We start from the raw sequence: 70,579 nt of genomic DNA on the forward strand, positions 1-70,579 counted from the left end.
TCAGTCCTAATTCCTACTTGCTGCGTGACCTTGGTCAAGACACTGCCCTTCTCTGGGCCTCAGTGGCCTTTTGTATAAAAGGAAATGATTGGACTGACCTAGAACCCAAGGTTAAAGTTCCAGGGTTCTGTGATTATAGAACCACAATCCAAAGGTTATGGGGATCTTCTAGCAGTTTGGGGGTCTTATAAGACGTGGGGTAATAAAAGTAGTGCCTGTGTGATATAGTGATTTAGAATAAGAAATATCTATTTGGTCCTTGTCCCTAGTCCCTATCACAGGACTTCTAAAATCCTTCAAATTCCTCAGTGATAAGAGCACTAGGAGCATCTTTTGTTCTAATGAGGTGACTCTGGGTGGGCTCCTGGATGGCTCCTGGAAGAGACTGGTCATGAGAAATACCAAGCCATAAATAGAAGATTGGAATTTTCAGCCCCGCTCCCCACTTCTCTAGAGAGGGGAGAGGGGCTGGAAATGGAGTTAGTAATTGATCATGCCTACTTGAGGAAGCCTCCACAAAACCCCAATAGTAGAGGGTTCGGAGAGCTTCTGGGTTGGTGAACATATCCACATACTAGGAGGGTGACACACCCCAACTTCCCAGGGAGAGAAGCTCCGGGGCTCAGGACCCTCCCAGACCTCGCCTACATATCTCTTCATCTGACCATTCATCTGTATCCTTTATCACATCCTTTAATAAACTGGTAAATGTAAGTAAGTTTTCCCCCGAGTTCTGTGAGCTAGTCTAGCAAATAATCAAACCCAAGGGGGAGGTGGTCATGGGAACCTCTGCTGTGTAGCCAAGTCAGACAGAAGTTGTGAGTAACCAGGGAACACACCACTTGCGACTGGTGTCTGAAGTGGGGGCAGTCTCGTGGAACTGAGCCCTTACCTGTGGGATCTGACTCTATCTCCAGGAAGATGAGGTCAGAATTGAGTTAAATTGTAGGTCACTCAGCTGTTGTGGCAGGACGGCTTGGTGTGGGAACACCCCCCACAAACACACATTTGGGTGTGAAGTATCGTGCGTAAAAGTAAAGGAGAAACACAGGAAGGAAGACTGAGTTTTTCTTAACACATGGAGGCTGGAGAAGAGGGAGGAGAGGGAAGAGGAGGAGAGGGAGTCAAACACCAAGAGAGACGAGATAAAGTCATTATGTGCCAAGCACTTAAAGACCAAGGGACCTGGCTATTTCCTGGCCCAGCTGGCCCTCCAGTCCCTCTGACAACTAATCTCTCACAAGCATGCCAGGGGCTGCTTGCTTTGGGTTCTATCAGCTCCCAGCAGGGCACCGCTTATCAATGACCCAGGCCAGTTGGAGTGGCACCCTGGATGAGCGAGAGCAAGTCCTTGGCCTTTTTGACTCATCTGCATGGGAAACCCCATTGCCTTCCCTCCAGCCCCAGGGGACCTGATATCCCACCACTGTGGGTCCCAGGAGACCTCACTGGCTAAGCCTCTGGGGAGTGACGGGGGTGAGGAAGATGACAATTAAGTCTGAGCAACCTGGCCATGAGGCCTTGTAGGAGCTATAGACAAGGGTCCCCGGGATGAAGTCAGAGTGACATTTTTAGGTTTTGCTAATTTCATAACCCCGGGCCCAGGCCAGCCCTCTCAGAAAGCCTGTCACATAGAACACACATTCACACCTAGCAGAGAAAGGAGTCAAGGAAAGGGAAGTAGGGGTGTGGGAAGAGAGCAGGTCTAGCCAACTTCACACTCTGGGCTGTTTCTCACACAGCTGCTGCGGCAGTGCCTGGCAGGGCTGCCGAGTTGCCTGGCCCGAGGCTCCCTCCAAGAGAGGCTAATGCCAGAAGAATTCCTCTTGCTCATCTCCACCAAGACTGGGCCTTTGGACTTACATGGCTACGAGGCGGGCCATGGTGGTCTTGAAACTGTCAAAGAGTTAGCCGGTGGGGAATGTCATGAAGTTGTTCATGAAGGACGCCAGGGTGAAGATGAGCGAGAACTTCTCATCCTGGGCTTTGCAGTCTGGAGGCTGGAAACGGGGATCTCAGAAGCCAGAGTGGATGGGCCAACCTCCCATCCAGCCCAGCCTTCCTGCCAGGTGGGTTCCCAGCCTGGCTCCCCTCCAGAGCAGCCTCTCCCGTCTTGGACAGCTGGCTGGTGGAAAGTTCTCCCTTCGGTGAGCTGAAGTGTGGCAGCCTCTAATTACCCCTCAGGAGCTAGTACTTCCCTCTCCAGGCACCTCCTAGACTGAGGTTGAGGGGTAGGGGACAGGGGAGGCTGACACCCCCTTTCTCTCACTGTAGAAAGGTTGGCAGGGTGGGCAGGGGATGGAGTCCTCCCTACCCCTTCCCACCAAGTGAGAACCAGCCTCAGCCTCCTAGAGAAGTCATCACTCCCTTACGAGCCTGTCCCATGGCATGCTCATCAGCGCGGTATTGCCCGTCAGCCTGGCATTTGGTTCACACAGCTCCTCAAAGTGATGCTCTGTCTTAAAGACAAACACCAGCGACACCCAGCCGAAGAGGATGCCTACAAAGCCAAGACATTCCAGCAGCCACCACACTTCAGTGGACATGAAGTTTGAAGATCCAGAAGGCCTCTCCCATGGAGGGTCCAGATCTTCCTAGCACCACCTCCATAAGCCTCCCACCTCCCATGCCTTATCATCTTTGATCCCCACTTCCACATCACCTCGGTTCCACATGGACACACAGAAGCCACCAGAGGCCAGGGGCTGGCTGAGAGCCCAGTACCAAATCTTCCAGGCACTGCCATCAACCCAGTACAAGCACTGGCAGCTGCCCTAGAGGAGAGAGGAAGGGAGAAGGTGGGCTGGAGCATGAGGCAAAGGGAAAGCAGGAGGTAGAGCTGGAACTGTCCCTGTCTGATCCTCCTGCTGCCTGCTGGGCATTTGCCTTCTCTGTTGGACCATCATGGACACAGTCCTCGTCAACCAAAATGTTGATCCACAGTGATCAGCACCATCACATTCTATGCATCCTCGTGACACACTCATCCTTCTGGCCCTGACAAGAGGTGGGACAGGAGTTTCAACCCCATTCTAGAGATGAGGACCCAGGCTCATAGTCCTGCCCAAGTCATACAGACAGTCAGAGGCTGAGCAGAACTTGAACCCAAACATACTCACCTAAAGCCTTGGCTCTTCCCGATGCCTAGGCAGCCACCTTGCTATCATGCCCAGGTGTTCAACTCTCCCCAATTCTTCAGAGGATCAGAGAGCAGAAGCACAAAGAAATTTGCAGCATGTTGAGCACAGGCTTGGGTCAGAAGGGGCTCCCCATTTAGATCTGGGACCCCTCTTACTCAGCCTGTGCTCATGCCTCAAATCCAGACTTGACCCTGGCTGACACTTCTGGCTGAGCACTGGATGTGGTAGGGAAAGATGAGGTTATGGATGGAGACGAGTTTGCCCCAGTAGCACCTCTGCCAAGTATACTGCAAGGCAGGATAAAAGAGGAAAAATGGGGTACCCCTCCTCAGGAATACACATGACATTAGCCCTGGGTCTTGAAGTCTCCACAATTCATTCCCCCACTCGCCAACCCAATCACACAGCCATTTGAAGATGGGAGATCAAAATGTAACTTCTGTTTCCACTTGACCCTCACTTCTTACCCTCTCTTACCCACCTCTAACACTTCTGTGAGCCTCAGCCCCTCCTGACACCCCCAGGGTCCTCAGTGAGGAAAATAAACAGTGACTCAGAGCCTGGGGACATCCCCTCCCTGCCTTCCTCCCCACCCCTGGACTCAGCCTCAGCCACAGGCCACTCACCTGAGCTTGACTAAAAGTCATGGCTCTCGCCACCACAACAAAGCGGCAGGTCTTGCATCCAGGGATGCTCACCTGTTTGACTGTATCCTCTTCCTTAGGGCACTGAAAGTCTTTGTCCATCTCTTCTAGGACTGAGACTGATTTGACAGCCCCCTCTTCCTCAGGGGCATCTTCACCTCCAGAGCCTCGCTCCTCCTCTTCCTCCAGCAGCGTCAGTCCCTCCCTAGGAGCCTCCATTGTCCCGTGTTCTGGCATCTCCCCATTCTAAGGCAGGATCTCATCTCCCAAGGGGCTCTCAAAGTTGGATGTTTCAGTCCCTGGCAGAGAGAAAGTCCAACTGCAACCCCTCACATCTTTTCCTGTTCCTCTCTAGAACCAAGGACAGTTCCCTCCTTGCCCTAGCCATCAGAATGCTCAGCCTTGGAAAGAGAGGAACCTAGAACCACGCCTCCATGAGGATAACCTAGCCTCCCACATGAGGTCATGGGGTGAAGATCAAGGACTCAGCACCAGGCCCTTGTGGGTTTGGGTACTGATTCCATCATCTACTAGCTTTACTTCATTTGCAATAAGCGTATACAATACTACATTCCTCATGGGGATGCTATGAGGATTAAAGGAGATAATGCATACAAAATGCTTAGCACAGTACACTAGGTGAGCTCAAATAAAAGAAAGTCATTATGGTGATCATCATGGGCATTATCTATAAAGGACAAAATTGAGAATGTCATACTACAAATGAGGCTGCAGATATACAGATGCCCCAAGGAGTCCCTCTAACTCCAGGTTCTACAGTCTCTGTTCCCTTAAATGCACACATCTTGCAATAGAGGATGGCCAGCAAAAGAGGTGGCTTTGTGACTCTGACCCTACAGACTTTAGAAAGGAGCAGAAGAGAAAGAAAGACTGAAGGCTAAGGAGACTTACCCAGATGAAGAGCTGAAACTGCCCCAGATAGAACAGCCAGAAATAGGGAGAGATTCATCTTGGCTTTTTCCTGCAATGGGGAACATAGTTTGTCAAACACACACATACACATACACACACACACACACACACACACACACCCCACAGCCACACCATTAGGGGACATTGGGAGTGAGGTAAAGAAACAGCAGGCATGAACAGAAGCCAGGATGGGCCAGAAAAGCTAATGCTGAGCCCAGCCTTTGATTCTCCAGGATGCTAGCACTTCTTTCTGAATAGAATGAAGCAGACCATGAGGGGCAGACAAGGTTGGCTTTCCCGTGGACCTGAATGTGAAGAGGGGAATATTATTTTTATGTTTTGTACTTAATAAGCCCCTCACAGTCTCTGAAACAAAGAGAATCCAGAAACAATGATTATTGGCCTTCCTAGGCCACGCAGCACTTAGAAAGTAGGTTCCCTCCTCAGAGCTCAAAAAGCCACATGTGCATCTCTGGTTCCCCAGAAAAGGAGACCTTTCACGTAACTCAGAAGGAATGTGACAGGCAGAGGATGAGAATTCCTGTCCCTGCTGACACCCTTGCAACCTGACAGCCACACACAATCCCAGCCAGCCCTCCAGAACCTCCCAGACCAGGCCAAATGCCTCCCAGGAGATGAACATTTACTTGGAATAAGTTCCACTACACCAGAAAGCACCTACCTGCCCAGAAGTCTTCCTGGGTCCTGAGGAATTCCCAAATCCCAGATCTTCCTTCTCTCCATCCCACAGTGACATTTTATGTAGGGACGTCGGAGGAAGTTCCTCAGAGGAAGGAAGGTTTGCCACAGCCTGAGGGAGGTGGGAGGGCTGATAAGAACCCTTCATTTCTTCACTTCTTTGGGGACACCACTCATTACCCTCCAGCTTCTCTCCTGTCACCCCTTTCAGGAACCTGGGGGTGGGGGGGGGGGGCCACTCTCAGATGTCTCAGAGCCTGTGGTTCCAATCCTGTACTGCATTTCAGAATCTTCTTGGGAGTTTGTCCAAAATGCATGGTTCTCCTTCTTTATTGGTGGGAATGTGAACTGTCACAGACATATTAACCCGGAAGTAGGTTTCATTGGCTTCACAGTAAATCTGCCTCCAGGAAAGTTGGAGTGTGGGCATGACCATGAGGACTTAGCAGAAATGAAGTTAACTGTAGATGAGGGCTGGCCCCTCGAAGGAAGGTGCAGAGAAAAGGGGTGTGGGCAGCTTTGGGAGTAGTTTGGGACGATCAAGCAGTGGGCACTTGCAAAGGCCCAACACCAGTGATCTCCCACCGCAGGGAGAGAAGGGGTAAGATTCCCACACACAAGGCCCATGTCGCTTCCCTGACTCTGCCTTCACCCCTCAGCTCCATCCGCAGGATGGTGGGATAATACCACCCCAGGAGCAGCCTCCAGAATAAGGCCATGTCTGGAGATCTGATCAGCAGACAATGAAGACGGCACTGCATTCTCCAACCAGGAGGCCCACAGGCATTCCCGGTGAATCCAGCTCTCAGGAGCCTGGGCTGGGGCTGAGGACGTTCTGTGAGGAGGACATGGAGGCAGCGGTGTCCTGGAGGGACCCCCTTCCCCAGCCCTCTCTTTTCCCACACTGGGCTGGTCCTCCTGTGGGTGCATCAGCCCCTCCTGGCCTGAACCCATGGGTGTGAGCCTGACACTGTCCTCCCACAGCTGAACTAAGTTAGCGCTTCTGTGTGCTAGACTTCGGGTTGACATCAGTACTAATAAAGTAGCTAACTTGTCTCTCCTGCGTGCTGGTGTCCTCAGCACAGTCACCAACATAATCACATGGACCTGCACACCAACCCTGGTGAGCTTGCTGTGGTTTGTTATTAATCCTATTTCATAGAAGAAGAAATGTGCAATACATGGAAATTCAAACTGGAACCCATGCTCATTCCTACCACTACACTGCTTCCTTAATGACTCTGCACAAAAGCCAACATTTAGTGACAACCTGCCATTGCCAGGCCGTGGGCTAAATGCATTACAGATGTTGTCTAACTCAACTTTTATTTTATTGAAGAAGAAATTGAGGCTTAGTAAGGCTAAAAAAATTGAAATGTAGAACTGGGACTCAGACACAGAGCTTTGTGACTCTGGTGGCTGGGATCCTGACTTCTGTGCTATGTCTGTCCGGGAAAAATTAGGACATTCCTGGGCACCTTCTTGTCTATATGTGTTGGGTTCAACCAGGTTCTGCTGCAGTAACAAGTAGGCTGTGAAATCTCAAGGTTTACTACACACAGCAGGTCAGACAGCCCCTTCCATCGGGTAGCTATGCCTTCAGGGACACAGGGACCCCCAGATCCCTGTGGCAAGGACAGTGAGAACAGGAAGATCATAGGAGGTCATTTAAAGGCCAGGTCTGGAAGAGACTTACATCATTTCCTCCCACATTGCATTGGCCACACCCAGTAGCATGCTGCAGAGCCCAACTTTTTTTTTTTTAAGATTTTATTTTTTCCTTTTTTTCCCCAAAGCTCCCTGGTACATAGTTGTATATTCTTCGTTGTGGGTCCTTCTAGTTGTGGCATGTGGGACGCTGCCTCAGCGTGGTTTGATGAGCAGTGCCATGTCCGCGCCGAGGATTCGAACCAACGCAACACTGGGCCGCCTGCAGCGGAGCGCGCAAACTTAACCACTCACCCATTGGGCCAGCCCCTGCAGAGCCCAACTTATGCAAGGAATACCAGGAAACACACTCTACCTCAGTCCCCAGCAAGAAAAAATGGTGAATATTGCACTCTCTGCTTCCTTATCCCCTTTTCAATGGCTTCTCTTCTCCACAACTGCCCTCTCCCCATGCCCACTGACAGTGGCACACATCCTTGCCTTCTGTGTTCCTTCTCACAGAACCACGTTCTTGGCAAGTTACCAATCAACCTCCCAGACGAATTAAGAGATAATGCTCTTAGGGGTTTCTTCTCCTAAGAGTATTTGCTTTTTAATCAAAGGCTATTCAAGACTGCAAGACCTTAAACAACCAAAGGAATGAATATATAATGGTTGAAGTTGAGCCCAATAACAGACAGTGCTGGATATTTGAGGGACACCTTATCTACCCTTGCCTGCCTCAAGCAAGCTTCAATCTGGAGACGTCTAAGCCCCTCCTCTCCCTGCCCTCCCTCTACCTCCAGTCTTGGCTGGCAGGACAGTGGGTGACCGGGATTGGCTAGAACCAAGTCCCCAACAAGGAGTAAAGTGGAGTCTTGCCATTCAGCCGAAATACCAGTCCAAGAGCTCCCTATGCAGATCTTCCTTTACTGCCTATCACTCCCACCCCTGAAAGCCAGATTCTACTGTTCTTTTAGAAGCAGAGTGTCAAGAATTACCCTGTTGCAGGGTCGGCCCTGTGGCTCAGTGGTTAAAGTTCCACACGCTCTGCTTCAGTGGCCTGTGGTTTGCAGGTTAGGATTCCGGGTGTGGACCTACTCCACTTATGGGCCATGCTGTGGAGGCATCCCACATACAAAGGAGAGGAAGATTAGCATAGATATGAGCTCAGGGCAAATCTTCTTCACACATACACGAAAAAGAATTCGCTTGTTGCAGTATGCAATGCAGGGACCTAGGTGGGGCCCTGACCCCCAGGCAGCCCCCATTCCATGCCGTTGGGGAGACTGACATGCTGTGATTAGCAGCTTCCTGACCCAATCTGCAACCAAAGCTGAGGGACACACCCCTCTGTGGAGGACAGGCCTCTTCACCAGAAGCAGTCCCTGAGGTCAAGCATTGGTGAGATTCATGGCAAGCCCAAGACCCATGGTCCCGTTGTCAGAGGCCCGCTCATATTCAGGGAACTCAGCCCTGCTGCTTCTTCGCCACCCGCTTCCCCTGGGGTTCTCCGACCCTGTCCTGTTCCACCACCTCCAGAGCCTTTAGAAAGAAAGCACATCTGGGAGACCGTTCTTTTAGTTCCTGAAACTCCACATCCCATCAGATGCCGGGACAGGCACACACACATGTTCACACACTAATGTAGACCTGTACACAGGTGTGCTCAGACACACACTAACATGTATACACACCTCAAAACATACTGGCCAAAGGCACCCAAGTACACACGTGCGTGCACAGACACATTCAGGCATCTTACGGTGCGGAGCTTCATAGGTGTCCACGGACACACAGGCCTATCCATTAATACAGAGATGTACAAAATGTACACTCTCAAACAACACACAAATACACACTGACTCAAAGATTTACGCACATTTACATATACAGATTCACACATACACAGATACACACAGGTATACAAAGAGTGACTCGCTTACACACCAAAATACACATACACGCATGTGCATGTGCATCTCCAGAAATATTTGCACCTTCTCCCTGTGCCCCATGTAGAACGACACCCAAAGAAGTATTTCTGTCTCAGAGTGCCCCCCTCATTCTCTCCCCACAACCCAAGGCTGTCTGCCCTCTTAATACCCAGTCTCAGATCTGAACTCCTGCTGCATCAACTCCAGATCCTACCGGGAGCCAAGCATCCTGCCTCGAACAAGGTAAAGAGCAGCAACAGTGCTCTCTCTCTATGTCCCCTGGGTCAGAGAACAAGGGATGAGGGAGAGAAGCTGAAGCCTGGGGCTATAGACACAGCATGGGAGCCAGAGGCAACCAGATACCCTGACTGGCCCCAAGACTCTAATGCTGGGAAGCACCTCTCCCTCCTGAGAATGTAACCCCTTTAGGGAGGTAGACTGTGGATGGGGGAGAGGGAAGGACAGGCACCCTCCTGGGTATGGAGTGGGGAACAGATCTCAGAAAAAGTTGGGGCCTTTCAATTCACCCACAGTGGCTGGAAGAATGGAAAACAGGGGCCAGTATCTGAGGCCAACAAAACAGAAGAATAGAGGAACAGGCTGCCCCCAGACAAGACTACTTTCTCCTCCCTCCCACATGCTTATCCAGATGGCATCTCACTGCTCCACCCCAATCCTTCAATCAGCAAGATCAGCTCCGTTTTGGAAAACCACCCCACTCCCACCCCACCCCACCCCGCATACTGAACCCAAACAAAATAGGAGGGCCAGTTCCGCACCCCCCACGGAATGGGATCTTCCCCCAGAGCCTGGGGGAGAGGGGTGAGAATCCCTGAGCCAGGGCTGAGAAGGGTCCTCCAGAGTCCATGCTCCGCCCCCAGGTGGCGCTGCAGCCCAAAACCTCAGCACCCCCACCCACCCCTACCGGGAGCCCTATAGGCTCCACCACCTTTTACTTTCCTCAAAGCCCCACCCTGCAGGAGTGATGGCTTTCAGGTGTTTCGAACCCCAGGGAGTCCTCCAAAGTGAGCGATGAAGAAAAGAGTCAGGAAATGCTGTGGGAAGTCTGGTTTTATTTCGAGGAGGGACAAGGGGACAAGGCCAGTGTCCAGGGGGCTGACAGGATGCTGTGAAGTGAGGAGGCTTCAAGGCAGGGTCTCCGTGCCAACGGCTTAGGAGGAGCAGATGAAAGGCAGACGCCTGCTGCAAGGAACTCGTCGCCAGTGACCCCCTGGCAATAGAGAGCACAGTGAGGTCAGCTGCCCATCTGAGTGTGGCTTGTGCCCCGCTCCTTCCCTCCTCAGGCACCTCATACCCTCCCTCGCCTGCTGTGGCTGTGATCAGTCAGCCATATGTTGCCTACACATCCCTACCAGCTCACATTTCGTGAGCTCCCACAGCGAGGGAGACAGGGTGATTGAGTGCTTTCATCTTCACAATGACTCCAAGAGATGGGTGCTAGCTCATCCCCATTTCTCAGATGAGGAAACTGAGGCTTAGTGGGGGTAATAATTTGCCTGTGTCTCTACTGGCCCGTGGCAGAGCCGGGATGTGAACCGCAGCAGTCTTACTCCAGCGCCTGTGGTCTTAGCCATTGTACTGTGCTCCCTCACATCCCTCATCCATGCTGTTGGAAGCTGGAGAACTGTCTGTCAGCCATCCCTAATTCCCACATCTTTCCTTAGTCCCTCATCCACAGTTTAGTTCACCTCTGCTACTCTCATCTGTCGCCATCATATCAGAAGAGGGAAAGGACCCCCACCCAGGCAGTAAGATGGAAAGCCCGCATCTAACCCCCACACAGGACACCCCATCACCTGGTTTTGCTTTGAGGAATCTGTCCCTACATCTCAGCCCTTCTCACAGAGAGGACGTGGCTCTCCAGTTGGGAGAAGGGTGTGAGTTTGGGGAGGAGTGTTGAGACAGCCCAAAGGGACAGTATGTAAGAGGTCACCTTACCCCCATTCCCCTTGCCCTGGTGCTCAGTTCCCCTCACCTCTGGTGCATAGAGCCACGCAGCGGCCTCTCCCCTTTCTAGGTTGCCCTGAGGCCCAGTAGCTAAAATTCCAGCGGCTCCCATCAGTCCAGCGAAATCTCCTGCGGCAGCGCTAGAGAAGGGATAGGCTGCATCAGAGGGCAGAAATCCAGGAAGACAGAGACAATCACAGGCTCCGGAGAATGCACACCGAGCACCAAGCATCCCTTTCTGGACACTCACTATACGTATAGTCTCTTCTCGCTGTTCACCCGGCTAGAAGCCAGATACCCTAGAGATCCATCCCTGAGTGCAGGCAATGGCATCATCACACAGAGTAGGCTTCTCAAACTTCATTGTGTATACAAATCTCCTGGGGATCTTGTTGAAACGCAGATTCTGATTCAGGAGGTCTGGGGTGCGGCCCAAGATTGTGCATTTCAAGCAAGCTACCAAGGATGCTGATACTACTGCTTCATGGACCACACCTGAGTAGCAAATGTGATGGCACTTATTCATCCACAATCCCAGAGCCACTCTAACAGAAGAAGGACTCCATTTTTGACATGGGGCAACTGAGGCTCAAGGAAGTCATTCAGCTAGTAAGTGACCAAGATGGGCATGGAACCTATCTCGTGACGCCAGGGGTGTGCTGGTAAGTGTTTAACAACCATCTCTGGGGGAAGGTGAGAAGGCAGAGGGACTTGTAGCAGTTGCCAACTTCCTTGGTGTAAATTCATCCACCATGGGAGATTTCAAGCTACAAGCGTGAAGTCACTGAACATTGAGTTGGGAAGAGACATGCATAATCAGTGGTTCTCCTGAGCCAGTACAAGCCAGCTCCAGCTCATCCCCACCTGCCTAGGGTCACCTCAGCTGCTGGGATAAGACTTGAGGCCAGCAGGTGTACCCTCGAGGTGACCAGAAAGAACTTCCCGTACCTGGGAGTTGGCCCCACACTTACCCAGCCTCTCCTGATGCCTCCAATCCAGACCTGGCCTTGGTTGATACACCTGACTGAGCACTGGAGGCGATAGTTTAAGTGGTAGCTGTGTATGGAGACAAGATTGCCTCGGTAGCACCTCCTGCAGACATTCTGCAGAGACAAGAAGAGGTGGTGTAAAGAATTCACTCTCCTTTTACTCAAGTCCATGAGTCTCCAGCAGAGAGCCTACATCCCTTTTCAGTTCATAGATCAGGACCTACTGCCCTCCTCAGTATCATCGCTTGCTCCTTTTACTGTTGTCAGGAACTTCTTGCAGGAAATAATAATAATACTCAGCATCATTATAGCCCCCATTTATTGAGAGTTTACAATGACCCAGGGAGTATTCTAAATACTTTCCATGTATTATTTCATGGAAACTTCACCAGAAGTCTAGGAGCTTGGAACTATGTATCTCCATTTTACAAATGAAGATACTGAAGCTCTGAAAGGTGAAGTGACTTGCCCAGGTAACACAGCCACTGACAGGCAGAGCCAGGATTGAACATAGGTCTATCTAATACCAAAGCCTTTTGTCCAAATAAGTGGTTCTCAAAGTGCAGTCTCCAGGCAACAATATCATCATCACCTGGGAACGTGGTATAAATGCAAACTCTTAGGCCCGACCCAAGACTTGCTAGATCGGAAATTTGGGGTAAGGGGCCCAGAAATCTGTTTTTTAACAGATTTCATCTCACTAGGAGATTCTGGTACACATTAGACTTTGATAACCACTAGTCTAAATGAGTATGGAACGGAAGGCTGAATCCACTCTCTTCTTCTCCCCCAGGTCCTCCACAGTAGCTTTCCTGCCACTCACCTGAGCTTGTTTAAACCTCCTAGGAGTTCGCACCAAGCGGTAGCGGCAGGTCTTGCACCCAGGATGGTGCAATTCAATTGTTTCCTCTTCCCTGGGGCACTGCAAGTCTTCACCTAGGGCTGCTGGGTCCGACTCCATGGCCTGCTCATCCTCAAAGGTGTCTTGATTGGTGGAAGCCTCAGCCTCCTCTCCTTCTGACTGGATCACCTCCTCTGTTAGGGCCAACTCTCCCTCCTGCTCCCCTGAACCTTCCACATCCTGGGTCAGGTCTGCCTGTGTCTCTCGGATGTCCAAATGGGGGTCATCACTCTCTGGGAAGAAGAGGTAACTTGCCATCAGATGAGTTCTCCCCTCTTCCAGTGCCATGGACAGCTCTGATCCCACTCAAGCCTTCCTATGGATGCCACCTGACGACAAGACTGGAAGGATCTCCAAGGTGTTGAGTGAGGCAAGAACTCTTGGGTCATATGCACAAAGGGATGAGAACCTGACTTCTAGCTGACACCACAGGTATGTATTTTGAGTTGGGAGAATTCACCTGTGGGAAGCCCTTCACCTACACGAGTGGGTGGTTTTTCCTTGTGAAGGAGCCCTGATAGAAAGTTCAGGTCACAGTTGTGAGTCCAGGAGAAATCTTAACAGAGATGAGCTAGGTCAACTGAAGAGGGGAGGCTGTGGCCTCGGCCCCACCAGTGCAAAAAGGGTGCAGAAAAGAGGAGAAAAGAGAAATATAGACGAGACGAGAAGGGGAGGACTTACCCAGATGAAGAGCAGCAACTGTCCCCAGCAGGAGAAGGGGCAGGAGCAGAGGGCATTTCATATCTGCTCAGTCTTGTGACAGGGACACAGCTCCACCTTGCCTCCCTGGGATGTCCAGTGTGTCTGCACAGCCCCTGGCACACGGCAAAGAAGAAGAGTTTGTTTAACTGGTTTATTAAAGAGCAATCTAGAGAGCTTGCTTCTCGTCCAGTGAACAGACCCTGAGCTGGAGAATCAGGGAAAGGACGTGGGGGTGTTGGCTCAAGGTGAAAAGTCCCCTCTTTCCTGAGAACTCCATCACTGCTCACTGGAACAACACTTAGCCCAGACCCTGGAGGAACAGGTCTGCTCAGGTCCAGGGCCTATTTCACTCACAGTGGAGAAGAAAAGGAAGAAGTGTAGCCATTAGGCTCTGAAGGACAGACCTCTGAGGTGTTTGCCAGATAGGGTTCTGCTTCCTCCCAAGCCCTGGACCTCTCCTCCATGGGCAGCCAGGGGAGCACTCACCTCCTGAGAGTCTGAGGCTCTGGTCTCAGCGTCTCTGGCTGCTGGGCCCCAGAGGCAGCCCTTATACTGGGCTTTTGGGGAAGTGGGAAGAGACTCAGTGTGGGGTGTGGGGCATTGGAGCTGATCAGGAGTTTGCTCAATCCTCTCCCCCATGAGCCCTGCTCTCTACTGGGGTCTACTGCCATATGTGGGTACGCATCCACCCTGGTGTGATTGAGAAGACCCCAGATGTCTATTGTCGAGGCAAAGTTATTATTAGTGCCCCTAAAGGGCCCCGGCCTGAACAATGCTCCTTAACCCCAGGAGCAGCCTCCCTTTGGTCAATATCCCAACAAATGGAGTGGAGCATCCAGGGATCCGGGAGACCATGAGAGGAGGAGGGAGGAAGTGAAGGGAGCCTCAGTGCCCCTTGGCCCTTATCTAGAACAAGTCCTTTATATGCATCGCGTCCCTGAAACTTCACTTTCATCTCATTCCCTTGAAAATGTATGACTATCACTACTTCACAGACATGAAAAGTAAGATTCAAAGAGGGAAAGTGACTGGACAAGATTTCACTGGAAGTGGGTGAACCAGGATTTCGAAGTCTTTTTGGCTCTACAACCTCTGTCTCTCTGACTCCCCTCCCTCCCTCCTTTCCTAACTCTCCTTGTCCCTCTCCCTCCCTTTCTCACCTTTAATGTGTGAAAGACCTATGCTCTTTCTTCTGCACTGAGGATCTAGATCAAGATGCTCAACCTTTGCACTCTTACTATTTGGAGTCCATTCTTTGTTGTCGGGGGCTACCCTGTAAATTGTAAGAAGTTTAGCAGCATCCCCAGTCTCTACCTATTAGATGCCAATAACACCTCTCCCAGTCATCACTATCAAAATTGTCTCCATGCATTTCCAACTGTCCTCTGGGGAGCAAAATGGCCCCAGTTGAGTATCACTATCTAGAATATGACATTTTGTCCAAACTCAGCTCGTATCTTCTGGCAAGGCGGCAACAGCTTGAATGGAAAGCTTCATGCAGAGTCCTTCAAACATTGGTGGACCAGCTTCCCCACCCCACCCCACTCTCCATCTCCCTCCCGCCATCTGCCACCACAGGGTCCGGAATAGGGGGAAGTGAGTGATGCATTCGTCTCGAGTGCAAGATTGAAGGGAACACTACAGAATTCAGTAGTCAAGGCAAATAATATTTCAATGCAATCTTTCTTAAAAGTCAAAAAAAATGCAAAAATATCAAACCCAGCTTTCATCAACCAAGCTCCAGCCAAATTCAGTGCAGTCCAAGGAGAGACTAGCAAGTGCTAAACAGTGACTTACCTGGATATCACTGCCAAGAGCTAGTGGACTTGTTGGGATGGAGGACTCAACTCTGTGACCTCCTGGTTTTCCTCAGATTCCAGCCCAGACCCCAGTTCTCAGGGCACCAGGAACAGGTAACTCAGAGGGTGAAAAGGCCTGGATTCCTTCCTCTCTTCTGCTCTCCCAGGGGACCTACAAATGGAGAAGTATCAGAGAGGTCACTTCTTGGCCTGATTGCAGGGTAACCGTCCTGGCTGTTATCTCCCCAGCCCAACGGACCAGACCCTCAGCTTATCTAGCTGACTGAGGGGATTGGCCAATTCCAGGGCCCCCAAACCCTGGTCTCTAGGTTTCCAACTTCAGATCTCTTAGTGGAGGAGGGGATAGAGGACTAGACTTCCTCCTTATTGTTCTCCCCCCTCTTGGGGTCCAGGCCAGGGGCATCATTTCACTGAGTGGTTGGGTTGACCAATAAGGTCAACTACTCTCGTGAACCAGCAGCATGACAAGCTTTGCACGTGTTGTTTCATTTCAACATCCATATTTCACAGATGACGAAACAACATCTCAGAGCACTTAAACAGGTGCCCAAGATCACACAGCAAGTCAGAGACAGTTCTAAACCAGAGACAGCCTCCTTATGCACTCACGACTGCCTTCCCTCTGCCTCCTCTCACTCACCTCCCTTCTCCACAACCTGCTCCTCCTCTGCATTGACCCAGTTTTCTTTGCATATGAAACCTGGAAAAAGTCATTCCAATGACTTGCTCAGTCAACACAGTGTTGCCTATCTAATTTAAAACTGGAAATAACATTTTTAAAGGTCTACCATGGGCCGCATATTATGCTTCATTCAGGCTTTTACATCCATTATCCTACTTAGTCACTAAAATCACCTACAATCTGGTATTACCATCTCTAGCCTATATATCTACCACAAAAGCTCAGAGAGGTTGAATGACTTGCCCAAGTCTACACAACTCATAAGAAGTGACTTGTTGACCCTACTCTGTCTGACTCCCAAGTCCTCGCTTTTTTTGACACACCCAAATTGCTACCTCCAGACACGCTAGCCAATGGTGTTAACATTTTCAACATCTGTCAAGTTCCAAGTCTCTGGCTTGTTGTTGGCATTTATGTTCATAGGGTTTTCGAACTCTGCCTCCTGAGAGTCTGTCCACCCCCACATTATGCAGAGGGTGTGTCTTGCCATCTTGAGAGGCAGTGTTGTGTGATGTATAATGAAATCACAAGTCCCAGAGTCAGCCCTCTGTGTCTCAGTCTTCTCATCCGTAAACTGAGGCTAATGCCTCAACCTACCTCTAATGAGATCAGCTTCAGTACAGCTCTCAGAACTGTCCCTGTCGGATAGTGTTGGGAGTGGCCCTTGTCAGGAAACCAGGGCTACAACTCTGACCCTGATCAACACACAAGCCCTGAGTGTAGATTCGGCTCTGCGCTCTGCACGCTGTGAGGAGCTCCACAGATTCCACTGTGCACATGCCATCTTCCTTTCACAGAGCTTAGTGAATGTCTTGTTGGAGAAAGAAAATGCACACAGAAACCCGTATTTTGAAATGTAAGGCCAATGCCCTTACGTCATTATTTTCATTTTTTACAACGTTCTTTGTGGATGTGTAACATGCATTTTGTCAAGTATGGTACACTGTGGGTGTGTAATAAGTGGCAAAAATTAGTGGATATTGTTGTGCTTATATTATAAACAACTGTATGTTCCCGAACAGTGGGGCTGTGTCCTAACATATTCCCAGGCCTTACAGAGTTGACCATAGAGCAGGTTGTCTGATATTGGGTTTCCCAAGGAGAAGACCCTGAGACAAGGACTTGTGTGCCAATTTATTTGGGAGGTGCAAGGGTACTAGTAGCAAAGGGAATAATTCACAAGAAAATATGTGTTGTAAAGACAGCTACCTCCATGAGTAACTGGAAGTTAATTCCCCTGGGACATGGTGCCCAGGACATGCCTTAGAATTATTCCACCCGAGGGACTGGGGTGCTCAGATACCCACTCCTGAGAGTTGCCGGCTGTACCTGGGACATGTTAATTTCTTAGCACATTAAGGTAACCACAGTCTGTAGGACATTGATGGTCCACCGGGAAAGCTTCAAGAGAGACGGATGGGGTCCTGGCAGAACCTGTACCTGGGTGCCCGGTAATTTGGCATTGTATGAAAAGAGCTAGCTGAGCCCATTCCTCTGTCTCCAGGACGGCCGCACAGACCCCATCCCATGTTTCATCCTCCTTGAGAGTAATAACGTCTGGTCCCTTTCACGACAGACAGCGGAGTAGGGAGTCACTGTAGGACACAAAGTTCATGAGTGGGGCTAAGCCGAGTGGATCAATGATCAGAGGAAAAATAAATCAATTTAAGGAAAGCAATTTTACTGCTGAGGGTAAAGGTAGGGGAGGCAGGCAGGGGAAAGGAGGCAGTGTCTTAAGAGAGGGCAGCTCTGAAGTCTTGACTGGATCCCACTCAGAAGGAACAGACAAAAGGGAGGGCTGTGATGCAATGAGATAGTCTCCAGTGACCTGTGAAGGCAGAACCAGAAGGGGCCTTCAGCCTCTTGTTTCCCCTGACTCAGCCCCAGGAGTCTTCACTCCCCACCCCACCCCACACTTCAGTGGAGATGAAGTCTGTAGATTCAGGAGGCGTCTCCCTTAAAGGGTCCAGCTCTTCCTCGCAACTCCTCTGGGAGCCCATCCCACCTCCCCAGGCCTTTTCAGATTTCATCCCCACTCCCACCTCACCTTGGGACACACAGCTGCCACCAGAGACCAAAGGCTCGCCAGCAGCCCAGAACCAAAAATCCAAGGCACTGCCATCCATCCAATAAAAGCTCCTGGAGCCACCCTAGAGGATAGAGGAGGGAGAAGGTGGGTTGGAGCCTGAGGCAAAAGGAAGACAGGTAGGCAGAGCTGGCACTTTCCCTGTCTGGTCCTCCTGCTGTCTGCCAAGTATTTTCCTTGACTATTGGACCATGATGGACACTGTTCTGGTCAACTGAAATGTTGATCCACAGTGATCATCACCATCACATCCCATGCATCCCTGTGGTGGATTCATCCTTCTTGCCCTAACAAGAGGTGGGACAGGAGTTTCAACCACATCCTAGAATTTAGGAACCAGGCTCACAGTCCTGCCCAACTCATACAGACAGTCAGAGGCTGAGCAGAACTTGAATCCAAACCTCCTCGTTCTAAATTCTTGGCTCTTCCTGATACCTAGGCAGCCCCTTTGATGTCTTGCCCAGGTGTCCGTTTATCCCCAGTTCTTCAGGGGATCATAGAGCAGAAGCACACAGAAACCTGCAGGAAGTTGTGCACTGACTTGGGTCAGGAGGGGCTCCCTTAGAGCTGGGACACGTCTTACCCAGCCCGTGACTGCACCTCCGATCCAGACATAACTCTGGTAGACAACACTGGCTAAGCAATGGATGTGGTAGTTAGAGTTGAGGCTATGGATGGAGGCGAGGTTGCCCCAGTAGCAACTCCGGCAAGTATCCTGCAAGCCAGGACAAAAGAGGAAAATGAAGCGCCCCTCCCACAGAAATTCATACAACCTTAGCCCTGGGTCTCGAAGTCTCCACAATTCATCACCCCACTCCACACCCAACCCCACAGCCATTTGAAAACTGGAGATCAAAACATAACTTCTGTTTCCACATGATCCACAACTCTATCCCCCTTACCCACCTCTAACACCTCTGAGGGCCTCAGCCCATGCTGACACCCCCAGGGTCCTCAGTGAGGAAAATAAGCAGAGACACAGAGGCCAGAGACATCCCCTCCATGCCCTTCTCCCCACCCCAGGCCTCAGTCTCAGCCACAGGCCACTCACCTGAGCTTGATGAAACATCCTGGCTGTCATCACCACAATAAATCGGGAGGTCTTGCATCCAGGGATGCCTTCCAGTTTGATTGTATCCTCTTCATTAGGGCACTGAAAGTCTTTGTCCACCTCTTCTAGGGCTGAGACAGACTTGATGAGCCCCTCTTCCTCGGGGTCATCTTCGCTTCCAGAGCCCCCCTCCTCCTCTCCCTCTGGCAGCATCATTCCCTCCGTAGGAGCATACATTGCCCCATGTTCTGGCATCTCCCCATCCTGAGGCAGGGTGTCATCTCCCAAGGGGCTCTCAAAGTTGGATGTTTCAATCCCTGACAGAGAGAATGACTAAGTGCTCCTCCTTCACATCACTCTCCCTGCCTCCACAGAACCATGGACAGTTCCCACCTTGCCCTAGGCATCTGAGGGCTCAGCCTTGGAAAGAGAGGAACTTGAAACAAGGCTCCCTGAGGAGAACCCAGCCTCCCACATGAGGTCATGGTGTTAAGAGCAAGGTCTTAGCGTCAAGGGGTTGTGGGTTTGAGTACCGATTCCATCGTCTACTAGCTTTACTTTATTTGTGATATGGGTGTACAAGTGGGCAAGCCCCCAAGGGGAGCTCATGGAGATGGTATAAGGATTAAAGGAGATGATGCATAGAAAATGTTTAGCATAGTGCACTCAGTGAGCTCAAAGTAAAAGGAAGTCATTATTCTGATCATCGTTAACATTATGAAGAAAGGACAAAACTGAGAATATCATACTATAACCAAGACTGCAGATATACAGATGCCCTGAAGAGTCCCTTTAACTCCAGGCTCTAGAGACCCTGCTCCTTTAAAGGCAGAGATCCTGAAATAGGGGATAGCCGGAGAAGGAGGTGACTTTGTGACTCTCACCTTATGTAATGTAGAAAGGAGCAAAGGAGAGAAAGAAAGACTGAAAACCAAAGAGACTTACTTAGAGGAAGGGCTGAAACTGCCCCAAATAGAAGAGCCAGAAGAAGGGGGAGTTTCATCTTGACTTTGTCCTGAAATGGAGAACACAGTTTGTCATAAACACACACACATAACAGCAAGACCATTAGAGAACCTTGGGAGTGAGGTGGAGAAAGAGTAGGCATGAATAGAAGTCAAGATGGACCAGAAAAGCTAATGCTGAGCCCAGCCCCTGAGGCTCCAGGATGCTAGAATAGAATGAAGCAGACCATGAGGAACAGCCAAGGTTGGCTTTCCTGTGGACCTGAGTGTGAATAAGGGAATTATTACTTTTATTTTTTGTACTTAATTCGCCCCTCACAGTCTATGAAACCAAGAGAATCCAGAAAAAATGATTATTGGCCTTCCTAGGAGTACACAGCACTTAGAAAGTGGGTTGCCTCCTCAAAGCTCAAGAAGCCACATGTGCATCGCTGCCTTCCCCAGACAAGGAGAGCTTTGGTATACCTCAGAAGGAATTGAAAGGAAGAGGATCAGAATTCCTGTCCCTGCTGACACCCATGCAAGCTGACAGCTGCACACAGTGCCAGCCAGCCCTCCAGAACCTCCCAGTTCTGGCCAGATGTCTCCCAAGAGATTGAACATTTACTTGGAACCAGTTCCACTACACCAAAAAGCGCTTACCTACCAAGAAGTCTTCCTGGGTCCTGAGGAGTTCCCAAATCGCAGATCTTCTGTTGCTCCATCCCACAGTGACATTTTATATAGTGGCCTTGGAGAAAGTTCCCCAGAGGAAGAAAGGTTGGCCACAGCCTGAGGGATGTGAGAGGGCTGATAAGAACCCTCCATTTTTCACTTCCTTGGGGAGCCCACCCATTGCCTTCCAGCTTCTCTCCTGTCACCCTATCCAGGAAACTGGAGGCCATTCTGAGATTGCTTGGAGCCAGTGGTTCCTATCCTGTACTGCATTGCAGAATCTCCTTGGGAGATTGTCCAAAATGCACAGCTCTCCTGCTTTACTGGTGGGAATGTGAACTGCCACAGACATTTTGGAAGTGAATCTGCCAATATCTATTAAAACTAAAAGTATCATTTGATCAATTTCAGTCTTTGGAGACTCTCCTTTGGAAAGAAAACCACCTATAAGTAAGAACACTTTTACAAAGTTGTGTATTGCTTTACATTTTGTAGAAATGAAAGTTTCCACAGCAACAAGGAGCTGACTCCCAGCTAGATGGATTGGTAGTGAATAGAAAGGAAGGGAACAGGGGCATTCCAGGTGGAAGGAGCAACATGAGCAAAGGTGTGGAGGTGGGGCGACCTTGGCACATGCACAGGACAGTGTCCTTTCCTTCATAAGTGATGCTAACAGTGTACTCATTGGAAAGGACTGGGAAAAACAGGGAAGAATACATCCCATCTTAAGCCAAGGAATGGAAATAACCTACCTCTGTATCCACTGACTTAAGGAGATCGAAGCTGAAGTCAAGGGAATGACTCAACAAGAAACCAGACAGAAGCTTTGAGCTGGCTCCTGCTCACTTCCCTCCTAAGCCTTGCCTGCAGGGCCACTTTGCATGTTGGATAGAGCTACTGCAGTCAATGACAAGATGGAGCTGATTCTTGGAGGCCAGTTGGCCGCTCAGGCACCTCTACCCCAAGGAAAGTCTCCTTTAGGTCACACAATCCACAATCTGAAAACCACAGCTTACTGACCCTGGAAATTCCATTTCATGAACATCCAGTGGAGGTATGGAGCAAATGGCTGAGGGTGTGTGTTCTGGAGTCTGACAGTCCAGGTTTGAATCTAGGATCTATCACTTACTAGCTGTGTGACCCTGAACAAGTTCCTTCACCTCTCTGTACCGTTTATCAAGTGGGGATAACAGTACCTACATCACTAGGTAGTCAGTATGTAGTGGACATACTGTGAGCTGCCTGACTCCCTTACCACCTTCCTGAGGTTTCTGGAACTCCTCCTCCTATGGATCTTGGTGGAGAACGGGCCTCTCATTATTGAAGATGAAAGAGCCAAACAGGTTCCCAGCCTCCTTTACAGCTAAGGGATATGGCTCGACTCTGTTAAACAGAAGCATCCATTCAAGCCTTTGAATCTGGACCTAATGACCAAAAAGTGGGGGCCACGAAGACCTCTCTCTGGTTATGGCAATGGCAATATCACATTCCTGGCACTGCAGTGACCATAGTGTTAGAAGATGGACCCAGAGTCCCTATGGTCCCGGCCACGGGGTCTGAATTATAGCAGCGGCAGGGGGGTCCTCCCCAGACCTGTCCTGTGTCCTTTTTTTGGCCCCAAGTCTGCCTCTGTAGCCCTTCCTGCACTTTTATTAGCTACCTCACTTCCTTTTAACAAACTCATTTTTCTACTCAGATCAACCAGGGAGAGTTTTTTTTGCCTGCCACTAACATCCCTGAGCGATGCAGGAACTGACATTTAGTTATTGCTCAACAAATGACAGCTACTCGTATTAATAGGCAGAAGTGATCAAGGTCTTTGGGGCTGACCCACATTAATCAAACTCTCAAGAGACCAATGTCTATATCTGGTCCCAATAACATCCTTTAGGTTGACCTATGCCAACAAGGGGCCCACTTGCCTGGGCCCTCTGATCGGCACATTCTCTCCTTGTATCACAAGCTACAGTGCGCTCAGTAGACCTAGAGTTTTTTATTGAGGTTATGGTAGTTTACAACCTTGTGAAATTTCAGTTGTACATTCTTATTTCTCAGGCATCTTATAGGTGCACCACTTCACCCTTTGTGCCCACCCCCCACCCCTTTTTCCCCTGGTAACCACTAATCTGTTCTCTTTGTCCATGTGTTTGTTTATCTTCCACATATGAGTAGAGTCATACAGAGTTCTTTCTCTATCTGGCTTATTTCACTTAACATAATACCCTCAAGGACCATCCATGTTGTTGTGAATGAGACTATTTTATCCTTTTTCATGGCTGAGTACTATCCCATTTTATGTAGATACCATATCTTCTTTATCCAGTCATCAGTCAATGGGCACTTATGTTGCTTCCACATCTTGGGTATTGTGAATAATGCTGCGATGAACATTGGGGTGCATTCATCTCTTTGAATTGCCGATTTCAGGTTCTTTGGATAGATACACAATAGTAGGGTGGCTGGGTCATATGGTATTCCTATTTTTAATTTTTTGAGAAATCTCCATACTGTTTTCCATAGTGGATGTGCCAATTTGCATTCCCAACAGCAGTGTATGAGGGTTGCTTTTTCTTCACAACCTCTCCAACATTGATTTTTTGTTTTGGTTATTTTAGCCATTCTAATGGGTATAAAGTGATATCTCGGTGTAGTTTTGATTTGTATTTCCCTGATCAGTGATGATGAGCATCTTTTCATGTGCCTATTGGTCATCTGTATATCTTCTTTGGAGAAATGTCTGTTCATATCTCATGCCCATTTTTTGATCAGGTTATTTGATTTTTTGTTGTTGAGTTGTACGAGTTCTTTATATATTATGGAGAGTAACCCTTTATCGGATATATGACTTGAAAATATTTTTTTCCGGTTTGTCGATTGTGTTTTTGTTTCAATCCTGGTTTCCCTTGCCTTGTAGAACCTGTTTACTCTGATGAAGTTCCAATTGTTTATTCTTTCTATTGTTTCCCTTGTCTGAGAAGACATGGTGTCTGAAAAGATCTTTTTAAGACTGATGTCAGAGTATACTGCCTATTATTTTCTTCTAGATTCCTTATGGTTTCAGGTCTTACCTTTAGGTCTTTGATCCATTTGGAGTTTATTTTTGTGAGTGGTGTAAAAGAATGGTCCATTTTCATTCTTTTACATGTGGCTGTCTAGTTTTCCCAGCACCGTTTGTTGAAGAGATTTTCTTTTCTCCATTGTATGCCCTCAGCTCCTTTGTCGAAGATTAACTGTCCATAGATGTGTGTGCTTTTATTTCTGGGCTTTCAATTCTGTTCCATTGATCTGTGCGCCTGTTTTTGTACTAGGACCATGCTTTTTTGATTACTGTAGCTTTGTAGTACATTTTGAAGTCAGGGATTGTGACGCCTCCAGCTTTGTTCTTTTTTCTCAGGATTGCTTTAGCAATTCAGGGTCTTTTGTTGCCCCATATGAATTTTAGGATTCTTTGTTCTATTTCTGTGAAGAATGTCCTTGGGATTCTGATTGGGATTGCATTGAGTGTGTAGATTGCTTTAGGTAGTATGGACATTTTAACTATGTTTATTCTTCCAATCCATGTGCACGGAATGCCTTTCCATCTCTTTATGTCTTCATCAATTTCGTTCAGGAAAGTCTTGTACTCTTCACTGTATAGGTCTTTCAATTCCTTGGTTAAATTTATTCCGAGATATTTTATTCTTCTCATTGCGATTGTGCATGGGATTGTGTTCTTGAGTTCTCTTTTTGCTAGTTTATCTTAGAGTATAGAAATGCTACTGATTTACATAAGTTGATTTTGTACCCTTCAACCTTGCTGTAATCGTTACTTACTTCTAGTAGCTTTCCAAAGTATTTCTTAAGGTTCTCTACATATAAGATCATGTCATCTGCAAACAGCGAGAGTTTCACTTCTTCCTTGCCTATTTGGATTCCTTTTATTTCTTTTACCTGCCTAGTTGCTCTGGCCAAAACCTCCAGGACTATGTTGGTTAAGAGTGGTGAGAGTGGACACCCTTGTCTTGTTCCTGTTCTCAGAGGGGTGCTTTCAGTTTTTCCCCATTGAGTATGAAGTTGGCTGTGCGTTTGTCATATGTGTTCCTTATTATGTTGAGGTACTTTCCCTCTTATCCATTTTATTGAGAGATTTTATCGTAAATGGCTGTTGGATCTTGTCAAATGCTTTCTCTGGGTCTATTGAGATGATCACGTGGTTCTTGCTCCTCATTTTGTTAATGTGGTGTATCACGTTGATTGACTTGCAGATGTTGAACCATCCCTGTGTCCCTGGTATAAATCCCACTTGTTCATGGTGTATGATCTTTTGAGTGTATTGCTGTATTTGGCTTGCCAATATTTTGTTGAGGATTTTTGCATCTATTTTCATCAGTGATATTGGCCTGTCGTTTTCCTTCTTTGTATTGTCCTTGTCTGGTTTGGGGATCAGGATGATGTTGGCCTGGTAGAATGTGTTGGAAAGTGCTCCATCTTCCTCAATTTTCTGGAATAGTTTGAGAGGGATAGGTATTAAATCTTCTTTGAATCTTTGGTAGAATTCTGCAAAGAAGCCACCTGGTCATGGACTTTTATTTTGGGGGAGGTTTTTGATTACCGTTTCAATCTCTTTACTTGTGATTGGTCTATTCAGATACTCTTTATTCCTGATTCAGGTTGGGGAGGTTGTAAGAGTCTACGAATTTATCCGTTTCTTCTAGGTTGTCCAATTTGTTGGCATATAGTGTTTCATAGTATTCTCTTATAATCTTTTGTATTTCTGTGGTATCCATTTCTCCTCCTTCATTTCTGATTTTATTTATTTGAGTCTTCTTTTTTTCTCAGTGAGCCTGGCTAAAGGTTTGTCACTTTGTTTATTTTCTCAAAGAACCAGCTCTTCGTTTCATTGATCCTTTCTACTGTCTTTTTTGTTTCGATTTCATTTATTTCTGTTCTAATTTTTATTATTTCCCTCCTTCTACTGACTTTGGGCTTTGTTTGTTCTTGTTCTAATTCTGTTAGGTGTAGTTTGAGATTGCTTATTTGAGACTTTTCTTGTTTATTGAGGTGAGCCTATATTGCAATGAATTTCCCTCTTAGGACGACTTTTGCTGCATCCCAAATGAGATGGTATGATGTGTTTTCATTTTCATTTGTCTCCAGATAATTGATTTCTCCTTATTTCTTCAGTGATCCATTAGTCATTCAGTATTGTGTTGTTTAGTCTGCACATCTTTGCCCCTTGCCCAGCTTTATTCTTGTAATTGAATTCCAGTTTCATAGCATTATGGTCAGAAAAGATGCTTGATATCATTTCAACCCTCTTGAATTTGTTGAGGCTTGCTTTGTTTCCCAACGTATGGTCTATCTTTGAGAATGTTCCATGCACACTTGAGAAGAATGTGTAACCTGCTGTTTTTGGACGGAGTGTTCTATATATATCTATAAAGGCCATCTGGTCTAGATTTTCATTTATTTCTACAATTTCCTTCTTGACTTTCTGACTGGATGATCTATCTATTGGTGTTAGTGGGGTGTTGAGGTCCCCTACTATTATTGTATTGTTGTTGATATCTCCTTTTAGTTTTGGTAATAGTTGCTTTATGTAATTTGGTGTTCCTGTTTTGGGTGCATATATATTTACAAGTGTTATGTCTTCTTGATGGAGTGTCCCTTTTATCATTATGAACTGCCTCTCTTTGTCTCTCTTTACCTGTTTCACCTTGAAGTCTACTTTGCCTGATATAAGTGTGGTGACACCTGCTTTCTTATGTTCACTATTAGCTTGGAGTGTCATCTTCCATCCCTTCACTCTGAGTCTGTGTCTGTCTTTGGGGCTGAGGTGTGTTTCCTGGAGGCAGCATATTGCTTGGTCTTGTTCTTTAATCCCTCCTACCACTCTGTGTCTTTGATTGGAGAATTCAATCCACTTACATTTAGAGAGATTATTTAAATATGGGGGGCTAATACTGCCATTTTATCACTCATTTTCCAGTTCTCCTGTGTTTCCTTTGTTTCTTGTCCCATGAATTTTCGACTACCAATTCATTAGATAGTTTTCCATGTTGGGCTTCTTCTTATTTGTAATTTTTGTCTCTGTTATAATCATTAGCGTAGTCGTTTCCATGTGGTTTGTATAAAACATCTCATACATGAGGTAGTCCATTTTCTCATAGCCTCTAATTTCCTTAGACTAAGCCAGTTCCATCCCTTTCCTTTTCCCCTTCTCTGTTGTTATTGTCACATGTTTTTTTCTTCTTGTGTTGTGAGCTTGTGGTCAAAATGGCAAGATTATATTTATTCTTGGTGTTTTCCTTCCCTTTATCTTTAATGTTATGCTTAAACATTTGCTAACCTGTTCTGATGGAGAGCTGTGATTTTCTGATTTTGCCTTTCTACTTGTATCCTTTGCTCAGGGTTTGGTAACCCCCTTCCTCTTTTTTTTTTCCAAGTATGATGGCCTTCCTGAGAATTTCTTATACAGGGGGTCTTGTGGCAACGAACTCCCTTAACTTTTGTTTACCTTGGATAGTTCTTATTTCTCCATCATATTTGAAGGATATTTTCACTGGATAGAGTATTCTTGGCTGCAAGGTTTTGTCTTTCATAATTTTGAATATATCATTCGACTCTCTCCTAGCCTGTAAGATATCTGCTGAGAAATCTGCTGACAGCCTGATAGGGGTTCCTATGTAGGTTATTGTCTTCTTGTTTGCTGCCCCTAATATTTTCTCTTTGTCGTTGACTTTTGCAAGCTTCACTACTATCTGCCTTTGAGTTGGGCTTTTTACATTGATAAAGTTTAGAGATCTATTGGCTTCTGTCACATGGAATTCCAGCTCCTTCCCCTGGTTTGGGAAGTTCTCAGCTACTATTTCTTTCAACAAGCTTTCTGCTCCATTCTTCTCCTCTTCTCCCTCTGGGATACTTATAATCCTTATGTTGCATTTTCTACTTGAGTCAGATATTTCTTGGAGAATTTCTTCATTTCTTTTTAATGTTAGCTCTCTCCTCCTCTATCTGAAGCATTTCTATATTCCTATACTCCAAACTGCTAATTCAGTCCTCCATATTATCAGCTCTCCTGTTCAGGGAGTCTAGATTCTTCTTAATCTCCTCCATTGTGTTTTTCATCTCCAACATTTCTGATTGCTTCTTCTTTATAGTATCAAGCTCTTTTGTGATGTAGCTCCTGAACTCATTGAGTTCTCTATCTGTATTCTCTTTTGACTCATTCAGGTTTTATTTTTTTGTGGAAGATTAGCCCTGAGCTAACATCTGCCACCGATTCTCCTCTTCTTGCTGAGGAAGACTGACCCTGAGCTAACATCCATGCCCATCTTCCTCTACTTTATATGTGGGAGGCCCACCACAGCATGGCTTGACAAGCGATGTGTAGGTCCTCACCCGGGATCCAAACCAGCAAACCCCAGGCTGGTGAAGCAGAATGTGCGAACTTAACCACTGCACCTCCGAGCTGGCCCCTCATTGTGCTTTTTAATGATAGCTATTTTGGATTCTTTCACATTTAGGTTACAGATTTCTGTGTCTTTGGGATTGTTTTCCTGGTACTTGTCATTTTCCTTCTGTTCTGGAGACTTAATATATTTTTTCATACTGCTATATGGTGTTGATTTGTGCCTCCACATATAGAGTTTCCTTCCTGCTTTCCCTTGCTGCCACTGTGAGGGAAGGGGCAGCAGCCGTGTAATCTGCACAGACCAGGCTCCCTGTCAGCTGTTCCTGACTGAGCCTGGGCCACTCCTTGGGATTGCAGCGGCCCTGTGGGTTCTCCTGTAAACTGGGCGAACAATCACACAGGAGCTTTGGGTTGCTGCTGTCTGGTCCCACAGACCCGCTTAGACATGCTCCCTCCTTAGGGACTGCAGTGGTGTTATGGGCTTTCATGGTAGGTGTAGCCTGGTTCGCCACAACTAGTAGCCCTGCTGCCATCTGGTCCTGCTGAATCTCATTTGCCCACTCTGGGCCACAGCAGAGCCAAGGGGGTTTAATGCAGCTGATGGGTAGCTTTCCCAGCCATGCCACTTCTGCTCCTAGGTCGCCCAGCCTTTGTGCTTGGTGTGTGGGGCCTTGCTACTAGGGCCAAGCAGAAGTCTCCCTGGGGCCACCATGGGACTGTGGATTTTCCTACTGGACTGAGGAGCAATCACGCTAGGGCTCCAGATTGTCACCGCCCACCCATGCAGTCCCACTGGATCTCACTTGCCCCCTCTAGGCCACAGCAGAGCTATGGGTGTTTAATGTAGACCTAGATTTTTAATTGGAACAATAAGCTGGAGGTCTTGGAGTTCAGTAACTTTGAGCAAGGAGGCCTGATGCCCATCATCTCTACTCCAGTCTCAGACCTGCCCCCTTCCCCCAAGAAGTGTTAGAGGAATACTGCAAGATCCCACGTCTTAGGATTCCCCTCTTCTGCCCCCAAAGTTACTATAGCACCTGGATGTCCCTAATCAGACTTGGTTGCCCATTTCCATATCAGCATTCCCATGGAGGATCCCAAGAGACCACGCCTGCATTTCATCTTTCCTAATCTCATTCTCAGAGACTCATTCCAACTTTGAGTTCGTGGGGGAGTTTGTGGTAGCCCTGGTGCAGCCTGTCCAGGGGAAGACTTGGCACTGAGGGCTCTCCCATGGCACAAGTTGGGCTGCAGCACAACACGTACAACATGTGTGTACAGAGCACTGGGTAGAGGTCACCTGGATTGTGGTGGCCAATACCAAGGAGCTCAAGTTTACATCCTTCCCATGACCAACACAAGCAACTTGAAGATAGAAAGCTCTGCAGCTCCAGATACCAATACCACACTGTTTAGCCCTCACACTAACCTGCATCCTTCTCCACACCCTGACCCAGGGTTTGTCATTCTGGGAGTGATGAGTGATTTCAAGGGGCCATGGATTCTCCAATCCTATGATTGGACATCATATGATGTGATGTTCCTAGGGTGAGGGTCCAAACCTTCCACGGCATTCTTTTATGGGCTCCCAAAAGGAAAAGGACCTCTACATTTACTGAATGATTTGTTCTCAAATATCATCTAAAATTTGTCCATTGCCAGGAATGACCTCTACCCTTCTTCAGCAAAAAAGTCCTGCTTGGCCCTTGAGATAGTCGGAATTCTAAGATGTCCTCCAAGCTCCTTCCCCTACCCCCATGCACACATGCTGCACAATCCCTGGGACTGTAAATATGATGTATTTTTACTCCTGTGATTGTGTTATGTTATAGGGTACAGTCCAATTTAGGAAAGGGAGATTATCCAGGGTGAGTCTGGCCTTATCAGGGGAGCGCTTCAAAGTGACTGAGCTCTTCCTGAAGTCAGAGATTCCACACGTGAGGGAGATTCAACTTGAGGGAGATACTCCACTGCTGGCTTTGAGAATGGTGGGGGCCATGTGACAAGGAATGTGGGCAGCCTCTTGGACCTGAAAGCACCCCCCATCAGACAGCCAGCAGGGAAACAGAGACCCCAGTCCTACAAGAACAAGGAGCAGAGCTCTGCTACAACTAGGTGAGCTTGAAAAAAAACCCTGAACTCTAGATGAGACCGCAGCCCAGCCAAAACCTTCGTTTTAGCCTTGTGAGATCCTGAGCAAAAAACCCGGCCATGCTGTGCTCACTTCTGACCTATAGAACTATGAGCTAATAAAGGTATGTCGTTTAAAGTCACTAAATTTGTGTCAACTTGTCATGCAGCATAGATGACTAATCCAGCCCTCAAGGCCCATTTTCCTCCCAGGATGAAATTGATAGTTGGTGCAGTTGGTGGGAAAGGGCAGGGTTGACTGACACAGAGGAGTGTCCCAAAGGAATCGATTTGAGGACTTCCTGGAAAAGATCCCAGGGATAGCAGGTCAGGAAGCACAGACAGAGGAAAAGAGAGGTTAGATTCAAGGTAGATGTCCCACCACTCTTGCTTTCAGACCATAACAGTCTGGGAAGTCTCTTCTAGTTCCAAGTTCTGCCCTCAGAGACATGATGGACTTCAGCGACCAGACTTTCAGGGCTGATCGACTGGCTGCTGACTGGACTTGGCCAATATCTCTGTGGGGCAGATAAGAGGTGGTGAAAGGGCTGAGATCATCCACGGGTGAGCAGCCCAGGAGATAGAGACCTGGACCGTTGCTCTGTGAAATCAGCCTCAACAACATTCCTCAGACACTTCCCATTTTGATGCTCCAACGATTGCCATAGACCAACAATACTGGCGCTGGAAGGGCCCTTAGAGATGGTCCAGTCCAGTCTCCATGTCTCAGATGTGTAAAGTGTCCTGAACTGGACTCAGATGTCCTGAATCCCAGTTCAGTGCTCTTCCTGCACCCTCCGTGAGATTACTCTCCTTCCCCTCCAGGCACCTCCTTCCCCTCCAGGCACCTCCTCTCCCAGAGACTTCATACACACAAGGCTGGAAGGAATATGTCTTTGCAGTCAGTGCCTCCCCCTGCACCACCTTCTTCCTTCAATATATCCCCAGTCCGTCTACTTCTTTCCACCTCTGCTGCCATTTCCCTAGCCCAAGCTGCCACATTTGATAGCACACATCAGAGCCCATCATCCCCATACTTCCCATTCAATGTCTTCCCTCTGCACTAGCAATTAATCCAAACTCATTACCACTGCCTAAAAGGCTCCTCGTGGCTGGCTCTTGTCTACTTGTCCAACCTCACTGGTATGAGTGACCCTAGTCATACTGGTTTCAGCTCCATTGGCCAAGCTAGAGTTTTGTTCTAGCTCCTTCTCATCTGTCAGGTCTCAGCTCAAAGGTTGCCTCTTCAGAGAACCCTTCTTTGAGAACTCTCTAAATAAACAAGCCCACCCATCCCACACTCGTGTCTAGTTACTTTGTCCCACATCTTCCCATTTATTTCGTTTAGAGCATTTAGCAAAATGATATCATCGTGCTTATTTATTAGTTTCTTGTTTATTGTCTGTCTCCTCAGTAGGAAGAAAAATCCATGAGAACAGAGACCTTGTCGTTTTTGTTCACTACCTAGGACTCCACCCAGATCATTGGGTAGAGTTTTTCAATTATATGTTGAAATAATTAATCAACTGATTAATCTACTTCAGCTTTATCCCCTGGAGAAAGTCCAGCTGAGTTTAGGTCAGAGTATAAGTCCCTTAATTTTGATTCTACAGATATTTTTCTGAGTTCCATTTGCCATAGGCACAATCCTGGGCCAGGCTATGTGCTCTGGATCATTCATTCATTTATTCATTCATTCAACAAATACTCAGAGGTAGTCTCTACTCTCAGGCAGGATTCATGTAGCTCATAAAGCATGGCAAACAGAATGAACCTATTAGTCAGTCAGTAAGACAAGGCCCTGGATTGAGTGAAAATCTACAGGGATGGCAGTTATATAAACTGGAAGATAGAAACTTCCAGTGCTACCCGAGTCACATTAAGGGCAAGGGCAGTCAGAGAGGACTTCCTTGAAGAGATCTTACTTGGACTGGGCTCTGGAGGACTGACAGACAGGATAAGAGAGACAGAGGAGTGGTGGGAAGCACTTCTAGGGGCCCAACCATGGCCGGGGTACTGCTGGAATTTAAGCCAAGATATGGATGATTTGGTGTTTCCTGGAGGTTAAGTCAAAGAATGAGGTGGCTTCTCTGCTTTGCACCAAAGCCCAGCTCCTCCAGCAGTGTAGACTTGCCGGCCAGTGCCTCAAATCCTTCTTACTCTCCACACTGTAGTAATCTACTTTCTGCCCACCCCGCTGGTCCACAGAAACTACTCTTACCAAGGTCCCCACTGGCCACCCAATTGCCAAACCAAACAGACACTCTTCATTTCTTATCCTACTTGACCTCTGTCATACACAATACGTCTTTACTTCCTCCTTCTTAAAGACTGTCTCCTTTCTTAGCAACTTTTCTGGTTATTTCTTCCCAGTTTGGGACTGGTGGGCTCCTCTTCCTCTTCTGGAAAGTTAAATATTGGTAATCACATCATCCCTTGGTGCTCTTTTTTCCTAACTCCACCCAATCACCATGGACTATCTCATCTGCCCCTATGTCTCAAGATAGCAAACATATGCTGATCACTGCCAAACTCCAGCCCCAGACCTGTTCCTCACCAGGTCCGGTCCCCAGCTGCAGACTCACATATACAGCCACGCAATAAGCTTCCCAACTTGGATATCCCACGAGCATTAAGAATTGAACATGCATCAGACTGAACTCACCACCCACGTACACACTCACGTGCACCTACAAAAACCTGCTCCTCTAGTTGTGGCCCCTTTCTCAGGAGAAATCATCCCCTTGCACCCTGATCACCAAGCCAGGACTGTAGGGCCATCCTTGACCAGCTCTGCTCCATCATCCATGCATCCATAAGTCACAGTGCTTTCTCTTCCCCCCCTTGGCTACCCACTCAGCCCCATATCCCCTGCCTCTCCTAATCAATGGCTGACCATCTTTCACCTAGATCATTTCAATTGACCGCAAATTACTTTCCCTGCCTCCAGGATTACCACCTTCTCCCACCTCTGATGCGTTGTACACTTCCTGACAAAATGAGCTGTCTAAAACCCAGAGCTAATCACACCAACACTTTTCAATTACTTCTTCTTGCTCTTGGGAAAATACTCTCTTCATGATCTAACCCCTATGTACCTCAGCCTCAACACTATTGATACTTTGGACTGGATACGTCTTTGTTGTATGGGTCCTCCCCTGCATTGTAGGATGTTTAGCAGCATCCCTGTCCTCTACCCACTAAATGCCAGTAGTACCTTCCTCCCAGGTTGTGACTAGCAAAAATGTTTCCAGACATTGCCAAATGTCCCCTCAGGGGCAAAATTCCCCCAGTTGAGAGCCCCTGCTCTACCACCTCAACTCCCCAAACACGCACGCACACACACACACACACACACGCACATTTTGCTCCAATCATTTTGAGCACCATGTTATTTCCCTAACATGCCATGAGCTCTCAGGCCTGCATGCTGTTGCTCATATCATTTCATCTGCCCAGAAAGCTCTTTCTTCCATAACCACTGAGCTTACTCCTTCTCTTCATCTATGTCTCAGCCAAGGATTGCCTCTTCTATTACGCCTGCCCTGGTTCTCCCAGAGAGAAGTAGAAAAGAGCCTGATCAGGGCTTATTTCTACCCCAGTCCCTGTTCCATCTCACTGCAGCTTTCTTCTGATTTCGTTTCCTCGGTGGACCAAGGCATACTCACCTGTGGATCGCTGGTACCTCCACACTCCTAGAAACACGCTGGGGGCACAATTCATGTCTGCCAAATGAGTGAATGACAAAAGGCAATTCTTGTTCAAGAGTGCCACAGACTGAACTGGGCAGAAGCTCCCTGAAATGAGATCTTAGGCAGGAACTTTAATAACAATAACAACAGCAGCAACTAGTATTTAGGAAGTATCCTTTATGTGCTAAGTTGTCCGTATCATTTAATCTTCTAAACAACTCTATGAGGCAAGTACCATTGTCATCCGTAAATTAAAGATAAAAGACTGAAGCTCAGAGTGGTTAAGTTACTTTCCAGGTAAGCGTCAGAGCCAGGATTTGAATGGGAGCCTGCCCTCTTACCCTTCACACCTCTCACCCCGTGATGGTAAATGACTAGCACAAAGCACTGGCGGTCATTCTCTAATGTAAGTGACACACATGGCAACCCTGTAAGTTAGTGGGACAGATGATGATATGGGAAGAAGGAAGAAGGTGCTCCTTGGAATGGGAAGGACCCTGGCTCCATTCCTGGCTCTGCCACTCATGAGCTGACCCACTTCAGCAGACACCTTATCTCCCAGTCTCCGTTTGCCCATCTGTGAGTTAAGGATGACAACCTCACTCAGGCTTTGGGGAGGATGAATTGAGAAGGTGGTTGTGCAATAATCTACTAAGTGCCTGACACATGGTAGATCTTCAACAAACAATTCTGAATATTATCCCTATTTTAGGCATAGAGAAAGTGAGGCTCAGAAAGATTAAGCGATGGTCCAAATTTCACAAACTAGCAAATGACAGAGCTTGAAAAAGAACTTTAACTCATCTGTCATCCACGAGGAGAGGTTTTCTTAGCATCTTCTACGTACTCATCACTGCGTGGGACAAGTCACAGCTCCACCATTGAGGAACCAAGTCATAAGCACCTAGAGTTATAACTCTGCTCTCCCCAGCTGGAAGCTCAGAGCTGGAATCGGATGTTCAGTTGGTATGAATAGCTCAGGCATGGGGCTCTCACAGACACAGCAAAGGAGGTTTGCGCCCAGGCAGTGAGGGCCTAGGGATGTAAGCCAACTCACAGATTCTGCAATGAACAAGAAAGGTGGGCTGGCCTGTGGTTATTGGTGTAGTGGGCTTTCAGGTTTGCTGGGCTCAGCACCAGGCTGGCCACACACCATCCCTGAAGCAGCTGCTGTCAGGCCCCAGGGAGACTCCTGGAGATGACTGAAGGGCCCCAAAGGGGGAGAGGGGCTGGGTACCTCAGGATCTTCCTCCTAAATAGGCCATGCTCTCTTGGTCAGCTGTAAGAGGACAGCATTCTGACCCAAACCATCCATCCTTCCATCCCTGCCCGACATGACACCCCCAGAAACACCCCAACCCTCTCCAACGCCTTCTGGCTCACGTCATCCTGCAGTTTCTGCAAGCAAGTCCCTGTGAGTGGAGGAACAGAAATGTCAGAGTGGTGGAGGGCTAAAGAGGCTCTTTCCTTCGTTCTTCCCTTCCTTCTTTCCTCCTCCCTTTCATCCTTTCCCTCCCTCTTTCCTTCCCTTAGTCCCTTCTCTCCCTCTCTTTCTTTCCTTTCTTTCTTTCTTTTTTTTGAGGAAGAGTGGCCCTGAGCTGGCATCCGTGCCCATCTTCCTCTACTTTATATGTGGGTCGCCTGCCACAGCGTGGCCTGCCAGGTGGTGCCATGTCCGCACCCAAGATCAGAACCAACGAACCCCAGGCCGCCGAAGCAGAACATGCGAAATTAACTGCTGGGCCACCTGGCCGGCCCCTCTCCCTCTCTTTCTTCCTTTGTTTTTTTCTTTCTTTCTCTTCCTCCCTCCCGTCCTTCCTTCTCCCCGACTCTTTGTGTCTCTCTCTGTGTCTGTGTGTGTGTGCGTGTGTGTCTGCGTGTGTGCGTATGTGTGTGGTCCCTTATATATCCAGTATTTCTTGAGCCTCCATTCTGTGCCAGGTAAGGTGCAAAGCCCTGAGGATACAGTGGGTAAACAAAGATACAGCTAATGCCCACATGCAGTTCCCAGCCTGATGGTAGACACACATTAACTCTTTTTCATCCTATGTCAAACTGCAACTGTGACAAGCTCTATGCAGGAGAGGTGCCTGGTGGGAAGAAAATCTGTTCTAGTTAACAGATCAGAAGGGAAAGTCTGAGCAGAGACGTGAAGAAACTGTAGGAGTTAAGTACGGCTTGGGTGGGTGCATTCCAAGCAAGGAAAACTAAGCCACTTCACTTTTAAATGGTGCCCTTGAGATTTAATGTGACTTTGTACATATAATAAAAATTAATAGCTGCCCTTAACTGAGGACCTATCGTGTGCGTGCCAGGGCCAAGCGCTGTTCATGTGGAGTCTCATTTATCCTTACTATTCTCTGAGGTGGGCTTCATACCCCCATTTCAGGTGAGGAGACAAAGGCAACTGAGCGGCTATGACTCGGTCAAGGACAAGCAGCCTGAGAAGGTGAGAAGGAGACGCGGGGCTGCCTGACTGTCCTCTTCCGTAGCCCCAGCCATCTCTGGCCCCAAGCCCCTGGCTCCTGAAGGAATGCACAGCCCCACCCATGGTGATTGTCACTTCTGTGATCACGGCTTTTCTGCACTGACTCCTGGAGAAACAGAGTAGTACAAAAATTGGATATGAAGTTGATGTTTTTCATTGACTTTGGCTTAAGATTTGGGGTAATTAGAAAGTCTTTTTTTTGCCTTCGTAATGTTCCCATTCTAAAGGCTACAAGAGAATCTAGGCTGTTTTGTTACGGAAAAAACAGCTTGGGCAGATGCCTGCAGAGTGGTTTCTGTCCTGAACCAGGTGGTGACATTCCAGGCTCCACCAGGAGTGAAATGTAGATACACCTTGTGCTGCCCTCCCCTCAGGGGATCTCAGATGGTACCGATAACATCCACAGTCACACATGTCAGGTGGTGTGAATGTCCTGTTTGAAGTGATTTACGTTCACTGATTGACTTAACCCTTACAACTCCATGATGTAGTTCTACCGTTATCCCCATTTTACAGATGAGGAAACTGAGGCACCGTGAATCTAAGCTCAGACCTTGTGTGGGGAAGAGCTGGAGGTTGGTTTTGGACAGTCCAGCTGCAGAGCCCGAGCTGCCTCCACCTTTTATTCTCAAATGTTCTCTCTGGTCCTCCCCACAAGTCCCCGTGGTACTTATTATCTCTATTACAGGGGAGGAAACTGAGGCTCCATGTGATTAAGGGTTTCTTCAAGGTCACGCAGCTGGTCAGCACTTGCAAAGCCCGGAGCCTTTCCCATGAACCTACTGCTTGAGTCCACCTTCAGGCCTGGGAGGGAACATTGGACTCAGGAAACAGAATGCTGAGAGGCCGATAAGCAGATGTTTGAGGTTAGAAAAAAAAAATCAAAACCCCTGGAGTGGGGGCTGGTGAGACCACAAGCTGTGGTCCTGGGTTTAATGAACCTGTCATTAAGTCAGCCCCACTGTGCACAGAGACGTGGGTTGCAGTGTGCCCAGGAGGGGTCAGACGTGTCCCACCCAGGAAATTGTCATCGCCAAAGAACGGACGGATAGGAGCCCGTGCCTTGATACCTGGATGCAGTGTCTTTTCCAAAGAATGTTAGAGGAGGCACCCTCTCTGTGCCCTGGAGTCACACCCAGCACATTTGGGGATCATCTATCCCCTGGGGGTCTGGCAGGAAGAGGAGCTCCAGGAAGAACCACTGGGGTCTTTGCCCCAAGCTTTAAATTTAGGTAAGAGGGTCGACAGCACCTGGGAAGCGGGCAGCCAACACCTTTGGCTGAACAACAGCTAGCACCAGATTCACAGATGATGATGAATGGATGGACGTCATCTCTAGAAGCTCCAAAGGTGGCTCTCTGGCAACATCTGGCCCCCTGAGTTCTATTATTAGGCACACTCTCCAGTGTGCTGACCTAGGCTGCTCATGGTTCACCGTCAGGAGGCACCCCCCACGCCAGCTCAGGCAGCAGAGGGGGAACAGAACGGCTAGGCCCAATGTCCCAAGATGTGAGTGAGGGGAGCCCCCAGGACGGGGTGGCTGGGGGATAAATAAAATGTGACATCGCCCTAAGATAGGCTTGTAAGGAGCCACTGACAATCACGTTTTGAAGGACTATGTGATGGCAAAGAAAAGTTTATGAGATCGTTTCCCTTATCACACACATAGTCACATGGCGAGGGGCAAACATACCAACCTGTTAACCATGGTCATTTCTGAGCAGTGCAGTTAACAATGATATTTGTTTTTCATGCACTTCTTTGTTTTCTGACTTCTTTTACAACCACCACATGTTTCTGACGTAAGAATGAATGTAAAGAGAAGGTAACACCTAAAATGAACGTGACCTTAGGAGACAGACAAATCTGGGTCTAAACGCCAGCTCCACAATGCACCAGACAGATGCTCTTGGACATAACTTGCCTCTCAGAGCCTAACTCTCCTCATCTGTAAAATGCGGCAGGTGAAAGGAGATTGTCACACAGAGTTCCTGATTCCGGCTGTCAGCTGTTGTTTATTTTATTCTACTTGTCCAGCTGTTCTTTAAATGGCAGGCACTCTGCTCCTCATGGAAGTGTCCTCTGCCCCAGGAGAGGCCCCGCCTGGCACCACGGCCTGTGGAGGAGGAGACTTGCCTCCAGTTCCTCTCTGCTGAGGCTGGAGCTGGAGAGGAGGGTTGCACCAGGAACCCAAAACTTGTGAAACCCCTGTTGCTTGCTTCCTCATTTAAAAGAGCAGTTGGTCCCATCTGAGGAAGAAGTTGCAGCAAGGGGCTCTTGGGGCAGAAAGAGGCGGCTGTGCACACAGCTGCGCTTCTCTCTCTCTGGATCCAAGTGTTTCCTGCACTTGCTGAGGAATCCAGACATCTTTTTCCTTTTTTGAAGTTTTTAGCACAATTTTTTATCTTTTTTAATCCAATGATACTTTTCTAAGAAAATGGTAATTCTGATTTAAATTCAATGTATTTAAATGTACCACAATGATTTTAAAATATCCCATTCTATTTCTCAAACTAAAACTCAAGGAAAATATATTGATCTTGTCTATACCATTAAAATTAAGGCAATTTTCCAGACATCTTTTTTTAGTATCGGCTTTATGGAGATATATTCACATACAAGTCACCCATTTAAAGTGTATACAATTCAATGGGTTTTAGCATATTCAGAATTGTACACTCATTATCAATTTTAGAAAATTTTCCTCACCCTAAAAAGAACCCCTTACCCATTAGCACTCACTACCAACTCCGCCCAGCTCTAGGCAATCACTAATCTACTTTCTGCTTCTAGAGAGGTTCCTCATCTGGACATTTCATAAAAATGGAGTCACACTGTATGCAGTCTCTAGCGACTGGCTTCTTTCACTTAGCATAATCTTTTCAAGGTTCATCCACGTCGTAGTGTGTATCAATACCTCATTCCTTTTTATTGCCAAATAATTTCCATTGTCTAAATGGACTACATTTGATTTATCCATTCACCAGTTGATGGGCATTAGGCATTCTTTTTGACTTAATATGTTAACTGCAATCATAGCTATCATCTGTTGAGTACCTACAATGTGCTAGGCACTTGACCTAATTTCTAATCCTTGCAACAGTCCAGAGGGCAGGTCTATTTCTCCCTTTATACTGATAAAGAAACTGAGATGTAGAGGTGAAGTGGCCCATCCAAGGTCACACTAGTGACAGAGCCGGGATGAAAAAAGGGTTGGCCTGGCCCCCCAGTCCATGTTCTTCCCACTGCCCCATCCCACCCCCATGTGCTCTGCTCTCTCCTTCCAGTTGGCACTGAGGCCAGGACAAGAAAGAATTCACTCATTCAGTGATCATTCATTCAATGAGCCCTAACCGGCACCACATGGACAGCAAGCACGCATTAGTCACTGAGCCAGGTAAGACCCATATGCCGCCTCCTGGAGTTTGCTGTCCAGGTTTGGAGAGGTCATCATGCAAGGAGGCAGGTGCCAGTCACCAAGAAGGGTGTGACCAAGTGCCGAGAACTCAAAGCTGTTGGAGACCCCAAGGAAAGATTTTTAGAGAAGACGGCATTTTGAACAGGACCCCAGTAGACCAGGCAAATTTCCCTGGCAGAGATGGGAGGAGCCACCACGCAGAGGAACTGGTGTGCTCACAGACGCCCAGACCAGGAACCTTTGTCCACAAGAATGAATTCTGTCCTCCTGGAGGTGGGAGGTGAAGAGGGTGGGGAAGGTAGGGGAGTGGCTGGAATCACATTGCTGAGAGCTGTGAGTGCCAGGCTGGAGTCTGAGCCTTGCCCCATGGACAGCAGGAAGCCGTGGAAAGTTTTGGAGCAAGACAAGATGAAAGCCGTTCGTGAGCACTCTGATGTCTGTCTTCAGACCCAGGTCCCCAGGCCCCTGCAAATTACCCTTCCAGCAGTTCACAGAAGAGCTGTGTTTCAGCCCCTTGTGTATCTCTGTATCCCCAGTACCTAGGACAGTGCCTGATGCATTGTAGAGGCTCCATAAACATTTGTTGATGGACAGACTGATTGGATGAATGAATCTGCCTGCCAGCCCCCTCCCCCTCACTGTCCTCTCCCAAGCCCTCTCCAGGCTAAGTGGAAGAAAACACCTGGTGTATTCCAGTTTGTCCCATCTCGCCCACCTACCATCTCTCTCCCTCCAGGTCCCTCCCCTTCTCCCTTCTTGGTACCCCTTCCTTTCTAGTCATGAGTAAATGAAGAAAGAAATGTGCACCTGCTCCCACCACGGGCTAGGCAGTAGCAATTACTTTAAATTCTCACTGTCGCCCTCAGGGATAGAAATGATTCATTGCTTTTTGCAGGTGAGGAAGTTGTGATCCAGAATGGTTAAGGGACTTGCCCAGTTGCTGGGTGGCAGAACTGAGACTCACCCAGGGCCCTTCTGATTCCATCTAGTGCTTCCAGCTGGGGGTGTGGAGTATTGTGATGGGGGTGGGATGGGGTACAGAGGAAGAGGAGGCAAACGAAGGGACTCCTGGGAGGCGGTGAGGGTGCAGGGGTGGAGGGGCTTCTCAAGCCCATCCTAGAACCAGGTAGCTGGATATCAGTCTGAGGTCTCCTACCCCACTCTGGGTCCAGCTCCCACATCAGGATGCTGCCACCAGATTCCTGGACTCCACTGCTGTGTCCACTTCCCAGGAAGCTGGGGCATGGGGCAGGAACACACACACACACACAACATCCCCAAAGCCTGAAGTGGTGAAACAGTAGTTGCTTTAAGCAGAAAGACTTTACTGTTCTACAAAATTCTTCTCCCGAGAACATTTTTATATAATTCCCAAAGTCAATCATCATCTCCCTTCTTGTTGAGGAAAACATCCCTAAGAGGCTTTGTCAGAAATCCTTCAGTCGAGCAGGCCAGCTGGTACCCAAGGCTCTCTGGGTGGCCTGATTCTCTGCCACTCCTCTTAAATCCTTCTAGATTGTTAGCTTCAGAAAGACCCTCCAACTCCAGAATCCTCTCATTTTACAGATGGGAAAACTGACGCTCAGTCCAAGGGGGATCTGCTCAAGGGCCTCCAGCATCAGTGGCAGAGCTGGATCTCAGGCCCAGGGCCCCCCCACCCCCACCCCAACCCGTCTCTCCTCTGTCTCCCAAGACTCTCTAACCAAGCCTTTGTCACTGCCACTCTCTAACCAAGGCTGTGCCTTTGAGGGAGAGCTGGGCACCACCTCCAAATGCCAGGGGGCATAGCTGAGGCCATGACAACCTCACCCTCCACCTGGAAATTTACCTGGTGGTACAGGGCCCAGGCACACATGGGCTTCAGGGCCAAAGAGGCCTAGAGAAGCAGGTGACACACCTCCTCTCCCATCACATCACCTCCCTTCGGGTCAAGGGTCTGCCAAGGCCATGTGCGTCCTGCTCTGCAACTAAGGAGAACTTCCACAAGCTTTTGCTTTGGGTCCGTATGGTATCAATCAGCTTGGCATTGAAATTCTTTTCTTGCCTATCAGAAGTCTCAGCTAGCAGTTACGTGTCTTCTTTATTTAAGAAAAAGTAATGTCTGCTTAATACAAGTAGCCTGAGTGAGCAAAGACTTTCTGGATACGGGGTCCTCAAAGGGAGGGGAAGATTAGCAAAAGCATCTGCAGAGCTGAAAATGGAGGGCTTCCAAACTAAGCGATTGCAGGGGGGCCTTCTTTCCGCTGGCACTCACGGTACACCAGGAAGGGGTGGATGAATGTCAGAAGAGTGACAAGCACCAGCATCACGTTCACCTGGAGGGAGACAGGAAGGAGGGAGGTGAAGTCCAGGAACTCTGAGCAATGCCCACGACCAATGAGGGGACCAGAATTCCGCCTAGTTTATCTTCCACTTTCCACTCAGACACTCTGGAGGAAGGACTGTGCGTTACTTTTCATTCTGCCCTGTGGAGCCAGGTGGGGAGGGATATTGTGCCCATTTCACGGAGGAAGAAAGAGAGGCCCAGGCGGCATTCAGTGACCAGCTCAGGGTCACTCAGGAAACTGACGGAGGGACGAGAGCTACATCATATCTTCTGAATATTCAGTTAGGGTGCTCCGATATCACAACCAAGTAATTCTCCTCAGTCTTTCAGTTCAGGGCTTTTTTTTTTTCCTCCCAATGACTGATTTAAACTCCTGTTCTACACTTTGCTGATCTTTTCAAAATGAGGCTAAAGGGCTGTGCAGTGGTCAGAACACTGAATTCAAAGTCAAAGGACTTCTGCTCCTTTGCTGTGGGCTTCTGAACATAGAAGTCACACAACCCAAATCTTTGAGCCTCTGTTTCTTCTATCTCAAACAGCTGGAGAGTCACGCCCACCTCCCAGGGCTGGGTGGGTGAGCATCCCTGGTGGTGTGGGGATGCAGGGGTGAGAGCACAGAGCTCCTGCCACTCAGATCAGCTGTGGAATCCAATGCACGTTGCATCCCTAGGGCTGAGGCCAAGGTCCACCTGTGCTCATCACAAGCAGGAAATATCTTTGAAGTCTTAGGTTTTCATGAATCATTGTGAGGATTTTGCGTTCTCCTCTAGAATATGATTACTTGTCTCCACACACATAAAAAAATATTTTCTTCCCAAATCTCTGAAGAACGTGGGCCCCCTGGGCAGCCACCCCATGATAGCCCTGTGGTGTCAGGTACCCACAGCAAAAGGCAGGGTGCTCCTACTGACCCCAGTTTGAGAAGCAAGACCAAGGATGTACCCGTGTGCAGCAATGTTCCTGCAGGAAATACTTCAGCCAGATTTGGGGCTCCCCCTGCTGGGTGCCCATTGAGTCACCCCAATCTGGATGTCCTTGGTGGTCTGAGGCCCACAATACTCACGTAGAAAGGGTCATTCTGGAGGGGGCCCTTGATGAAGGTGAAGATGGGGAACTGGAGCAGAGACACAATGGCTGACAAGGCCATCACTAGCCCGAAGATCTTCCCAAAGTGTTCCGGAGGGAAACTGGGAGGGAGACAAATGGGGTTCCAGTGACACTCACGGACCCTCCCTCCAAGCAGGGCCTCATCTGGGTGGGCCTTTGTCAGCTACTTGCTCACAACTCCCCTGTCCTCGGCCTGCCTTCACCCACCCTCACCCAAACAGCCCTCTCCCCTTTGCCTTTGGTCAGGCTTTCAAACCACAGAACACAGAGAAGTTATTGTGCTTGACAGTGGGAAAACAGCAGGGACCCAGACACACGCTGCACCCCAGGGAAGTTGGGAGAAAAACATGAACACAAAAACAGATCACTATATGCCATATGATGTGTGCACCATCAAAGGCAGCAGGAATAGAGTGCCCAGGGCACAAATAAGGGAAGACACTTTATTTCCATCTCTTCCCTGGGAGTGTTGGAACAGAAGTGGGCCTCAGAGGGTGAATAAGCGTTCACCAGGTAGAGAACAGAGGCAGAGGGAGAGCTGATACGAAGGCTCAAGTACATGAAAGCTCTACTCCTCCTGCCAGCCTCACCTCCAGGCACCACCCCCTACGCCTGCTCCCAGACCCTGTCACCATCACCTCACCATCTCAGGCCCATCCTCACCTCCCAATTTCTGTGCCTCCAGCATGCTTCCCTTTGCCCCATGTGTCCCCCATTATGTAATGCACCCCAAGCCCACTTACGCAAGGGTCAGGAAGGCAGCATTGCCTCCATAGAGGAAGGAGCGGCTGATCACTTGCAGGATGAAGGTGACGTACTGGAGGGGGAGGACAGGGACTGAGGCACAGAGGGCGAAGCCCAGGCACAGCAGAGACGTCAGCGCCAGAGAAGGAACCGTGGAACAAAGGGCCACCGCCGAGGCTGAGAAACCTGGTCCAAAAGGGAAGAGGAGAGGCTGCCTGCAAGCGGGCACAATGGAGGGCAGGAAGGAGGCAAGAGAGATCTGGGTAAAGGGAGGAACCACCATCCATCTAACTTTCCAGGCAGAAACCCAGGGGGTCATCCTCGAATCCTCTTTCTCCCACATGCCCCATCTCCAGTCCATCAATGAATGTTGATGATCCACCTCCTAATTATCATTCAAATGTATCCACTCTTCTCCATCCCCACCAACTCATCCTACTTTTAAACCACCATCACTCACTCACAGATTACACAGATTGCAATGGCCTCCTAAGAGGGCCACCTGCTCTGGCCCCTGCAACCTGCAGCCAGGCATTCTGTGTAGCACGACAGGTACTAACAAAAGACAGGGGTGATCCAAACAGCCATCCAGAGGGACAGCTGTCCTGGCTGTCCTGCAGCCCCGTCACGGATAACTAGGCAGCGTAAGAAGAGTGAGGAGAAGGCCCTGCTGGGGAGCATCCTCGGGACAGAGAGTCACACAGAAGGAAGACCGCAGAACAGGGCGTGCAGTATGTGGCCTTTATCTGAGAGCGAAATTATGTCTATATAGTCTGTCTTTAAGAAAAAGATCATTGCCTAAAGACAGAGTGAACGAACAGGGTGCAGGGAACAGAGAGGAAAACTAAACTTCTTGGAATGTATACTGTTTCATGGTTTTGGCTTTGGGAAAATGTAAATATTTGATATACAAATGTTTAAAAATTCAATTAAATTAAAATAATAGGAAGAGAACAAGCAAAGCAATCCTCCAAAATCAGGAACGAAATGAAACCAATGAACATAACTTTATGTCAAGTTGGTGATTCTTAAAACAGTAATTTGACTGTACATCCTCTTGTGGGATATATGCTAAGGAGGAGAATGGAAGGAAGGACGGAAGGACACAGAGAGAGAGGCACTGCATTCAGCAACACTATTGTTATTAATAATGTTGATATTGCTAAAACCAGTGACAATATATAAAACATTTTTAAAATACTATACATGTGTGTGTCTGTATAGTATTGTTAGGAACCAAGATTTTCAGAGGAAGAGAAAAAGAGATACGAATCTAAAATTAAGGAGGTAAAATTTGAATCAAAGTATCATTATTAGGCATTTATGATGTATTTTTTCTTCCAAAAAATTATGTATGCTTTAACTCTATCCAAAGCCCAAAAGCAATGACAACCCAGGAGAATTAGAAATGCTAGCATCCAGACTACAGTCTTTAAATACCATTTCCCATTAAAGGGACCCAGCGTTACTTGGAGAAATGGCTGGTTTCAGGTCTGGGATAGGAAACATACCTGATCAGATGGACGTGAACATCTCATTGTGCTAGAAAGTAAAGACACTCTCTAAAACTAACAGGATGATGTCTAAAGGACACAGATACTGGATTGGTAAAGTTCCCAATGGCCAAAGATGTGACGATTTGAACATCAAAAAGAATCGTGGTGAAAATGGATTGAAACACATCAAATATATTTAAAATGAGACTTTGAAAAAGAAACAATGAGTAGTCACCCCTGGAAGTTGCTAGGGCATCAATTCATTATTCTCAAAACTGGTAAAAAGAAGAAAAACCAAGCATTTATCCCAGGGTAACAAAATAGTTAATAAGGGGAAGTTTTTCTTTCTAAAGGAATTCTCGCTGTTGAAAGCAGAAGGAAAGATGGAAACAGGAAATCACGAGTTGGCAACCCTAGTAAACTAATGGGTCTAGGCATTGATCATCAACGGCTGCTACAATCATCAGACGCACAGTCGATGGGAAACTTTGTAATAAGTGGATGAGACTGACAATGTCTTAGCCCATTGATCAATCTTAACATGATAAGAACAGGACAATAGGTACCAGGGGCCTGCTGACGGGAGCCCTTAGGAAGCCCACAGCTCCACCTCTGAATTACTCTTGCCAAAAATATTAAACTGAGGCTCCTTGAGCCTCCAACCTGTGTGTTTACAGGAAATACCCAAACATTTTAAATGACACCAAAAGGATGCCAAATCCAAAATGTGGAAATGTGACAGAACAAAACACCCCATTTCTTCAACAAATAAACAAGGACAAAAAGCATGTGGAAGACGACACTTATACATTTTAAAAGACATAAAAGGCACATCAACCACATATAGTGTGTGGCTCTTAATTTGAACAAATCAACTGTAAAAAGACATATTTGAGACAATTAGGGAAATTTGAGCAGAGTGCATAGTAGATGGTATTAAGAAATCATTGAGGAATTTTTGTGGATGTGATGATACTATGGTGATATTCAAGTAAAAGAGGGCTTATCCGTTAGAGGTACAACCTGAAGTATTTACAGATGAAATGGTTTGATGACTGAGATTTGCTGTAGAATACTCCAGCAGGGTAGGAGAAGCAGGGCAGGGGAGTCAGGGAGGGGTGTAGATGAAAGTCATAGGAGAAATGTTACTCTCTACTTTTGTCCCTCCGCATCCCCAACCCCTGCAGGTTAAAATACCTCAGCACCCCTCTGTTCCTCGACTGATGTCCAAGGAGCTTGTCCAAGCTCCTCGGCATGGGGCACAGCCTGCCCCTTCTCACGGCTCTCTCTCCAGACCCTTCCATACTCCTTTGTACCCTGGCCAGCCTGAATTACTGTTTTTTTGTTTTGTTTAGTTGTTGCTGAGGAAGATTTGCCCTGAGCTAACATCTGTGCCAATCTTCCTCTATTTTGCATGTGGGTCGCCACCGCAGCAGGGCTGATGAGTGGTGTAGGTCCACACCTGGGATCCAAACCCACTAACCTGGGCCACCGAAGCAGAGCGTGCTAGGCTTAACCAATACACCTCCAGCCAGTCACTGAATCCCTTTAAGGGAGTCCTCGGAGTCCTCAACGTTTCCCTCTCTCCTTCACAACCTTGAGCCCACCGTATTCTTGGGCCACTCTCCCAGGGCCCTCCTCTTCATCTCCTCACTTCTGACTCATCCTTCAGGTTTCAGCTTAGATGACACTTTCTCCAGGAAGCCTTCCCATACACCGATCTCGTCCTCATCTGGAACAGGTTATGTGCCCTTATTGTGTCCCCACAGCCCCCTGTGGGTTTACTTCATGGATTGTAATGCCTAATGACTTGTCTTTCTCCACTCTCTAGACTGAGAACAAGGACATATCTGTCTTGTCCGTTGCTGAATCTGGACTACGTATGGCCCATAACTGGCACTCAGCGACTAGTGGTTAGACAGACAGATGGATGGATGGGTGGATGAATGGAGGGATAGACGGATGGATGCAAGTAGAAAAAGATTAAGAACAAAAGAGAAGATGGGCATGAAGATAAATGATCTCTCCTCTCCTGGTTCCCTGATGCTCCCGAGCCCAGGTCTCACCTGTCTTGCTCGCTTTCTTCTGGTACCTCTGTTTAAGCTGGTCCATGAGCAGGCCATTCCAGGGGGCACAGAGCACTCCAAAGAACTGAGTGATGGCAAAGGCATTTGTGTAGATGCTGACTGCAGAGAGCAGAGAAGCATTGAGAGATAAGAAATTTCCAGGACTGCCTTACAGGAGGGGACCCTCCCACCCTGCCCTGACCGACCATCCTCCCCACATCCCTGCTCAGACCTTTCTCTGGAGCACATAGCCCTACTGGGCTTAGCACCCCGCACCGCTCGAGGTTCCAAGTCCCCAACTGGGATGCACAGATGGGATGCCTCCCAGCCCCGCCACATACCTAGTGCCCTGTCTCCCTTGGCCAAAGTGGTGAGTAGAGAGTTGAGGGTGCCGATAAAGAGGTAATGCCACAATTGTATCATAGACAGCCACATCAGGTGCCAGGCAAAGCGCCGCGAGAAAGCGTAGCTCCAGAAAGAGTGGAGCTCCTTCTGCTGCCCTGGATCTGGAAACTCTGATGGAGAAAGGAGGATCTGAGCATGAATTACAAGGAAAGTGGAACACTGGGGTGAACAACAGTGTAGAGGCCTTAATGGAACAGTTTGAGGTCCACGTTCACCTTGTATTCTTACCTCCCAGAACTCATCCAGCGTGCTCTCTGAGCTGCCCGCAAGTGGCACATGCTCACCTCTACGCCTTGGTCATTCTGGCCCTACCACCTTGAATGACCTTCCCCATGTTCTTCTCATCGACTGAAATCTGATCTGTCTTTCACAGTCTGATTTCAATGACACTTCTTGCACTAACACTTTCCTGATCTTTCTCAGCCAGGATGGTGGAAAAAAAGACATGGAGAGGAGAAAGTTAGACATGAGATGTGGGTTAGTGGCTGACAGCTGTTGTCTCAGCTGCTCTGCATCCCCTCTCTTTTGGTACCAGGATCCTGGTTTCCTCTGGAAATCTTCCCCTGCCCTTTTCCTCATGGTCCAGATGGGCCTGTGAATTAAGCATTCTGTTCCTCAGCCAGGGTGGCCCAATCCGATCGTTCTCCCTAGAGAGGCAGACTGGCTGTGACTTTCGACTGGGACCCCCAGGCGTAATCTGGTCCTGCTCATCCTGGAGCCTGGAAAGTTCATTTTTCCCTTGATTCTGTGAGCTTCCCAGAATCCTGTTCCTGTTTCTAATTCAGCCAGCAGGGATTGTGATGTTTGTAACCAAAGACCCAAAGAGATGAGGAGGCAACAGAGGCGGTGATGGAAATGGAACAGTGAGAGGGCAGACCCAGGAGACCTGCAGAAATGGGGACAAATAAGGCAGACTTAGGACTGAAGAGTCGGGGGACAGGAAGGAAAATGATGGAAGATGGAATTCAGGGGGTAGTGTGATAATGACATGAGAGAAAGAAGAGAGGGACAGAAAGGAGAAAAGAAACAAAAGTCTTGCCCCTGTCTGGACCCTCTATAAAGTGAGGGGGTCGAGAAGACCCCACAGGTCCTTTCTCCACCTGACCTTTCCTGACTGAGTCTCTAGGGGAGCTCTGGAGGTGAGGGACCAGGTCGGCCGCCACGAAGACCAGGTTCTGAAGGGAACTGGGTTCACCAGCAGGGCTCACCTTCCTTTGGCGAAATGAACTCCGACTGTCCCTCCAGCTCTTTGGACTCCACTGTCTTCTGCTCCTCCTCCCTGCTGTCCTTCCCAGAGCACAGGCTGTGGAAACAGAAGTCCCCTCAGCCCAGCCCAAGGGCTGTGAGCTGAGCCTGAGTCTCAGGCTGGAGGGAATAGTGCAGGGGATCCCCCGTTTCACAGCACAGTGAAATCACCTCTTAACAACCCCGAAGCCCAAGTCATAGCCAGACCAGTTAAATCTGAGTGTCTGGGAGTGGCAGCCAGGCTTCCAGATTTTTTGAAGATCTTCGAGTGATTCTGTGATTCTGATACCCAGCAAAGTTTGGGGACCACTGGAGGCGTGGGAAGAGTAGGAGAGGCTGAGTTCACATCCTAGCTCTTGTTCTTCCTGGCTGTGGCAACATGGCTCAGACATAACCCTTCCGACCCCCATTTTTCTCATTTGGAAAATGGAGATAAGCCCATCTATCTGAGAGGATCATGGTGAGACGAAATCAGAGAGCACGTGGGATCTGGCAGATAGTAAGTGAGCAGCAAATGAAAGCTCTCCCTCTACTGCTTGTGGGGAAGAGCTGCAAAAAGGGTCACATTTCTTCACTTCCTCTGTTCTCCACGCTTTGCAATGGAATTTTGCAGCTCTGACTATTTCCCCATCCCCTGAATCTTCACTGAGCCATGTGAGCTGCCTCAGCCAAGAGAATGCAAGAGAAATCATGCTGTGCTCATTCCAGCCCTGAACTTTAAGAGAGCTTGTGCATTTTTGCACTCTCTCTCTTGGAACCCTGGAAGCACCACATGGACAAGCCCAAGCCAGCCTGTCGGAGGATGAGAGCCAGGTGTCCCAGACATCCCTGTCACCCCCAATGACCTCCAGAAAAAACTCGTATGAGTGAGGTCATCCTAGACAAGCCAGCCCCTAGCTAGCCCATTAGATGATCAGAGGCAAGAATGAGCCCTGTCAAGATCATCCCAGTCTGTCCCTGATCAGTAGAACTCGTCAGCTACCCACAGACCCAGGAAAAATAATAAATGCTTAAGGTTTCAGGCCACTGAGTTCTGGGGTAGTCTGTTATGCAGCAATTGCCAGCTGACACACCCATGCTGGTCTTCCTCTCCTGTGACAGGTTTCCTCTGCCCTACTGTGACCACGACTTTCCCATCCCCTGCTTCCATCCCAGGTCACATGGGGGGCTCGGGCCCACAATTGCTAGGTCATAGTGCTTACCCATAGCGGTAGTTGGGGGGCAGTGGGTAGGGGATGTGCCCCCGGGGCAGCAGGAGGAAAGTGCGCCCAACATGCCAGACACTGAAGACAGAGAAGAAGAGGAAGGAGGCCCTGAGGCTGACGCCCTGTTCATAAAGGAGCTGCAGATAAAGGAGGAAAAAAGTCAGTGTAGGGGCCAGCCCAGTGGCATTGTGGTTAAGTTCACATGCTCTGCTTTGGCAGCCTTGGGTTTGTGGGTTCAGATCCCAGGCATGGACCTGCACACTGCTCATCAAGCCATGTTGTTGTGGTGTCCCACATACAAAATAGAGGAAGATTGGCAACAGATGTTAGCTCAGGGCCAATCTTCCTCAACAACAACAAAAAAAGGTAAGGAAATTCTGACACGTGCTATAACATGGATGAACCTTGAGGACATCATGCTAAGTGAAATAAGCCAGTTATAGAAGGATAACTACTACATGATTCCATTTGGATGAGGTCCCTAGAGTAGCCAAATTCACAGAGACAGAAAGCAGAAGGGTGGTTGCCAGGAGCTGGGTGGGGTGGGATACTGGAGAGTTAGTGTTTAATGGGGACAGAGTTTCACTTACACAAGATTGAAAAGACTTCAATCTGGAGATGGATGGTGGTGTTGCTTGCCTAACAATATGATGAACTTAATGCCGCTGAACCATACACTTAAAGTGGTTAAGACGGTAAATTTTATTCTATAGATTTTACCACACCAAAGAAAAGTCCGGGTAAGAAGCAGGAGCTGGAACCCCAGTTTCTAAGAATGAGTCTTGGTACAGGCTGTTGCCTTCCACCCTGGAAGCTAATTAATTACACCTCGTACACACATAGACTCCCTGTCACCCCAGGGCCCAACCAGCAGCAGAGGAGGCAGCGTATTATCCATCCCCACAGTCTTATAGAGCCTCCTAGTGAAGTGAAGCTTCTCAGAGATCTTCCAGCCTGGTGTTTTTTTTTTTTTTTTACTGGCAGCAAAGTCTTTTGTTCAAACAAAATTTTACACAGAAATTCAACTTATGAAACACATCAGTGGGGAGTGGCCCTGTCATCCTCCCCCTTATTCTCCTTGGTGACCAACATAACATCAAAGGGAACCCCTCAGTGTTCCTCGACACCCAGTTTGAAAACCGTTGATCTAGCCCAACCACCTCACTTTACAGAGGGTGAAACTGAGGTCCAGAGAGGCACAAGGAATTGCTCAAGGTCAGAGTGAGCAGCAGCAAGGTCAGATTAAATGGAGATCTCCAGCTCCTGCTCTGGCGCGCTGTCTCTCCTTCCAACTCCAAAGAGGGAAGAGAGAAAGGGAAGCACATCCAGGGGAAGGAGGAAGAACCTGGAAATTGGTTCTTGTACGAGTGGTAGAAAGGCTTGAGTACGTGCCCCAAGGCTCAGCCTGTGGGCGACCCTCCAAGCCCAGGTGCTCACAGCACTAAGCTAGTTTCATATCTGGATAGTGACTCCCAGAGATCCTCTTCTCTTGCCCCTGGCCCACAGGCTGTGCCAGCTGCCTCTGGCCTAACACAAAGCCCAGAGGGAAGTCCCAAGTTGGTCGGCTTCGGGTGTCAAGGACTCATATTCTTCTATTCCTTTCACTCATTCATCCTTAGTTTGCTAGCTTTTGTCCTCCAGCTTGTTGCCTCATAATCACAGAATGGCTGTCACACATCCAGCTATATTCAAACATTCAAACAGTTGCCACAACATTCAAAGAGGAAGGGTGGAAAGGGGGACCAGGGAGGAAGGCTTTCTTTTTGCTCTGCTTTCATCTTCCAACAAGGAGAGAAATATCCCTAAAGTCCTCGTGAATACAACCCCTTCACCTCACTAACAAGGACTGGAGAATATGCCCACCTCTACTCATCATTAGCAAGGAGGAAAGCGACTGCCTCAGTTGGCTGAGATCAATCAGGATTCATCCCCTGGGCTGGGCACACCACTGCCCAGATGGAATGTTAGCAATAAAGAAGAGAGAATGGCTGTTAGGTGGGCTACTAACAGCACTGGCAACAGCCCATCCCCCGATCACTAACCTCGGCCTTCAGGAGAGCTGGAGAGGACTCTGTGTCTGCCCCTGCTGCCCCGACGAGCCACCCCCCACCTCCCTGTCCAACCCAGAAGCTCACAGGCACAAACACCCCATTGCAAAGGGCCCCCAGCCTCTGCCAACACTGGCCCAGGCACATCATGGCCATGCCTTCCCTTAGCCTCCGTGCAAAAATCCTACAGGAGTGTGAAGAAGGAGTTTAATGGTTACAAGCTCAGCCTCTAGAACCAGACAGGCCTGGGCTCAAGTTCAAGTGTCATGTTTTCTAGCTGCAGAAGCGTTGATGGAAAGAAATCATGCAAAGTTCACAAGACAAGTGTCTGGCATATATTAGTGCTCAATAAATGTTGGCTATTACTATTTTTTACGTTTTTGTTTTTGTTTTTTAACACTGGCACCTGGACTAACATCTGTTGCCAGTCTTCTTTTTTTTCCCCTTCTTCGTCTCCCCATAGCCCCCCAGATGTAGCTGTATATTCTAGCTGTGAGTGCTTCTGGTTGTGCTATGTGGGACACCGCCTCATGGCCTGATGAGAGGTGCCATGTCCACTTTCAGCATCCAAACCAGAGAAACCCTGGGTCTCCCAAGCAGAGCATGCAAACTTAACCACTCGGCCAATGGGCTGGCCCCGCTATTTTTTACCTTAATGACAAGGAAGACTGCCGAGGAAGAGTCAAACGCTCCATTGTAGAGAGTGATGATGGTTGAGCGGTGTTTGCCAAACAGGTTTCCCACCTGGAGAGAATGTGACCAACCTGAATCACTTATTTAATCATGAAGTAAATATTTCCTGTGCACCCAGCATGTTCCAGGCCTTCATGATACCCAGACTCACACTCCACCCCAGGAGCTACCACCCTGGCCGGGGCCAACCCCATTTAAGGTAGCCAATGTAGAAAAGTGCTTCTCCCTCCTTCCACCCTCCTGCCAGGTGCCTGGGATAAGGGCAGGCTCACACCTGCAGGTTGGTGATCAGAAACAGGATTCCCCCAACGGTGAGCATGGGCATGGCCAGGAAGAGCAGCAGGGCTGATTCTGGAACAATCAAAAACAGAGGTGGGGCAGCATCATAGTGCAACCCAAACATGGAACCCCAAACTCTGGCTCCTACTTGCTCCAAATTCCCAACAATCCCGGGCTCAGGGCCCTAATTCTAGCATCCTTCGAGGTCTTAGGGTACTGGTCAAGGCTCCCCCAAATGTCCTTGCAGAGGTCTCCTGAGCCACCTTCTTCCCGACCAAAGATGGTCCTTGGTCTGTGGCTGACCTGGATGTCTCCAGATAGACTCGAAGTGAAGACACTGCTCCCTTCTCTCATTCAACCACAAACAGCCCCTTCTATTCATCCTTGACACTGTGGGGAGAGAAGTCTGGACTCTGTCCCCAAGCCCAGCTTCTTATTCACTGCATGACTTTGAGCTGGATTCCGAATCTGTGACTAAGTCACCCTATCTGTAAAATGGGAATAACAGTCCCTGCTCTTCCTGCCTTATGGGGTGTTGGGAGACCTCAGTGAGAAAATGGCACAGACTCTTTCCTTTGTTCATCAAACTTGAGCACTTTCTTCATGGGGCATAGTGCTTGGCATTGGAAATGAAGGATGGGTTAAGCATACTTCCTACCCTTGAACAGACTGACCTGCAAACAAACTACTACGATAGGTCTGGAAAGTGTTGGACGATAACAGAACTAAAATGCCAGGAGTTTGGAGCCCTTCATAAATTAGTCTTTCCCAAGCTACAGACTTCTGCCCACTTTCCTGATTTGGGCCATAACCCATGCCCATCCTATTATTTGCTAAAATGTTTTCTTTACGTTGGCTCCGTTTTATCCAAAAGAAATCTATTATTTTTAAAGGAAACTTTGTATCACTACTGTAAATGAAAAGCAACTCATGTTGCTTGTCAAGAATAGAAAGGAATAGTAAAAATAAATACAATGAAAGGAAAACAATGTTATTAAATTGTAACTAGATGCAGTTGCCCTCAGAACGTTCCAAGCTTGAAACCTGCTCCTGCCATAGTGTTAAATTCATACCGGCCCCATGTCAAGACTTTCGTTCATGAAATCAGAGGACTGAAAGAGAAATAGAAAAAGAATGATTTTTCCACCAGACGATTCAGTGCTTAACGTGGCAAGGTTGTGCCTCCTAATGTCCTCTGAAGTAACTATTGTTCTATACCTTGAGAAGCACTGTAAAGTGCTCATTTTAGACTATTCACACTATTTACCATTCAATTTCTGTCTTTATAAAAGGTACCTCTCTCCTAATGCACTCTCCTAAGGTTGGGTGAGATTCCTTTCACAATTGGGTCATTGTGGTCCCAACACTTTTTCCAAAAACCAAAAGCTCAGTTTTACGGAGGAAGGGAGAACTGGTGATCAAATGATTCACAAGGTGAGTCAAACATTCTTAGCCACCACCACCACATTCAGCCACTTGAAAATCATTTACAGGCTCTTTGATAAGATAAAGCGGGTTTGATGAGGAGAGTGCTTTTAAATAACTGGCTTGAGGTGCCAGGCTATCTCATGAGATCAAAGACACTCAGCCCGTGTTTACGGAGCACAAATGGAGACGACCTCATGATGCCATACGGCATCAGCAAAGGACTACACACGCAACAGTTATGTACTTTTACTTCCTATCCCCAAAATTGAGCCATGCGATCTGACACTGGGGAGAAATATTAGAAGGCATCTCTTGGCCAGCATAACCAGGATGCTAGGAGAGGGCACAGCCGGGGACCCCAAGCCCACTTCCCACTAACTTACTCTGTTCCCTTGAGCAAGTCTTTGCAAGGGGTCTCTCTCTAGCTCAGTTTTCTCCTCTGCATACTGGGGGAAAGCAGGAATAAACCAGATTGGAATTCCTAGACTTTGGGAATTTTATACATTTATAGACCAGTAAAATTTGAAAAGAAAACTTTTGACTAGCTAGGATCGTCAACTTTTGCCCTGCTAGTAAGGATATTTTCAAAAGCAACTGTCATTCATATATCATTTCACTACAATAAGAGAGGGAGAACATGTTAATACATATAAGAGGAAAGACAAAATCTTTGGACCAAATTCTTCTCTCTGAGGCAATCCCTCCATTGTGCTTATTTGTTGCATTTCTCAGTAGGTGAAACTGTTTTCATAGACCAGTAATAACTCTCTCAAAGATTCTTTCAAGCTCAAAGTCTGTGGCTCTCTGATAACCATGGGGGGGTCAGTGTGTCCTGTCCATCACCTTCGGCAACTGTCCCACCCAGCAGGTGCTGCTGAGCTTGTGTCCCTCCCACCCCCCGACAGCACTCACCTGCAGAGGTGAAGGCTATGGTGAGTGTGGCAGTGGTGTACAGAAATCTGAAACACAGAACAGGGGATGGAGGATGTTGTCAAGGAAAAGGAAACCTGGGGGACAAAACCAAGAATTCTACTCACCCAATCTCCAAATTTGGCACTAGAGTGCATTCTCAGCCTGGGAGTTCAATGGGCATGGATGCTTCTGGACCCCAGGCTCGGAACCAGGAGCCAGAAACCCAGATGTGATTGATATGTGGCCCTGACCTCACAAATGAGGGTATTTGGCTCCTCTCAAGGTCCAAGGCTACACTGGGAAATCCTGGGCAATGAACTCAGCTAAGGATGCAATGAGTTCAGGAGAAGGTTACTGGGCTTGGCCAGAGACAAAGTGAGTGGAGCCAAGGCCCTCCCACTTGGGAGTCCCAACAGGCCAATCTTTTGGAGAAAGGGGTTAGTGCCTGGTCTACAAATCAAAACCTTCAGTCTCAATGCCTATTCACTGTGTGACCTTGGTCAAGACACTGCCCTTCTCTGGGCCTCAGTGGCCTTTTCTATAAAGGGAAATGATTGGACCGACCTAGAACCCAAGCTTAAAGTTCCAGGGTTCTGTGATTATAGAACCACAATCCAAAGGTTATGGGGATTTTCTAGCAGTTTGGGGGTCTTATAAGACATAGGGTAATAAAAGTAGTGCCTGTGTGATATAGTGATTTAGAATAAGAAATACCTATTTGGTCCTTGTCCCTAGTCCCTATCACAGGACTTCTAAAATCCTTCAAATTCCTCAGTGATAAGAGCACTAGGAGCATCTTTTGTTCTAATGAGGTGACTCTGGGTGGGCTCCTGGATGGCTCCTGGAAGAGACTGGTCACGAGAAAGACCAAGCCATAATTAGAAGATTGGAATTTTCAGCCCTGCTCCCCACTTCTCTAGAGAGGGGAGAGGGGCTGGAAATGGAGTTAGTAATTGATCATGCCTACTTGAGGAAGCCTCCACAAAACCCCAATAGTAGAGGGTTCAGAGAGCATCTGGGTTGGTGAACACATCCACATACTAGGAGGGTGACACACCCCAACTTCCCAGGGACAGAAGCTCCGGGGCTCAGGACCCTCCCAGACCTCGCCTACATATCTCTTCATCTGACCATTCATCTGTATCCTTTATCACATCCTTTAATAAACTGGTAAATGTAAGCAAGTTTTCCCCCGAGTTCTGGGAGCTGGTCTAGCAAATAATTGAACCCAAGCGGGAGGAAGTCATGGGAACCTCCGCTGCGCAGCCAAGTCAGACAGAAGTCATGGGCAACCAGGGGACACACCACTTGCGACTGGTGTCTGAAGTGGGGGCAGTCTCGTGGGATTGAGCCCTTACCTGTGGGATCTGACTCTATCTCCAGGAAGATGAGGTCAGAATTGAGTTAAATTGTAGGCCACCCAGCTGTTGTGGCAGGATGGCTTGGTGTGGGAACACCCCCCACACGCACACATTTGGGTGTGAAGTATCGTGTGTAAAAGTAAAGGAGAAACACAGGAAGGAAGACTGAGTTTTTCTTAACACATGGAGGCTGGAGAAGAGGGAGGAGAGGGAAGAGGAGGAGAGGGAGTCAAACACCAAGAGAGACGAGATAAAGTCATTATGTGCCAAGCACTTAAAGACCAAGGGACCTGGCTATTTCCTGGCCCAGCCGGCCCTCCAGCCCCTCTGACAACTAATCTCTCACAAGCATGCCAGGGGCTGCTTGCTTTGGGTTCTATCAGCTCCCAGCAGGGCACTGCTTATCACTCACCCAGGCCAGCTGGAGCGGCACCCTGGATGAGGAAGAACAAGTCCGTTGGCCTCGTTGACTCATCTGCATGGGAAACCCCATTGCCTTCCCTCCAGCCCCAGGGGACCTGATATCCCACCACTGCAGGTCCCAGGAGACCTCACTGGCTAAGTCTCTGGGGAGTGACGGGGAGTGAGGAAGATGACAACTAAGTCTGAGCAACCTGGCCATGAGGCCTTGTAGGAGCTATAGACAAGGTTCCCCGGGATGAAGGCAGAGTGACAATTTTAGGTTTTGCTAATTTCATAACCCGGGCCCCAGGCCAGCTCTCACAGAAAGCGGGCCTGGGCTCCTGCTCAATTCAGCATGTCACATAGAACACACATTCACACCTAGCAGAGGAAGGAGGCAAGGAAAGGGAAGTAGGGGTGTAGGAAGAGAGCAGCTGCTGAGGCAGCGCCTGGCAGGACTGCCCAGTTGCCTGGCCCGAGACTCCCTCCAAGAGAGGCTAATGCCAGAAGAATTCCTCTTGCTCATCTCCACCCAGACTGGGCCTTAGGGACTTACATGGCTATGAGGCGGGCCACAGTGGTCTTAAAACGGTCAAAGATGTAGCCAGTGGGGAATGTCATGAAGTTGTTCATGAAGGACGCCAGGGTGAAGATGAGCGAGAACTTCTCATCCTGGGCTTTGCAGTCTGGAGGCCAGAAAGGGGGATCTCAGAAGCCAGAGTGGGTGGGCCAACCTCCCATCCAGCCCAGCCTTCCTGCCAGGTGGGCTCCCAGCCTGGCCCCCCTCCAGAGCAGCCTCTCCCGTCTTGGACAGCTGGCTGGTGGAAAGTTCTCCCTTCGGTGAGCTGAAATGTGACTGCCTCTAATTACCCCTCAGGAGCTAGTACTTCCCTCTCCAGGCACCTCCTAGACTGAGGTTGAGGGGTAGGGGACAGGGGAGGCTGACACCCCCTTTCTCTCACTGTAGAAAGGTTGGCAGGGTGGGCAGGGGATGGAGTCCTTCCTACTCCTTCCCACCAAGTGAGAACCGGCCTCAGCTTCCTAGACAAGTCATCATTCCCTTACCAGTCTGTCCCGTGACATTGCCCGTCAGTGTGGCATTGCCCGTCAGCCCGGCATTTGGTTCACACAGCTCCTCAAAGTAATGTTCTGTCTTGAAGACAAACACCAGCGACGCCCAGCCGAAGAGGACGCCCGCAAAGCCAAGACATTCCAGCAGCCCCGTCAGCAGAGTGGCCACTCGTAGGGGAAGCCCCTGACTCGCCATGGCCTGAGGTGTGGCCGATCCTCCAGTTTCACTGGTGGCCTCCTGGGCTGAGCACAGGAGCTGCAAGGCCTGGTGTTTGAGCACCTGGGAAATTCCTTTGGCAGGCCCTTCCAGTCAGGGAGCTCTCCAGTGCTGGCTGTTCTCGGCTTGGGCAGAACCCATCAGTGGTTGAGTCTCTGGTTGCTGTAAAATAAGGAAGAGGTTGCTGGTGCAGGGGGCTTGTGGGAAAGGTACAGGTGGACAAAGCGTCCTTTGTAGGGAGGAGAGAGAGGCCAGCTAGGAGAAACAGCTGCAACAAAAAGCCCTGTCCTACCCCGCCTGGCAGGAGAGGGGGGAAACAGGAACTGAGCCCAAATCCTGAAGACTGACCACTAAAATTACAACCGCAGCAATTCTGAGGCAGGCAAGCAGACGGGGAGCCGTCATGTATGTCCTCACAGCTCCTCACAACAACCTGGCCAGTTAGTCTTCGTTATCCTCGGTTTACTGACAAGGAAACCAAAGCTCCAGGAGGTTTTATCAATGAGCCCAAGGCTAGTTAGCCACAACAGGAAGGCCAGTCTAACGCCAAAAATATCCCAACTCCGAGGATCCTCCGTGACTCTCGGCTAGGACGCCCCATGTCCCCTCTCCAGGTCTCCTTCCCCACATCTCCGTCTTCCAGGAAAGTGCCCAGAAGCCCCTCCTCACCCCCACCCCACACCTCCTCCAACAAGTGGTCAGCGCCCCTCCAGATAGGGGCGCCCCCGGAGTCAGCCTGCCTCCTGCCCAATCGCCTCGCTTCCCCATGGCCCCTGCCCGCGCCCCAGCCCAGCACCTGCGTCCTACCTCCTCGCAGGGCTGCCCCGCTGTCCCACACTCTTCGCAGTTCAGATTCCCGCCTCTTGCCGCTCCTCCCAGTCTCCTCCTGGTCCCCCCCCCCCCCCCACTGGAGCCGGAAGGGCCCTGACAGGCAAGGCGGCACCTGCGGAGGTCCACGACCTCCCCTTCTCCATCACTTCCTTCCTCTCCTGAGCTCACAGTCTGCCCCGTGGTTTTCGACCGCCCCTTGGATCTTCTCTCCTCTCTCTCCCTCTAACCCCAACAGAGTCTGTTTTCCTCTTTCACACTCTCCTTCAGCCTCCTAGCTCCCTTGCCTCTCCTTCCTCCCCTAACCAAGCTCGTTTTAATTACTGCTTCGAGTACAGGCAGACCCACAGAAAAGATTCCAAACTCGCAGCGCACACAGGCGCACACGCAAAGAAAACACAGCTACCTGCAGACACGTGGACACACACATCCCCTAGTCCATGTTCTTTCCTTGACCACTTGGGTGGACAAGAGTACATTTTTCCCCATTTGCTGACCAGCTCAGCCTTCTCTCCTGATCTCATGCCCCCAGTGCTTCTAGCAAGTCCCAGGCACAGAATCAAGGCGCCAACGATCAGGAATGGACAACTTTTCCAGAGACCACTCCCTGGAGGGGTGCCCTGCCTTTTTAACTCCAAGGACCCCTTTGACTACTCCCTGCCTCACCCCCAGCCCATGTCCTGAAAGAGCCTACCCGCCAGACTGTGTTGATTAAGTATTCATTCGTTGCTCCATTTTTTATTAATCAAAGACACATATAATTGCCCATCGGAGCTGTGATCAGTGTGAGATAGCCAGCTGAAGCAGCTGCGTTGCTATCATTCCAGCCCAGAGTAAGTGAGCTGACCGCTTCTGAGGCCCGTGTGGCTGTTTCCGTTCAAAGCTCAATTTAGAGAAGAGCTTCTTGCATATTCCATGCAGTCTGCAGGCCCCCATGCCCAGCCTCCTGGATTCCCCCAGGGGCCCAGAACTCAAGTTATTCCAAGCCCAGCCTTCTTTTTAATGAGGAAGACATAAAAGGTTAGGATAGTAGAAGGCTAAAACCAGGGAGTATTTTCCAGATCTCTACCAAAACACAAAGGGGGAAGGAAGTGTGACCAGCCAGGTGACTGACTGCATGGGGAAGGGTGGCTCTGGTCCCGTACCCCACGTATTCACTAGTTACACAGCCCCAAGCAAGCTCTTTGGCTGCCCCTCCTGTAAGATAAGGACTGTAGTATCTTAATTACAGTAATTGTCATGAAAGAACTATGAGATGGGTTTATGAACTCCCGGCAGGTATGGTAGGCAGTAGCCAGACTGCGGATGGCACTGGTCCTCTAGTTTCCAGGTGTGTAGACAGAGCCAGAGAAGTGGCTCTGGGAGGGGACTTCAGAGGAACTTGCCCAAGGTCAATCGTCGAAGTGGCAATGTTTGCCTGACTCCCAAACCTATGTTCTGACACTCGTAGTCTTAACAATGGATGTTTGGGCATTTGAGAAAAGTCTTTTCTTAAAAAATCTAATTGATGAAAAAACCATAAGAAAATACAGGAGCCCAGGACAAACAGGATTTAGGATGCAAGATTTTCTATTTGACTGCAAGACACAAAGACACTGAAATTAATTCAATCCCTATCTCCTGCTCTGGCTTCCATTTCAGTCTCCTGAGGACCTGGGGGATCAGTGAGTGTGGAAGTAGCAAGGGAGGAACAGAAAAAGTCAAAGCAAAGAGAGCGAGATTTTACAACGTCAGTCTGCGGGAGCAGGCAGAAAGGGCCGGCTCACGGGCTATCCGTGCATCCAGGACTGGAGCCCAGGACTCCGGACAGATTGTCAGGGCTCTGTCCACCTCACTTTGTTCTCTCTCTTGGCTCTCAGTGCCCCCCCACTCCCAGCCCCACCAGCACTGTCTGCAGAAGGCACTGCCTCTAGTGATGTGACAGTGTTACTGAAACTGTTGGGACAGACAATTAGAATATTCTCTGAACCCTTCCATCTTATTTGGTTCGGGTTCCAGCCGCTAGCAGAGGCCGATGCCCTTTGGCTCATTCTCATGCTTCACTCTACCGATGAGGATTAAAGCGTAACATCAGAGAGAGGAGTGATTATAATGAGGCCTGACTGTGTGGCCAGTGTCTTCATTCCTTCTCCCTTCAATTCCTTCCTTCCCCTTCTCCCTGCATCTTTTTTTGATTGATTGATTCACTCAACAGATACATGTGGAGCATGACCAGGGGCTGGCATTCAGAGAGGAGAGATTCTGTGCCTTCCCTCTCAGAGTTCATTCTCTAGTTGGAGAGACACACAAAGAAACCCAAGATTTCTGGAGAGAGGGAATGGTCTTCCAAGCAGAAGCCAGCACAGCACATTCAGAGGCATGGAGCCCTGACAGAGCAAGAATATTCAGGAACCAGCTAAAACAGAGGCGGGCAAGGGGCGTGACAACACTTGAGGCTGGAGTGGCCGGCTAAGTGAAGGCGTTTGGACTTCAGCCCATATCAATCAATCACATTCTATTGATTCTACCCCTGAATATCTCTCCTCTCCATCCTTGGCCACTGCCCTATTCAGACCTCATCATCTCTCATTTGGACATCACCTGCCTCTAAACCATCGCCATTCTGCTTCAAGAGTTGATTTCCATGGTTTCCACTTGATGACACTACTTAACTGCTCAAAACCCCTCAGAGGCCAGAGGCCCAGTCAACCAGCTAGTGAGAGCCAGTCCAGGGTCTGGCAATAGCAGCCATGGGACATTATTGCACTGGGGGGAAGAGAGAGCATAGAACTGGGTCTCTTGCATCCTACACAAGTACTCATGCTGGGGGGCTTTTTCTTTGCATTACAAACATGTTTGGAGATCCAGGCTCCACACTGTAGATATTTTTATGGCAAGGGGGTGGGGAGGTGGGTATATTTATGTAGACCAGGGAAGAATAGTTTTCATTCTTTGCCGGGGCAGATGAATGAACTGCACCAAGTCATCCCCCTGGCACAAGAAGTGGCTGGTCCTCAGCAGGGCCACCTTCCAATGCAGCCCCCACCTCTGCACTGACCTCTTTCCTCAAGACTCCTCATAATAACCTCAGCCAGGACCCATCCCCCAACCTCCAATGACCCCTCTCTGATCAGGGTCCGCATACCCTTTCCTGCCCCTCATCCCTTTCCAAATTTTTATATGTGGATAAACTGTAAGCCATTCATAGAAAGGACTTTGATTTCTGATACACAAAGCAAACAAACAAAACAAAATATAAACATTTTGTCTTTTCAAAATCTGGGCTCATGCAAATCAGAATGTTTGGTTTTCCCAGCTATCATCTTGGATGAGGTTTCAAAAGCTTGTTTTGGAAGACAAAAGGTAAATGCAAAGGTTTTCTCTTTCATTTCAATAGGGGAGAAAAATACTAATCATCTTGAGGCAATGCCAAAAACAAAATCCCCAATATTGAGCCCATTACTGATCTTACTGATCCCTCTGCACTTCAGTCTCCTCATTGATAAAATTGGAATCATGTTGTTGTGTGGATTAAGGATAATGTAAGAAAATCGCCCAATTAATACACTCACTAATTAATAAATAGCAGCTATTGTTGTTAACAAAAATTGTTTAATTGATGAAAAATAAAGAGGAAATCATGAAGTCATCTTTGAGGAGGATTGCAAAGTGCTCCTAAGTGAAAAAAGAAATAAATGAGAAAAGAAAATCACTGTGTAGTGGGTGAGCTCAATCATCTGTTTCAGAAGCCTCCCACCAGAACACTGATCTCTAGGTAGCACCCGAATTACAACCTGTAACCCAGGAGGAAGTCCCCCACTTGACTGGGCTTGTTCAAGGCAGGGGCCTGGTGGATTGTACTGTGGGCTGTGGAAAGGAAGTCTGTTCACGAACCAGAGCAGACAGGAAGGGGAGGAAGTCTTACAGTTGGACCCTTCAGGGTGTCTCCTGGTGTGTTCAAAGCCGTTCTGACAAAGACGGAGAGTCACTGAATGAAGGTGAGGCCTCCTTGCTCTGGGAAGACTTTTCTCTTTAATCAAGAGGGAATCTGAAAGGATGCCCAAAGAGGCACTGGGGGCACAGGGCTGCTCTGGCCAGTCAGGTCAGCCAGCTCAGCCCTGCTGGATGCTAGAGTCAGCGAATGTTGCAACCAGATCAACCTCCCTTCCACCGTGCAGAGAACAGAGCTCCCCCACCAGCCACAGGGAGCTTCCAGGCCAGTCCCAGTGATAGAAATGGGGGCCAGAGGACCCACTACACTCAGCCTTATGAACCTTGTGCTGTCCACCTGCCCCCTACCCAGCTCAAATTCCATGTTCATCAAGCAGCTGTTTATTGGCAATTTGACTCCCCACGTAGACTTTGCTAGAACAGAGTGCCCTGGGTGCACTGACAACTCTGAACCTCCAAAGCTAAGGACCAGGTTGAGGAACACTGTCAGCACCTAGGCATGCCTCACCATTGAGAAGAATAACAAGCATCAATAGGACCTAATATTCATTGAGTACTGACCACCTATCAGGCACTATACTGTGTGTGTTGTGCTTATTCCCTCACTGAATCTCATGACAATCCTATGGGGATAGATGTTGTCATTAGTATCCGTTATCCAGGCCACCTGAGGCCAAAGGGATTAAGCAATGCCGCCAAGATCACACCAGCAGTGGTGTGCACTGAGATATAAACCCTGATGCTCTGACTGTGGCCATGTTCTTAACCAGTACCCTACCCAGCCTCCCTGAGGGGGCTTCCCCAGGCGCTGGACAGAGCATGAACTCATTTGAGTTAATAACATGGGTATCAATCATTAGTTACACGAATGGGGAAGGGAAGCCCTTTCAGACGCCATCATTGATTAATACAAGAGAGAAGAATTGCCCCTGCATCCAGCCATGGGTCTGTGTCTCCCAGCCACGCTTACTCAACAACCTACATCCACTCACACAAACTCTCACGAAAAGAGGAAATGGATGCAGGAGGAAGAGACAGGATTCCTGAGTGAAAATAACAGAATTTTTGAGATACCCAGCTCCTCTAAGATGAAACGAACAGGAAAAAGCTGGGGCCAATGGAACATCCCACTTTTGTTATGAGAAAGGCAAAAGGAAACAGTAAGAAACTGGAATCGTCTCCATGTGCTGAAGGAGTTGGGGGTGTCTGGAATTAACTGGGAGGAGGGGGAAAAACTGGGGAGAGAGGGGAATCTCCACTTGCCAAGAGAGCACATAGCTGATAGAAGCCCCGGTACTCCTCTAGCGAGGTTTATGTGTCCCTCTCTCCCCGTCCTTCCTGCAGTGGCCAGAATCAAGTTCTCAGTGAAACTAGAGAGGCCCCTAGGATCTGTAAACAGAACCCTAGGCAAAGAAGCAGGAGACCTGGGGTCTGCAGCACCCTCGCTGGGCCATCTTGGGCATCTTTCCCTTTGGGAAAGCCATGCAGCGTGTGCTGAACATCTCTCAGCCTGACTCTCTGTTATGTGATGCTCGATGTGAAGGTGAACAGGGGTCTGTTGTGGGGTCCAGGCTGCCTCCAGAGGGTGCCCTCCCCTTCCCTACACAGAGAAGGGCAGAAAAGGCCTAGACGGTGAGTCTGCCCTAGGAGTTTCTGCTTGGAAGCTGCAATGGCCTGATAGTGACTCAGAAACCACGGAAGTTCTGGAGGCTGATGGGTTCTTATAGATTGTACGGGCAGCTCTCCTTCTGGGCTGCAAAACCGCAGGACAGGCTGTGACCACTCTCAAGGAAAGAGTCATATACTGCAAAAAGCTTCCTGCCCTCTGAGTCTTAAAGCAAACACAGAGTCAACTCACTCTCCCTTTGAGACAAAACCACCTCTGAGGATACAGCGGGCCTCAAATGTGACCCTTCTCCTAGAATTCTCCTGAATGAAAACACCATTTGGGGTATTAGTAATGGCAACGATAATGACAATTATTTATCTGAGTGACGCTTTGGGGCTAGGCATTGTGTTAAGAGCTATACATACTATATATAATCATTTCATCCTTACAGCCACCCCATAAGGTGGCTACTCTCATTATGCCCACCTTAGAGATGAGGAAGCCAAGGCCTAGCGAGATGAAGCAACTTGGCTGAGTCACATAGCCATGAATTAGGAAGCACTAGACTTCCAACTCAGGCAAGCAGACTCCAGAGCCTGTGTTCTAACCACACTTTTATGCTGTAATGTCCCTCTTCCTGTGCCAATGTCATCCTCCTCCAGGAAGCCTTCCTTGATTCTCCCTTCCTCCACACAGAAGTCCTTTTTGTATTCTCTTTGGTCTCACACCGCACCTTTTCATACTACTCTTTGGACATCTCTCTTATATTTCCCTGATGGTATTTCCTCCCCAGTCTCTCCCTGGGACCTCAGTTGTGATTAGGTATGAGGGAAATGACCTACATGAAACAAACTCACAAGAGACTGACTAATAAGCCTGAAATGCAATTTATTAATTTACACTGAGAAATGAAACCACCCAGCAGACGGGAGTCCTGAGGTTGACTGGTCAGCACAATCTCTTTCAGGAAGGAGAGACTTTTGGGAAAGGAAATCAATACCAGAAGGTTCTTTGCTCAGTACAAAGTCAGAGTGAAAGGAGTTGATGGATTGACACTTAGGTGAAGCCTGACACACCCCTCTAAGGACTCCTACTGCCAAGGGGCCAGAATAGCCAAAGCAGAGAGCCATACGGGTGTCCTCTTCTCTGGATTTTTCTAGATCCTAGGAAGATCTTACCTTGCTGGCTACATATCATGGTCATGGCTAGCTTTTTTGTTTTCTTCTTTGTTTAGGTTAATTTCTGCATATTTGATAGAACTGAAAGGCAATTTCCCATTGAGACTTGCTGAAGAAGAAGAATCAATATATAGTAGCTGTACCGCCCTTTGCAGAGCCTTCACTTCTGGGTCGTCACTTCGTCTTCACACTGCCTTGCAATGGAGGGATGGCGGATGCGGAAAAACAGGGAAGCCAGGCTGCCTGGGTCTGAATCCGGGGAAGTCGGTTTCCCCATCTCTAAATTAGAGACAATAATAGCACCCACCTTACCATTTGGGGAGAGAATTCAATGAGTTAATACACACGAAGTGCTTAGAACAGTGTCTGGCATCTGGTAAGCACTCAATACTTGTTAGCGATGATTAATAATTCATTTTACAGCTGAAAAAACTGAAGCCCATAGAAACAAAATGTCAACTAAAATCATACAGCCAGTAAGTGGTGAAGATCTCATTCAAAATCAAATTCCCAAACCAATTGCATATCCTTTATCCTTCAGAAGAATCCGAAGGAGTGCTGGTTTAAAAATACAGATACTCATCCACCAGAATGGGTAAAATTTCAAAGGATGAAAATATGGAGGTGTGGCGAAGACACAAAACAACTAGAGGGAGTAACCGGGAACAGCCACTTTGGAAAAGCCTTTGGCAGTTTCTAATTGAGTTACACCAATACCTGTGGTATCAGCCAGGTCTAACCAGGGAAGCAGCACCACCATATATATGGACTTGTCACAGGGATTTGAGTAAGTCAGTGTGGGAGCTGGTTAAGCCGTCTCGCAAAGCTGTTCTCTTTGCCTCTCATGTTGGAGTTTGAATTCCACAGGTTGGCAATGGAAGGGAGATGGAAAGCAGAAGAGATCAAAAAGAGGCTGGACCCCATAAGCCCTAACTGGAATGCCACAAGGATGGACTGAATCTCTGAAACGCATGTCAGTTTTGGTTGCCTCTGTCATGGATGATGTGGGTATTTGCAGACACCAAGATCTTTCACCACGAAGCTAACCACATACATATACCCCTCAAGGGTCTCCCTCATGGCCCACCCTAACCAGAAACACACAAAGAAGGGAATTCAGCCTGGCCAGCTAGGCACATTACGAGGCCACCACACTTACCCTATGATCAGGCAATTCTACCCTAGATATTTACCCAAGAGAAATGAGTGCATGTGTTTACCAAAATGTGTGTACAAGAATGTTCACAGCAGCTTTATTCATAATAACCGAAAACTGGAAACAGCTCAAACACCCATCGATAGAAATATGGATAAGCAAATTGTCCTATACTCGTACAATGGAAAACTGCTCCGCAACAAAAAAAAAAAAAAAAAAAAAAAACACTGGTGCACACAACATGGATTAATTTCACAGACATGATGTTGAGCAGAAGAAACCAGACACAAAAGAGTACGTAATATACCATTCTATTTGTGTGAAGTTCAAGAATGGACAAAACTGATTGATTGTGATAAAAATTGGAATAGTGGTTGATTACTGCCAGAAGGGGAGAGGTGGGTTAATTACCTCTAGTGGGAAGAGGTGGGATGGAGCCTTGGGATCCCCGGAAGTGTTCTGTCTCAATATGAGTGGTAGTTGTACAACTCTATTTTATGTAAAAATTCACTGAGCTGCACATTTATACAGTTCATTGGTCCCTTACTGTATGTATGATATACTTTCATTTAAAATGAAATGCAGATTCCTGGCCCCACCCCCCAGAGATACCTGGTGATTCTGATGAGGTTCAAGGACCGCTCTGGGGAACACTCTGCCCTGTCTCTCATTTCTTCTTGAATTTGCTCCTCATTCTGTATAACTATTCATCCTTGAACTCATCCTAAAACCAACTTTTTCAAGGAGAGAGAACATCCAACCTTAATCCTACTTCTCTGGGATTTAAAAAAGCAAATTTCTGTTCATAAAGTTACCCTGCGCGTGGGGCTGAGTCAAACAAAGCTTCTTCCTAGTAACAGCATTGGAAGGTGTGTTAACAATCTCTGAAGTTGAATCACTCCTGGTTTTACTATGCCAAGTAGTTTAATGGTTTCCCACTTTCACAAACCATTCCTCTGGGAACTGGTAGGAACTGGCGCTTCTTTGTTTTTATAACACTCTCCCACATCCCAAACATCACTCAGCCGCCCTTTACAGCTGCCTCCATCTTGAGAACCTGAGTCTTTTTTTTTTCTATTAAGGTAACATTGACTTATAACATTGTATAACTTTCAAGTATATGTCATTATATTTCCACATCTGTATAGACTACATCATGTTCACCACCAAAAGTCTAGCTGCCATCCATCACATGTATGCCCCTCTCTTCCTTTCCTCCTCCTCCCACCCCCCCTTACTCCTTGTTACCACCAATCTGTTCTCTGTATCTATGTGTTTGTTTATCTTCCACAAATGAATGAAATCATACCATAATTGTCTTCCTCTGTCTGGCTTATTTTGCTTAGCATAATACCCTCAAGGTCCATTCACATTGTCACAAATGGCATGATTTCCTCTTTTTATGACTTAGTATTCCATTTTATATATATATATAAATTTTTATAATTTTTAAATTATTATATATATTAATTATTTTTATATATTTATATATACACATACATACGTATATATATGTGTATATATGTAAATATATATATGCTCATCTTCTTTATCGATTCATCCATTGATGGGCACTTAGGCTGTCTCCCTGTTTTGGCTACTGTGAATAATAATGCTGCAGTGAACATAGGGGTGTATACATCTTTTCAAATTAGTGTTTTTGTGTTCTTTGGATAAAAACCCAGAAGTGGAATGGCTGACTCATATGTTAGTTCTACTTTTAACTTTTTGAGGAACCTCAAATCTGTTTTCCATAGTGGCTGCACAATTTACACAGGGTTCCCTTTCCTCCACATGAGAAGCTGAGTCTTTTAGGGACTGGAGGTTCTTGCTCCCTGAGGGGCGGGGCATCCTCCCTGGGGAAGGCTCTCAAAGGTCATAGGAATCCTAGACGCAAACAGCCCAAGCTTCCACAGAGCTCAAAATGAGCATAATTCCCTTTCTTCCTGCTTAAAACACAAGGTACCTGTGGAGGACATGGCACCAACGTGTGCTCAGGTCACTCTATCCCCTTCCAAGCTTCAGGTTCTATCCTTCATAGCTGAACCTGGGCCGAGGGATGCTGTTTCCTGATGGAGGAGAGGGAAGAGACAGAATAATCACTCGTATTTACACAACTCTCTACCATTTGCCAAACAAAGCACTTCCCCAAGCCCTGCCTGAGCACCTGCCCCACTAGCCGGAAAGGATGCAGGACAGTCCTGGTAGAGGGGTTTGGTTTCAGTGTCCCCAGTGAGAAGCAGATACCTCCCAGCAGAGATGCTATCAGCTGTTCATCAGCCGGCACCTGATACATATCTGGGCTCAAGGGAAGTCACATCGAAGAGGTGCCATTGACAAATTAAGTGATTAGGATCAGGCCCAGCAGCTGAGTAGGTGAGAGAGGCAGGGGTTGTGACCATTTGGCAATCTGAGGCTTCTAGAAGAGCAGACACGGGCTAAGTGTACTTTCCATGCAGTCTCTCCCTGCCACCAGGTGACAAGTCAGCCACAGAACATTTCTTCCATCTACCAAACCAGACAACCAGGGAAGCCAGAGAGCTGGACTGAGGGAGGGAGGATGCCTTCCTGCACTCTCTGCCCCCATCATCAGTCTTCCTCCAGCTCACACAGCCCTCCCTACCTGTGGCTTGGGCTAATTGTAGCCAACCTGCCTCATCTTGCAACTTGTGCACTTCAAAGTTGGGCTCATCAGAGTTTCTTTCCTCTCCTGACACGGTCAGCCCTTAAGGCATATAAAGGTGCAAAGGAGAGACCTGAAGTCAAATCTGGAAACAAAGAAGTCCAAAGCTAGTGATGGGGCTGGAGGAACGCTGACAAGTGGGGCTCTGAGAAGCAGGCAGGAAGATTGGTCCAGAAAGGGCAACGGGAGCAGACTGATCCCCACTGAGTTCTGCACACGGCTTGGCCTATACATTGTCCTGATGATGGACT

At 48.2% G+C, this 70,579-nt stretch overlaps 2 protein-coding genes across 6 annotated transcripts; both read right to left on the minus strand.

Annotated features, from left to right (window-relative positions):
- Positions 1-10,053: 10,053 nt before the first annotated feature.
- LOC100066745 (proteoglycan 3) lies at positions 10,054-20,202 on the minus strand. 3 transcript variants are annotated; one of them, XM_014729498.3, is made up of 6 exons: positions 15,358-15,606; positions 13,540-13,673; positions 12,781-13,091; positions 11,940-12,071; positions 10,997-11,108; positions 10,054-10,231 (listed from the first exon to the last, which is right to left on the minus strand). In XM_014729498.3, exons 2-6 carry the CDS (start codon positions 13,598-13,600, stop codon positions 10,173-10,175), a joined length of 675 nt encoding a protein of 224 aa, XP_014584984.2. In that variant the 5' UTR covers positions 13,601-13,673; positions 15,358-15,606; the 3' UTR covers positions 10,054-10,172. The 3 variants fall into 3 exon arrangements, with proteins under 3 accessions (XP_014584984.2, XP_001496984.3, XP_014584986.2); XM_001496934.6 differs by lacking the exon at positions 15,358-15,606 and adding an exon at positions 14,047-14,150; XM_014729500.2 differs by lacking the exons at positions 12,781-13,091; positions 13,540-13,673; positions 15,358-15,606 and adding exons at positions 19,233-19,516; positions 20,145-20,202.
- A 21,041-nt stretch (positions 20,203-41,243) lies between these two features.
- SLC43A3 (solute carrier family 43 member 3) lies at positions 41,244-59,986 on the minus strand. Of its 3 annotated transcripts, none has more exons than XM_023654074.2 (13): positions 59,752-59,986; positions 58,722-59,106; positions 58,213-58,342; positions 55,894-55,940; positions 53,549-53,625; positions 53,233-53,325; positions 50,531-50,670; positions 49,292-49,386; positions 48,020-48,193; positions 47,679-47,798; positions 44,116-44,302; positions 43,329-43,452; positions 41,244-42,254 (listed from the first exon to the last, which is right to left on the minus strand). In XM_023654074.2, exons 2-13 carry the CDS (start codon positions 58,921-58,923, stop codon positions 42,153-42,155), a joined length of 1,491 nt encoding a protein of 496 aa, XP_023509842.2. In that variant the 5' UTR covers positions 58,924-59,106; positions 59,752-59,986; the 3' UTR covers positions 41,244-42,152. The 3 variants fall into 3 exon arrangements, with proteins under 3 accessions (XP_023509842.2, XP_070084792.1, XP_070084790.1); XM_070228691.1 differs by lacking the exon at positions 59,752-59,986 and adding an exon at positions 59,293-59,428; XM_070228689.1 differs by lacking the exon at positions 59,752-59,986 and having other exon boundaries at positions 58,722-59,243.
- Positions 59,987-70,579: the final 10,593 nt, after the last annotated feature.

Source organism: Equus caballus, chromosome 12, assembly GCF_041296265.1.
Source record: "Equus caballus isolate H_3958 breed thoroughbred chromosome 12, TB-T2T, whole genome shotgun sequence".
Classification (NCBI taxonomy): Eukaryota; Metazoa; Chordata; class Mammalia; order Perissodactyla; family Equidae; genus Equus; species Equus caballus.

Coding starts and splice junctions, on each gene's coding strand:
- SLC43A3 (XM_023654074.2), bottom strand. CDS start 58,923: ATGGCGAGTCAGGGGCTTCCCCTACGAGTGGCCACTCTGCTGACGGGG. Junction 58,343..58,721: donor CAATGTCACGGGACAGACTG/GTAAGGGAATGA, acceptor TCTGGCCTCCAG/ACTGCAAAGCCCAGGATGAG. Junction 44,303..47,678: donor GAAGAAAGCGAGCAAGACAG/GTGAGACCTGGG, acceptor CTTTTGGACCAG/GTTTCTCAGCCTCGGCGGTG.
- LOC100066745 (XM_014729498.3), bottom strand. CDS start 13,600: ATGAAATGCCCTCTGCTCCTGCCCCTTCTCCTGCTGGGGACAGTTGCT. Junction 13,092..13,539: donor AGTTGCTGCTCTTCATCTGG/GTAAGTCCTCCC, acceptor TCTTCTTCCCAG/AGAGTGATGACCCCCATTTG. Junction 12,072..12,780: donor GGAGGTTTAAACAAGCTCAG/GTGAGTGGCAGG, acceptor TTGTCTCTGCAG/AATGTCTGCAGGAGGTGCTA.